The following is a 72,089-nucleotide window of genomic DNA, read 5'->3' on the forward strand; positions in this document are numbered from 1 at the left end:
CAGCACAATTAAAAAGAAAAAGAAACCACACGCCACCTCTCGATTCCCCTCGCCTCAGGCGGCGGGGGTGGGCGCGCGGGAGGAGCCAACGCGTTTGGAGGAGGACGCGGCGGGTCCCCTTCTTTGGGTCCGAGGGCTGGTGGGGAGCGGGTCGGAAGAGCCCCCTGCTCCGGCCCGCTGCCACCACCGCCCCCCGGTAAAAGCCCTGCCCCCTCCTCCGCCCCCTCCCTCCCCCGAGATAAAAGCTCGGTCCTGGCGCCGTGGCCGGTCTCTCAAGCCGGTCGCGTGGGGTGTTTGTCAGGGTATGGCAGCGCTGGGAGCCGTAGTGAAGAAAGTGTGGTGTATCCGCCGCTACTTGGTGCTTGTGTGCACTCCGCTGCTGCTGCTGCCCATCCTCTTCAGCCTGCCCCCCAAGGTAACGCCTTGCCCCGCCACCTTTTCTGGGCTATCACTCAGACTTCTGATACCCCTAAGAAAAGCTGCTCTTCCTTCGGGCCTTCCGTGACCCCGTCCCGGGCCCCTCCACTGCCGAGTAACCGCAGAGCTGCCCCATCTCCCAGCCGGGGGCCCCAGTCTTTCCGACTTTGGCTTTAACTAGGCCAGGCAACATCTGAGCAGGTGCCGTTTTCCTCTTAGTGGGTGTGGGAAGCTCCGTTCAATAACTTTCTGACTGTCAACATAGGCATGTAGTAGTTAAAGCAGCAGGCGGGAAAGTACTCTGGTATGACCTCCACTTTCCTAAATTAAAACCCTGCCTTACTTTCCTGTAAATTGTCACTTAAGCTTTTGCTCAGCGTGTATCAGTTTTAGTTAAGGGCTTCCCTTCCTTAAGGGGCTCTTCTCTGGAACAGCCCAGAGACACGGAGAAGCAAGTCTTTGGCCTTGGTCCCTCATCCCTCTTCCCCATCTCTAGATTTTGCTCCCTTTTTTCCTCTTTATCAACTGTCCCACTTAATGTCCTGACAAAGTAATCCATGCCATACCTCTCTGCTCTTTCAGGACTCCAAAATATTACTATCATGTTTTGTGGCAATAATTACTGGCTTTCTGATCCCTGCAAATCTGTTTTTATTTATTTCAAGTATTTTTATGCTGCTTCTTCCCTTAACAGCCCAGAGTGGCTTAAAGTTGTCCCTGCTTCATCTTGGTCTCCTCTAGTTGATTGAACTGCAACTGCAGCTCCCATCACCCCCAGCTGATACAATCTTTGATGACTGAAGACGATAATGATTGAAGACAATAGTTCTAGTCCAGTGTGTTTGAAGGGCAGCAACTTGGAGACGATTGTTGGGAATCTTGACAGTTCCAACTGAGAATCAACCTTTTAATATACAAGATGGCTTTCAGTGATAGTTTTTCTACATCAGATCACCAGACTATTTCCTTTCTTCTTTTCCAGGTTTCTTCCATTTTCCCTCAGCATTTTTATCAATAGAAAAAAATTGCTCCAAGGGAGTATTTTTTCTTCAAATCTAAATCGTTACTCTCTCTGTAGAAAAGTAATATTTCTGTCTCTTTAAAGTTCCAGTTTCTTCTCTGCTAGGTTAGAAGACTTTTCAACTGTAGGAGAATAACTCTTCTCTACCACCCAGTCAAGAATACTCTGAGAAATCTATGCTTTCTCCAAAATTAATTCTCTCCAGCTAAACATTGTACGCACTGTTCTCTTGCCTGTTCTGGTATGATGCCCTTGTTGTTCAAGATTGTCTCCTAATGCAGCAAGCTTCTAAGGCTGAATATTTTAGTTGAAAAATATTGGCTATCTCAAGTTACTGGAGAATCCCCCATTCCATTCTGTAAAAGAATGGAAAATCACAATTCTGGATCGCCTTTCATTGCAAAACTAATGTAGTTTTGGTTCAAGAACTGCCTGTCATTCATGTCACAAAGATACGAATATTTTTTCTGGAGAAATACCCAGAGCTTGTTCATTACTGCTCTTTCAGATGCCAAGTCCAGACAAACATTTTCGTTTCCTGTGCTCCAAGTGAACCTGATCAATAAAAATTCACTCAATTTTTTGTCTCTTCTTTCTTGGTCATTGCTTCCAAAATACTTTGTTGTCACATTTTATCTTTTGATCACAAAAGACGACCCAGTGGAACGCTCAGAACAGAAGTACTGAGTACAGTCCTGTACCTTTTAATATACAAGTAAGCTCCACTGCAGTAGTTTAAGACTACAGCCTAGTGCAACTTTTTTTTTTTTAAGGAAACCTGTATAAAATAACTTGTTCAGGAGTTTTCTAAGCAGTTATTTGGCCCATTTTCTAAACTTGGCACTCCATGCATAGTTTGCTGTTTTAATTGTAGATTATTTTTAGCCATTTCAGTACATCTATAAGCGATACATATTAACGTACCATAATATTAGAGCAGGAACCAGCATTTTTTAAAATAGAATCAAACACAAAAATGGTACAGAATTTTCTTGCAAATGCTAGGATTTTCATCCTTTTCTTTCTCCTCTTGCCAAGTTCTGATTGAGATATTCAGAGCTAAGTTTGTTGGCACAAAGGAGATCAGCAACTAGGACACACAGTTCCATTCTCTGAGAAAATGTCCGTCTTGTCTTCTCTGCAGCTTCAGCCTTTAAATGTCTTTCAGGTTAGAAGATCTACAATCATGTGCAATAAAATTCAGGGACTGTGTCTCTCACTGTATATTGTATTATGACCATTCCTGAATATGTTCAGGATAATTGTGTAGTACAGCTTATCCAATTTAGTATTCTTCAGATATATTGTCTTTGTTCTAAACTGCATTCCCATCAGTCAGACAGAAAGTTCTCTGGTATTTTTCCTTACATGGTGAGAATCAAATTGTTTCTATAGGTAGTCCTCATTTAGTGGCTGCAGTTGGGACTGGCAACTTGGTTGTTAAGTGAAGCGGTTGCTAAGTGAAAAATCTCATGTCTGCAACTGTGCTTACGATTTTACACAGACTGACTGTAATGGCGAACACATGACAGAGACATGCTGCAAAGGGAGTGGTCGCAAAGTTACTTTTTCAGCACCGTTGTAACTGAACAGTCACTGTCCGAGGCAGTCGCTAAGCAAGGACTGCCTGTATTAATTTAAATCTTAAGATCATGTGAGCCCCCCGCTAAATTTCCTCATCCATTGATCTGCTTGCTTGGCAGAGCTCTAAGAATCACTGGAAATGATATAATTTATATCAATAATAATACTGCTATTTTTAAGTATGTGAGATTGCATAATGGAAATTCTAAAAGCCTTATTTATTTTTATTTTTTGGTGCCTTCAAATCAGTCTTGATTCCTGGGAATTGCCTGGAGAAGTCCATGCAGTTTTCTTGGCAGCATTTTCAGAAGTGATTTGCCATTGCCTTCTTCCTAGGGCTAAAAGAGAGTGACTGGCCCAAAGTCACCCAGCCAGCTTTGCCTAAGGCAGGACTGGAACTCCTGGTCTCCTGGTTTCCAGCCTGGTGTCTTTCATAATTCTTTTTATTAACCCTTCATAAATGTGTTGCCCTAAAATGGACAGCAGGATTCTTCTTATAGCTTATTTTGCCTTGTCGTGTCTTTTGGGGGTATTCATTAGGAAATTGTAAGTGTGCAATGTTTTATTTGGTTCAAAGACAACAAAAGGGAAGGGCTTGTAGCTCAGTGGTAGAGCATCTGATCTGTGTGCCTGAGGCTCTATCCTGGGCATTTCCAGGGAGGTCTAAATAAATTGCCTGAAAACCTCGGGGACCCACTGGCACATAGTGTTGGTGATGGTGGATTAAAATCACTGGTGGACTGACTTGCATATGCAACTTTATATGTTCCTGAAAATATTTAAATTCCTTCAAAGGCTTATATAATCTCACACCGGGGACTCTTATTCATATACTGTGTGAAGCTCAATAGGATGCTTCACTGAGATTAAAGATGTGACTGAAACAGCCATGCCACCCTGCTCCAAACTGGCAGAGGAGCCCCAGTGCTTCTCTTTGCTTGTCAAAAGTGAAATGGCTGATCATGTCAGGTTGGGCTTCCCTTGATGCGTTAAGGCAGAGTTTTTAATTCTGTTTGAAGATAATGCTGTTTTCTCAAGTTCTGCAGAGTTCTTGGAACCTACCCCCAAATACTCTTTTAAATGTAGAATATTCTTCCCCAAAGAACTAAGCTTTCTGATAAATTATAGTGAATTTCCCTTATAGTACTTGATTTTTGGTACGTGTTATACTGAATCACTAAAACAGGACTGCATAATTTTTGACCTGCCAAGATGAGTGCAACACATAGGGCATATATGATATCCAGCAGCTTAGTAAATCCCTTGCTTTACTTCTTGCTTGGAAATGAAAAAATAGGCCAAGTGACTTCAAGAACACACCAGCCCAGATGGCTGGTTGGCTGCACACTGTGTAGGTTTGCACTGCAACAGTATCTTTTATGTAGGGTATTAATGAATCCACCTTTCACTCATGTCCAAACCAATCCATTTTAAGCAAACATTGATGTTTCAGTGTTTGAGAGAATGTGATGGGAAACAGAAAAACAGTGCATTTCAAATTTTAAATGTTTATCCTGCTTGCTTCTGTTTCATTATCTTGAAACAGAATTCCTGGTGAATGTAAAAGCATCATGAACCCCCATTTTACTATTCATGTGAGTCCATGAATAGTATTTCTGCTGTATAAAAGAGGGCAAGCTGGTTCTCCTCTAGGAACCACCATAATGTGATGGATGGGTTTTTTTACATCACACATGGAACATCTGTGGGAAAAGGGACTGTGTACAAATAAGAAATGAAAATGCATGTAAGGCAGAGACTATAAACTTTGTCCTTTCCCCCAATACCAGTTGCCAGCTGGGCCTCCTGTAGCTTTACAGCACTGAGCAATAAAGTCTGAGGGGGGTTGTGCCTTATTTCTCTTGAACAGGAATAGAAACTCCCTGCCAATCAAGAATCCTAAGAAAGCAGGTCTTTGACTCCCAGGAAATTTACTCTTTACTGGAGACACTTCATACTGAACTATCTCAAAGTGATGTGCAACCAAAAATTAAGAAAGATATCAAACAGTATATAACTACTGTTTATATATAATTACAAATAAACATGGCAACGAATTAAACATTTGAAATCAGGGAGACATTTATTCCATGCAGATAACTCCCTCTCCCAAACCACTCTCCCCTGAGCAAGAGAAAATCAAAAGAAGTAAATGGTACACTTGACGGCAGTGTTTTTCAACCTTGGCAACTGTAACTTACAGTTGCCAACTTACAGTTGCCAAGGCTGAAAAACACTGCTTTAAGGGAAAGTCTAGTTGAAATGTCAAATGTATATATCCAGGTTTCTCCAGCATACAATTCATAGAAGAATGCAAGACATTGGCACCATTCTCTTGAAATACAATTTCTGTTTAGCTCCAGGCTATCTTTCCTCTGCCCCTATTTTGTACCTGGCTCTGATTGACGGGCTAAAACTTCCTGCAGGCTGAAATCTGCCCATGTCTGCATACAGAGGTCCCATGCAGAGGATTATGCTATCTCAGGGCAATGTTTTATTATTCTTTAAATAAACAGATTTCTTTGGATTGGAAGATATGGGAAAGACCTAATTTTGTTTGGCAGCCAAAGATTCTTTGTTCTGCTCCTGTGAGACCAAGTTCTCATTTTGAAAATCTGAGTAGCTTTGCATGGGCATAACAAGCAGGCTGCTATTGAAAAAGGAGAAGGTCAGGCTACATTTTCTAAAATGATGTTTTGAAATGCCAAAGGTGTTAGGAGAGGTAAAGGCATGGCGGGCCTAGAAAGTTCATGGGGTTGTTGGATCTATGCAGAAGACCAACAGGAAGGAAAGCGTGTGTGTAAGGCATACATTTCTAAATTGAAATGAAGCCTGGTATGATATGGAACTCTAGAATTTTCACTTGCTAGAGAGATCAAATAGCTACTCTGCAGTGAGTTTTTGAAACCTCTCTCTCTCTCGCACAAACACACACTGCAGAGATTTCCAAGTGTTTTGGACCGATAGACACTGGGAATTTTGAGGACATCCAAAACGGATTTGGGTTTGCCCAGGTGGGTTTGCCCATGGGACGTAAGACGTTAGAAAACTGATTTATCTGAATGCTATCTGCTACTCCTCAACCACCTCCACCCCGGCTGGGTGCTGCTCATGACCTCTGTTTTTGTCCTTTTTTTCCCCTGGGCAGTGCGGTATACTTCCAAGCAAAGCACTGGTCTCCCCTTCTTTGTAATTTCAGAAAGGGGATTAAAACGTGGTTTTTTCAGCAGGCTTTGGGAAACATGTATTATGAACTGTTCTGTCTTGGAATATGGCATTTTTCTTTGAACTGAGTTTATATACCTGCCCCAGCATAGAAGTGTAAAGTTACTTTTTGATTTTTATGTATATATTTACCCTTTTCTTTGACTGTTCAGAGTTGGAGTGGCATATAAGCCCAATAAAATAAAAATATTAATACAGTAAATAATTTTTCTAAGAACATCTATAGGGGCCAAACCCATTCTTGGAAAACAAAATAATACTGGAAGCTTGTGGTTTGTTTTGTAGTATGGCAATTTCTTTTTTGTTTATATATTTATTTATTTAAGTTTGAAATGTCAGGTGGAGTGTTAAATTTGGCAGGTATGAAGGAAGTTGTCAGTAGGCACACAGATACTCATGAGTGTATTAGGTATGCTTATACCAGATGAATGTGTGTTGAAACTTTCCATTGTAATACTACTGGCAGTTGGATTGTGCTTTGACAGAAATATAAAACAGCTCTGCTGGATCAGATCAAAGACTTGCCTAGTCCAGCATCCAGTTACACCCAGTGTTGTTCACCTGCTTCTGGGTGATACAGAAGCAAATCATGAAGCAACAGCTAGCTCCTGTTGCTCTTTCCAGCAACAGATAATTCAGAGGCATTCCTGAAAGTGGAGGCAACATAGAACCAATAAGTAACAGCTATGGAAAGAATTCTCCATTAACTTGTTGATTCTCTGTTAACATCCTCTGCTTCTACATAAGCAGCCATCAGCGTATTTTCTGGTAGCAACTTCTCAGTATTAATTCTGCAGAGAAACACATTCTTCCCTTTGTCCTGACTCTCTTGCCAAACAGCTTTATTGGCAATCCCATTTCTAGCGTTTGCTTTGGGTATAACACAGAGATGAGCAACTTATACCCTAGAGTTGCATAGTTGCATATATCTTTTTATTTGTTTGTTTGTATCTTAGAGGCTTCACAGATCACCATCGCTGAAAATCAACTGCAAGTTTCCAGCTATTTTGAGATGGCAAACACACAAATGTTGTAATGGAATCCATAAAACAGGGTTAGCATGGAGACAGAGAAAGAGAAAGGAATTGGCACCAAAGAAACAAAACCCACGAAATCATAGCCTGTATGAGACAGGTCCCGCAGTTAACATCGTAATCTTCCCCACTGCCCTGTGAGGTTAAATAGAATGACAGCCTGCAGTGGTATAGCTCAAGGTTTATTTGAAGATGGAAGGGAATATCCCCCAGCTTCGTTAGCTTTCTCAGCCTATTAGTCTAAGGCAGTGTTTTTCAAACATGGCACCTTTAAGATGGGTGGACTTCAACTCCCAGAATTCCCTAGCCAGCATGCTTATCTATTTCTTTGCTCCTACACTAGTTTAACATCTTACAAATAAAAGATTTTAGCAATCACCTTTCTTGGTTTAAGAGCCCTGATAATCTTGGCTTGTGACTCATTTAAGTATCTGCCTTGAGATCTAAATGCAAGATTACTACAGTAAAAGTATTAATATTCAGGAACAGATTGCTTTAATTTCATTCAACTCTGAAGATCCTGAGCACAGTGATCAACTCCCAGCAATGGTGTCTAGAATCAACCAACCTGTTAAAAGGGATGCACTTGAGAGAATGCTGCAAGGGCAAAATCATCATGGATGCTAGCCTGTTGGTCTGGGAAGCTCAGTCTCTCAATCACTCATCTCATGGGACCCGATCCAAGGTGGAGTTATGCCTTTCCATCAATGAATTAGAAATGAGGGTAGCTAGCTTTAGAAGCCTTTGTGCCACTAATAGAAGGGCACCACATTCAAATTTGGACAATGTTTCCACAAAAGCACATCCGAGCAATCAATGGGGAATGAGGTCAAAGAGGTCACAAAAAGATCTTTTTAATGTAAGCTTCAATGCCATTGGACAAAGAGTCAAGACAAGGTAATTCAGAGTAAGCCATTTGCTATCTATTCTAAATGTTAATAGCAAGAACATTAGATCCACATATATATCAATTCAGGGACTTTGACATGCATCTAGGCTATACTAATTTCATACAGTACTATTGAAAAGGAGCAGCAACATCTTCAGAAGCAGCAGCTCCCAGTTTCATAAGATTCAACACATGCATTTTTGTGACAGACAGCAACATGTACAGAAATATTTGAATATTATTCCTGGACCTGACCCTTTAATGCTGGACCTCAACTCTTATCCCTTCCAAAGGAGAGTCAGAGACAGGTGAGCTCCAGAAATCTTCACACGCTTAGCATATGTGTTCATATATATTATGCATATAATTTATATATGTTAATATATACAGTATACTTTTTGAGGAGGAGAGAGATCAGAGACTGACCAGACTGATGCTAATTATCCCCTGAGAAGAAGGTAGGGAGTCCACCAAACAGGCCACTGTGATTAGTGGTGTTCAGGCCTGCGCCTGAGCTTGCAACCACACAAGACTCTCCAAGGAGGCCCACAATTTGTCCTGGTATTGAAAAGGTTCTTGTCGCAGCTTTTCTGCCACCTAAATGAATACTGTAATCCTGGAAAAAGGATACCATACATAAGAGGAAAAGGCAGGAAAACAGTGAATGGTTGGGTGGGGAAAGGAGAGGGGGAGCACAGAAGAGGAAGTGCACAGAAGAAGGAACAGAAAGATTATGGTCTCCTTTAGAGCATTCTGCAGACCATTGCCCTCTATAGTGAGATCCAACTCAGCTCTCCAGGTTGTTGGTAAAATTCTGTTTCCTTAGTTCTTGGTTCTCAGTAGCTTGGGTAGCAAATGGATGGAGACAATTTATTGCCTCTCAGCCCAGATGGAACTCAGTCATCTTTGTAACTGAGAACACTTTGCTGTTGTTTAAATACAGAGTATAGCAAAGGTAGACATTCAGAGATACTGTATGAAGAACAAAAATAAGTATATGAGGAAGAACAATAATTAAAAATATCCTTCTCTTTCCTCTGTTGTGACAGAGAAGATTATGTAAAACATGTCTTGCATAACTGAGGAAAAGACTTTTTGGCTGCAATTATTACATGGTTAGAAAATTAACTCAGTCACAAGACTCATAAGAAAGTTTGCATTTGTAACCCAAAAAATCATCTGAACTTTAGTCAAGTCAAATAATTATTTAAAAAAATCATTTGAGCTAACTCAGAGGCTTGGTTAAAACTGATTGGTGATTGCCATAGAGCAAAATAAGACAGACGTGAAAGTTGGTGGAATCAAGAAAGGATGCTATTTAGATCTTTTTTCTCTTTCCATGGGAACTGATGCCCTTTGACCAAACTCACCACATGGACACTCTGAGCATGGACTTTGGTTTCCAAGAGCTTTATGTTAATATTGAGAGATAGGAAATTAGATTGCTTTGATAGATCTGTGTTTGGAAACCTGTTTGGAAACCTGAAGGATTGGTGCAGCACTAATAGCCCATTTGTCAAGGTTGGAAATGTCCATTTTTCAAATTATCTATGATAGTTCTTTGCAGCTAGCTCTCAAAACTTTAGAATTACCTTGCCTAAAGTTGATGATCCTATGGCTGTCACTTCTGTATTTGAATAGAGATTAATCACTGCATATGGCTTTGCTGAAAAGTCGGTGATGTGACTTGGATTTGAATAATACTACTATACTAGTAGGTCTTGTTGCCAACTCTTGTTGCCAACTCAGTTTCTACATGCTGCATTTAAGTGGGTGATTAAGTAGACTTTCTAGCTCAGATTGTGCTGTTTCCATTCCAGTATATGCCCAGCATTTCTAAAATATTGAGCTATGAGCTAGTGATAATGTTCTTCTTTCCATAGGTCTTTTCATGCTTTGGTTCTTTCACCTGAATGTGTCATGAGTAAGGATGGCGAGCAGGGGGCTCCCATCCAGACTGTCAAGCGCATGCGTAGCACTGATGAATTGTTCAGCCATTCAAAGAGACACAGATCGGAACCGCCTTAACCCTTGGGGGTTATATGTCTGGGTTTTCCCACGCTTCTTCAGTTTGTTAGGATTCCTGTTAAGTACTAGCAATAAATATTAGAGACCAGTTCCATGTCTCAGTGTGTTTCTTGGTTGTTAGGACAGAATGACTGTTTTTTTATTCTCTTATCTGATCCCTCTCCATTAATGAAATGACCTTAATCCATCTGAGGTATATCTTTGGCCTAAAATTCTTCTTGCAGTCTTAGATCGAGAGAAAAAAGAAATCAGTTACTGAGTACTCATACAGACCATAAATAACTTACCACATCAGTTATAATAAACTACACTTATGAAGCACCTTTTGCATGATTCAATTACTTCATGTTTACAGTCATATTTAATATAATAGATCACTATCTTATCCCATATATTGTATTGTATTATAATATTATATATGAGGGTGTGCAGTGGCATAGAAATAGACAAGACGGGTGGAAGCCACCTTGGGCCTCATAGACAGAGTGGGCCTTGGCTGAGCCTTTAGTCTTTAAAAAAATCATCCCTGGTTCTGCTGAAGTGCAGAACTGGCATACACCCATAGAGGAATGTCAGCATTTGTCTGGGCTGGCACAATGGATAGGCATGTGGATAAAAGGACTGAAATTCACGTTACGTTATAATTTGAGAGACAATTTTTTATAAAACAAAGTACCACTGGTATATAGCAGGGAAATTATCTAAGTTGTATAAAGGTACTTCTAGTCAATGTTGGAAACGTGAAAAACATGAGAAGACATTTTACCATGCATGGTAGACTTATAAAAAAGCAAAAAGAAAAAAGAAAAAAGAAACAAATTTTATAGTAACTGCAGCAAGATTATTATAGGCACAAAGATGGAGAAATATTGAAAAACCCACAGTGGAGAAATGGATTGTGAAGATTGCAGAATTAGCAGAAATGGCTAAACTGACCTGTTTGGTCAGGGATAAAACAATATGTACTTTTATAAAAGACTGGAAACCTTTTATGGACTTTTTGCTGAAAATGGAAAAAAGTGAAATTGTGATTTCTGGATCTGATGATTGAAAAAGGATTGAATAAGGGGCTGAAGTGACTATTGTAATGTTAAAGAGGGAGGGGAGATAACGAGTTTGTTTGCAATTGCTGTAAAGAAGGGCAGAAGTTACTTTTTTAATTATATGTTTTTTTTTCTTTAACTGTATTGTCCTCTGCACTCTTTCTTTTATTTCTGTATTTTTTATCTATGTAAAAACTCTTAATAAACATTTTTTTTTAAAAGAGATGGGGAAAAACCCTCTTGGAAAGCAGTCCAATATAGTGTGCCTCTCAGTGCTGCAAAGGTAGTCTAAGTTTAAACTCACCCAATTCCAGGACAGGTCTTTATAGCAGAGAACGTACATCTAAACCACTTCCTTCTCATTTATGAAAAAGCTGCATGTGATTCTCAGTCCCATTCATATTTTCTTTGAAGTTTTCTCATCCAAAGTAAGTGTGTACTTAGGGATTGCTTCCTCTCCCTGCCATGTTGCAACTGCTCATATCAGCATGGAAAACCTTGATTGTACTATTTGTCAAGTGAATTTTGACTCTTGTAAGCATAAAGATAAGCGGTAGTAATGGTTTCCCAAACTTTGTTGTTTTCTTTTATGCTGAATACTTTTATGATATTTCCCCTACTTTTTGTTCCCTCTAAAATTGCCTAAACATAAATCCAAATAAACCAACCCAGTTTGGGGTAAATAGTGATGTGAACTTCAAATCCCCATCTTCTTTTTTTAAAGCAAAAATAAAAAATTGGAAACTGTAATGGCTGAGCCACAGTCATGCTGTCACCTTGGGAGACAGAAGGAAGAGCCACAGCCTGGACACAGTCTGATAAATGAAATTTGAGTCCAAAAGAGGAGGGGTGGTGAAAGCATCTTAGAAGAGACCCTCCCTAGTTTTAGGGAGAGTAAAAGTGAGGGACAGGAGGGGTACTTTCAGACTTGCAAGTTTCTGTGAATGTAACCTTACAATAAGGTTAGAACTAGTCCTCCTGGCTGTGCTTCTTGTCTGGACTACCTCACAAGGCTAACAGAAACCATTTTGTAGCATTGGTATTGTAATCAGTGAGAATAAAATAAGGAATACAAAAGTCTTTGCAACTTTCCAAGTGATTTAGAAATTACTTATAATGCTTCCTCCCCCCCCCTTTTTTTTTCCCCGTTTGATATCCTTGCAGGAAGGCAAATGTCTCTATGTCATTTTGGTGATGGCTGTATATTGGTGCACCGAAGCTCTGCCTTTATCAGTGACTGCTCTTCTCCCCATAATTCTGTTCCCTTTCCTTGGAGTTCTCCCAGCCAGCAAAGTTTGTCCCCAGTACTTCTTAGACACCAACTTCCTCTTTTTGAGTGGCTTGATCATGGCAGCTGCCATTGAAGAGTGGAATCTGCATCGCAGAATTGCATTAAGAATCCTTATGTTAGTGGGAGTCCAACCAGCCAGGTAAGTAACTACTGGAGCAATGAAAACTTGAGCTCAGTTTTGTGTCCAAAATAAGAGAAGGGATGGACTAAAATTGCACTTGTCACAGTGATCTACCACCTAGCAGAGATATGTGAATCCCAGTTACATATTATTTGTTACATTTATTTCCTATCTTCTCTCCAGGAACAAAAGGTGGCATATAGCATAGCACTCTGTCTTTCCATCTCCTTCCCACCCCCACCCCTCAACAACAGTGCTGTGATACAGGTTGCACAGAGAAAGAGAATGGCTGAGCCACAGTCATACAGTAACCTTGCCTGGCCAAGAAGGGACTTTAACCCAGGTCTTCCTAGTTCTAGTTTAGCACCATAACCACTATAACACTTTTTGTAAATACAGTATGTCAAGTTTGGATTTAGTCAGGTTCTTTTGTATTTGTCCAGTTTGGATCATCAAACTGGAAATTCATTTAAAAAGACTTCTACAGCTTTTGCAAATAACCTTTCAGAGCAGAGCAGAGCAGAGCAGAGCAGAGCAGAGCAGAGCAGAGCAGAGCAGAGCAGATATTTTTATTTGGTTTGTACGGCCACTTGTCTTGCCCCAACAATTCTAGAAGGTTATCCACATATGAAAACACAATAAAAATAAACATCAAAATGATAGCATATAAAATTTATAAGACAATGGAGCTAAAAACTGATCTACAGTAAAACGTCACCACCACCACCACATGGGGCTCCAACTAACCACTTGATCCCCAGATCCAGGAATGCATCCACAACTTCAAAGCTTTCAGAAAAGCTGGCAGCGTTGGGGCCAATCTAATGTTGGGGGCTATGGTGTTCCAAAGGCTATGACAGAAAAGCACTGCTTTCTGGGTCCCACTAGGTGACATTCTGTGATTTCTGGGACCTGCAGGATGTCTCTCCTAATGGCAGGTAGAAACAATCATATATTTCCTAAAATATATTTCAAAATTGGGTTGAATTGAATTTCAAAATTCATAGAATTAGACATGTTTTTAAAAATTATACTTAAGCTTCAGTTCATGTAATGTGCAAGCTTTTTAAAACATGTATCTTAGACTCCATGGGCTTATTTTTGTATTTTTATTTTCTAATGGACATGGTTTTAACTTGAATTATATTGTTAAGTGGGAAAATATATCAAGCTGATAAAAAAAACCAGCCTGGCTAAGTGGAAACCCCTATTTATCTTTGGATGATCTCAAAAGCTGAGCCGTACTGGACATAATCAGTACTTGGATGGGAGACCATCAAGGAAGTTCAGGTCTGCAAGTGAGGCTGGGAAGCTGAAAATGCCTTCTGGAGGAAGGTAGTGGCAAACCACTTCTGTGGCAAGAAAACTGCATGGATATGTCCACAGAGACACCAGGCCACAAGGTTGAATTTCAGGAGTCTTGTGGAACCCTTGATGTATTTTACTCAGCATTTGAAGGTGTAGGTAAAGGCTCTGGGTTAGGAAAAGTCAGGTCTTTAGAGAAGTGCAGTCATAGGGCTGTGTAATAATGGGACTCAGATTGTGGCTTAACTTCTTTGTGATTTCATTTAGAAGTAGCTATGATTGCCACTCACTTACCCTTGCCTTGGAGTTTCTTGGTGAAATGTACTTCTAAGTAAACATCCCCAAAATTGCACCATTCATCCTGGAAGAAGGCTAAACTAATTTTTCAATTGATTTGGGGATAAACTTCATTGAACTCCATGTGTAGACCTGAGTAAATATGTAAACCTCCCTTTGAAATGATGGAACCTAAGTGATTTAGAAGCGTGAAAGCTGAATTATAATGAAGATAAATCTTTTTATTTTTAATGTGGGGGAAGGGGAGCAATGAAAATCAGATATTGTTTAACACAAATGTCAAAGATTAAGTCACAGTGATAACTTTGTGGCCAGGGGCCACAATTGAGAGCAAATTACCTCTGTGATAATTTAACAAAAGGCATGAATGAGAAATGACTCCAGAGAAAGAACTTTCACAATTCAGACATGTCAGGAATACAGACATTTTCTCTGCAACATTTATGTCCACCCCTCTCTTTATATGGAATTAAAGTGCAGGGCACGCTTGACACTGGGCTAAATTAAAATGTATTGTTTTGGCTGCCATAAGGCTATTGCAGCGGTTGGCAATGTGTGATATTCAAAGATGCAGTTGGACTGCAGTTCCCATCCTCCCTCAGTACTGGCCACATTAACTACAGCTCATAAGGACTGGAATTCACCAGCACCTGGCAAGTCAGATTCCATATATTGTCCACCCCTGCTTTACCTTGTACAATCTGTTGCAGCAGGCATGCAGGAAAAGAAGCACTTGGAGGTGAACGACTAGGAGAGTGTTCTTTTACAAAACTTCGCCTACATTTACTGTGGGGGACTGGATGGGGAAGAACAGGCTTTGGCTTAGCCCTAGCAAGACTGAGTGGCTCTGGGTCTTAGGGCTCCCTAGAATGATTTTCCATCATCTGTTCTGGATGGGATAGCTTTCTCACAAACAGTGCTGGTGCACAATTTGGGAGTCCTCCTGGATTCTAAGTTCCATCTTGAGGAACAGGAGGCATAAATTCATTTTGTGCACCAATTGCAGCTGTTCCTGAATTGGGAAGCCCTACTCATGCTTTGGTCACCTCCCATTCAGACTACTGCAACACCCTCTACATGGAGTTGTGCCTGAGACTGCTCAGAAGCTGCAGCTGGTCCAGAATGTGGTGGTGGCACTAAGTTACTCTCATGTAACTTGTACAAGCTGTACTGGCTCCCAGTAGGCTTCCAGGTGCAAGTGAAGGTGCTGGTTATCACCTATGAAATCCTTCATAGTGTAGGTTTGGTTACAATCTCTCATTATTTTGATACAGAGTAACATAATGGACTCACAACTACTCACACTGCGGCAAAATCTGACAGGATGATGTGCTTAGAAAAATATTTCCAAACTGCTGCTCATTGAAAATAAGTACAAAATATAAAACCTATTTAAACATATAAATAAAACACAATAAATGCCACAGATATGGCTGTTACCCTGGCAGCAGGTTAAGATGTTTCTATTCTCCTAGGTTTCTTTTTGTCCTGTATTTTAATTCCTGTAAGTAAAGTCAGAGGACCAATCTGGTGTAGTGGTTAAGGCATCAGGCTAGAAACTGTGAAACTGTGAGTTCTACTCTTGCCTTAGGCACAAAGCCAGCTGGGTGATCTTGGGCCAGTCACTCTCTCTCAGCCCTACGAAGCAGGCAATGGCAAACCACTTCTGAAAAAACTTGCCAAGAAAATGGCAGGGACTAGTCCAGGCAGTTGCCAGGAGTCAGAAACTGACTCAAAGGCACAATGAAATGAAATGAAATGAAATGAAATGAAGTCAAGGCATTCTTGAGTCAGCCTCAGGTCCTGGTGACTACGTGAACACATTTGCACTGCTGCCACTACAGAAGTGGTTTGTCACTTCCTTCTTCTATGATATTGTTTCAATTTCTCTATCTGTTCAACAATCCTGGGATTTTCTGGTGTCTTCTATCCAAATACAAATTGGGTCTGACCCAGCTCTGTTTTTTTGAGATCAGCCAGGATTGGCTAATGCTGCTATTTGCTGGGTCTTTAATCCCTGTGGCTAGTTTTAAATCATGTTCCTGTTAGGCCCTTATAGTTTATGTTGTGCTCTAGCTCAGTTTTGCTTATCCACAGCCACAACAGGGATGGTAACAGTTATAGTCCAACATACCTGGAAGTGTAGAAAGGATACCTTGATGGAGAGAAGGAAATCTATTACCAAGGCAACAAGCAGATAAACGTTGTGGAAGCCCAGATGTGATGGGAAGGGTCTGAAAGTGCCTCAGACAGACACCCCCCAAATTCACATGAAGATAAAAAAGAGAGGAGGAGAAGCACATTCAGACTTGCAAGGTTCTGTCACTATAGCCAATCTTAATGAAAGTAGTTCTGGCTTACCTGGCATCTGTTTCTTGGTCTGATCTACCTGGTACGACTGACAGTAAGGCACCAAGTTGGCGTATGCTAAAAGGTGATATTGTACTGATTAATCTTGCGTGGTGTCACTATGGGATTTTCTCAACTGAAATGAAAAAAAAAATGATTCTGTAAGACCCTGAGTTTTAGACCTCCTCTCCTCTCCTCAGGCTCATTTTAGGCATGATGCTAACAACTTCCTTCCTGTCTATGTGGCTGAGTAACACAGCCTCTACTGCTATGATGCTACCAATTGCAATGGCTGTTCTAAAAAGCCTTTTCGGAGATAAGGAAACATCTAAGGATCTCGACAGGGTAAAAGAAGAAAATCAAGGTAAGTCTGATTGACCCATTCCAGTATTCCTAAAAATATGAGTTCATTTCTCTCTCTCTCGCACACACACACACACACGCATATATAGGTTGCCATGGTGCTACAGCAAAGAATCAGAAGGACATTTGATCTGCAAATGTACACAGTATTCAAAGCTGCATTTTCCTGTATTCTAACAACGGTAATTGAGTATGGGAAAATGTTTCTTGTGAGAGCAAGAGCATGAACTGAAGAAAAGGTCTGGTTTAAACTTCACCTGAGCACTTAAGAAGCAGGTCAGTGCTGCTCAGATTGTTTGGATGGAACAGTGTCATCTTTTATATTTTTTGAAATAATGTGATAACATTTACAGGTGTCCTAACAACCAGGAAACACACTGAGGCGAGGACTTGGTCTCTAATATTTATTAGTAGTACTTAACAAGAATCCTAACAAACTGAGGAAGCGTGGGAAAACCCAGCCATATAAACCCCAAAGGTTAAGGCGGTCCCGATCTGTGTCTCTTTGAATGGCTGAACAGTTCCTCAGTGCTACGCATGCGCTTGACAGTCTGGATGGGAGCCCCCTGCTGGCCATCCTTACTCATGACAACAGGTATGAGAAGTAGAGTGGATAGAGCCTGCCAGATTCCAGAAACATGGGTATAAACATTTTCATGACTTACAGTTTGAGTTATTTTAAAAGAATTATTGGCAGAATAATAATAATGGTGAGAATGATGATAAGGGAAGATAATAAAAATGATGATTAAATAATAATGTCCCACTTCCTATCCAAAAAAGAGTACTCAAGATGGCTACAGCCATGAGCAATATAAAAACCAATTACTCAGAATAATTAAAATAATACATAAAGTACCAATTATGGCTATTATGGAACTATTTTAAAAATGTAAGTTAAAGTGTTTAATCTTCATATACTGCTATAAAAGCAGAGAGAGTGGTGATCAGTCAAGGTTTTAGAGGCTGGGTGCTGCATAGTTTGGGAGTGACAACAGAGAATGTTAAGAAGGGGTGGAGGTTTGATTGCCTGGTCATGACCAATGCCCATCATTTTGACACTGTTGACATCCCCTTCCCCCCCTTCCTGTGGATGCCCCTGGTTCAAGTAGTTATGTCCTACTGTATTTATGGCTTTCAGTCTTAAACACCTTAAATTGAGCCTGGATAATAGTTGGCAGTCAGCACAGATGTTTCAGTATAGGCATGATAGGATTATGGTACTTTGTACATGGTTAGCAATCTAGCTAGCTCACTGCACACTAACTAAAGCTTTTCATTCTTCTTCAAGGATAGTCTCACATAGAGCATGTTGCAGTAATTCAGTTCTGTGCTACCAAGACATGGATAACTGTGGCCAGATCCAACCAGCTCAAGTTCACTCGCATCTGAGAGAAATCTTCCTGGCACCACTACCATCAGTAGATCTAACATAGCCAAGGAACAAGAAGCACTCCTTGATTACAGACCTGCTGTTTCAGAGAGCACAATCCTTTTCATAACAGTTTGAACAAACTCCAAAACTGGATTGTATCAACATGTGCCCAATCTGAGCCATACATTGTTGTACTATGGAATGAAAAAGGGCATCCATAGTACATTATTGTTTTAATTCATTCCCTGTTGTTCTGGTCATGAGCTGAGACACCATTTTATTGCTTAAATAAGAAAGAATGCCAGGATTGGTGAAACAGTGAAGTATAAAACATGACAGTGCAAAAGTCACAGGTTCACTGAGCAGTAAGAGACATACTTTCAACAGCAGAGTGAGCAGGTTCATAGACTTTGTCCACCTTGTGCTTTTCTGTAATGTTCTGTTGGTCTTTAATATCAGGAAATGGGTAAAAGCAGATGACAGTTCCAGATGGAAAAATTTATACAAGATCTAGGGTCAAAAGAGCATGTTCTATTAAAAATAAAGGCTCAATAGGACATTTTAATGCTTAGTGACCCTTAATCCTGGCCCTCTGTAGAAAATGTGGTAATATAATAAGGTTCTAATAAAGATGAAAACAAGCATTTCACTAAGGTATAATATCAATAAGTACATTTTTCTTAAAAAATGGCAAAATACAGATGATTTTTTTGTTAATTATGAAACTTGAAAAATCCAAGTAAGATTAATACGATAGATAAGGTGCATCAGAGGTAAAATCTCATGTACCAACATCATGATGATCTAGAGAGCTTATCTGCTGTAGTTAACATGCAACTGCAAGTAGATTTATTGTTCCTTTAAGAAAAAAAATCCAAAACTAACAGTAATATAATATTTCGTTAGAAAAATAATTAATAACCGAGTTTGCATATTATGTCAGTTGTTTTTACCATAACCACAGTTTACTGAATAAACTATATTGCCTAAATTTTCGCAGCGCACTAAGATATAAACCATGTTTACAAATCACAATCACTGACTTCGTACAACACCTTAAGCAAAAAGCAGCCAAATCAAATTCTGAGCCAGTGCGATGTGTGAACCTAGTCCTGATCCATGTGGTACTTAGCAAACTTTTAAATTTGCCTCTGAGCCCCAGAATAGTCAAAAAATAATATTTCATGCAGCATAGTTAAACTGGGGAATCTGCTACTACAAATGCCAGAGCTCGGCTAAAACTTACATGGCTTTAAGAAGTGATTAAATAAATTCATGGAGCATTAAGGTATGAAACTACTAATTCAGGATGGCTGTATTTTGTTTCCAGTATAAGCAATATAGTTTTGTAGTCAAAACGTTTTTGGCAGGGAGACTGCTGTGACATTTCTACTGTAGTAAGATCAGAACAGCACATTCTCTTGAGGTTAGATTGATATATTTCAGGGTCCCTATGTTTTGGGAAAATACAATAATTGTAGTGAATATTGACATTTATTTCAGTGTAGACTGAGATGAATTTTATGAATGTCCAAAAGCAAATATGCATTTTCTCTTTTTTTTTTAAGACAGACATCAAAGACCAACAACTGACATCAACTGACAATTATATTTAGATGTCAATATTCATTGACTCACCTTGGATGCTGTTAGACATTCACAACATTTTCTCAGTTTGTCAACATTCATATGTAAATATTGACATTTACAAAATTGTAGGTGAGAGGCAACTACTGCCCCTTCAATGGTTGTTCCAACCAGCAGATCTAGCTAGCATGGCCAGTTATAAGAGATAATGTAGTCTATCAGCATTTGGAAGGATGTATGTTTTGCCCAATCCTGATGTATACACTAATTTAAAACATATATTATTTATTCTGCACAATTGCTGCAGGCCTGCTGAGCTGATGCTTTTGCAATTTGACAAGAGAACAGTGACCTTCAGTATGGGACAAACTAGCAGTTCCTCTTATTTGCTAATTCTTTCACTCTGTGCTATATCTACAGTTCAGTAATATTTGTTCTGATTTATCATCCAACCTTTGAATCTTGTCTGCTGCCTCACATCAATTTATGAACAATTTTTCCTGTTTGGTTATTCTGCTTTTAGCTGGTAGACCTTTTGATGCCTATGGAGAGAGTGCATATATAAAGGAATTTTTACAATAACTTTTATTAGGTAAAGGTAAAGGTTTCCCTTGACGTTAAGTCCAGTCGAGTCCGACTCTAGGGGGCGGTGCTCATCTCCGTTTCTAAGCCTTGGAGCCGGCGTTGTCCATAAGACCCGTCTGTGGTCATGTGGCCGGCATGACGACACGGAACGCCGTTACCTTCCCGCCGAAGCGGTACCTATTAATCTACTCACATTTGCATGTTTTCGAACTGCTAGGTTGGCAGGAGCTGGGACTAGCAACGGAAGCTCACCCTGCCACGCGGATTCGAACCGCCGACCTTTCGACGGCTTTTATTAGACTTTTATTAGACTACTATTTAAATTGTATGTGAAAATATTTGAATTCTGCCCACTAAACAGACATGCAAGACTGGTTCAGCTGTAACATCAAATAGAGACTTGATGTCTGAATGAGCCAATCCTCATGCAGATGTTGATAACGTGTCTTCAAGTTTCAGTGAGGTCCATAGATATTATTTTACCAATTCCAACAATCAGAGGCAAGCCCCATATCTATACATTTATGATGAAGGCATTTATGCCTTTTTCAAACCTGTAGGTTTTTTCTCTGCCACAGTAGCTTCATAGGATTGAGATATTTAACTTCACTGCTTTTAAATAACAGCACCATTTTTTATAATGGTGGGAGTCACTGGGAGTCAAATATATACACATTTAATAAATAATAATGATAATAATATAAATATACTTCAAGAACCATTTTTCTGTCTGTTTAAACACTCTTTTGAAATGTTTATTTTTTAGCTTCAGTACATCAGAATAAACTTCACTTGGTGCCAACTGAGATGCAGCTTCTAACAAATATTAATGAGTAAGTTGCTATTGAAAAGGAAGACAGTTATCTGAAGTATGAAACTGCTTACTTGGCAGTAAGCTCCATGGCATATCTTCCTGTTTTTTAATAGGAAAAAATCTTCTATATCTTGCTATATTTTGTAAGAGTTGTAGCTGGTGAGATGGGAATCTCTGACTTTCTTACCAGGGATGGACATTTTGTAAACAAGGGACAGATGGCAGGAACCTTCACACTTGAGAAACAATGCAGCTATTGATGCAAAGAGATGGTAGGAAGATGTCTAGGATTTAGACCTGGGGACTAATATATAGGGAGGCAGGATTCCAAGGTGCTAGATGGAGAATTTCTTTGTATGTATGTTTTTCTAATTCTGTGCACTAAATCTACTGATCTAAACTTTTTGTATCTGCTTTGGAAGCCAGTTTGGTGTAGTGGTTAAGGCATCGGGCTAGAAACCAGGAGACTGAGAGTTCTAGTCTGGTCTTAGGCACGAAGCCAGCTGGATGACCTTGGGCCAGACACTCATTCTCAGCCCTAGGAAGAATTCTGGATGTTGTACCATATAAATGGATAGCCCCAGTTTTGAGAAATCTAGAAAAGTGAATTTGGGGTTTGTGTATTCTTTCTTCCATTTTCCTCTAATAGGGTTGCAAGGAGAAAATTGCCTGCTTCTTTTTTCAGGAAACTGCTATTTACTATGATGTCCTCCTAACCAGGACTTATTGTGGTTAGTTTTAGCACTGGTTTAGCCTTACAAGTCAAGATTAAAATATGGTTGTCATCCTGGCTTGTTTAAGCAGTGTCTGGGGAATCTTAGTTTTCTAAAAGATGGATGCAATTTAGTGTCTCCCTCCCTGTCTCCCTCACAGCTGGTTGTGCTGTGGAAGAGACCTCTCCTTTCTCCGGTGCAACAAGGCTTCCCTATGAATTCAATCAGTAGAAAGGAAGGCTGCTGCAATCCTTCTAACAATATAGTGCTATAGTTTTTCCTGTCAATCAACTGACAGAAGGGGACTGCCTATATTATGATACCAAGTATCATAATGCATCACAGTCCTTCAATAATTTATTTGCTTGATTGGAATACAATGATTCTGTAATGTCCCCATGCCCCAAGAAAGCAGTGTGATGGGAATGAAGACACTCTGTGTGTATGCAATGTTTGTAACTCTGAACTCACTAATGGCTACTGTAGTGGCCCCCAGAGCTGAAAAGTTTGTTACCTTGGTTAAATTGTAGTTCAAATCAACTACAATTGATGGTTGGATGGAATGACAAGACTGTAATTAACTGAAAATGGAAGCAAAGCCTACTTTTTTGCTATGCCAGTATAAGAGAATGGAAAGAAATGCAGGTTCGCACATGTATTGTTAAATCTGTTAAATAGTGGTTTTACAAAATATCCAACAAGGTCATTGTTCAATAAGGCTGTAAGAAGGATCTTGGGCATCTCCAGGTTGAGCTGGGAAAGATCCCTGCCTGAAAATCTGAGGAGCCTCTGTGAATCAGTGTTGATTCTGTTGGACAGATGGACCTAGTCTATGGTTCACCTATGGTTCACCTGTTGACCTATGGTTCACCATGACTACATCTGGCACACATTCCTAGCTCTCAGACAGTGGTCTTTTGGGGCCCTGTTTCTTTTAACAGTACATATTGGAGATTGAACCTTGAACCCTCTGCAAGTTAAGTATATGTTCTGACACCAGGTTTATGGCCCCTCAAGTTAACTTCTCTCCTTTAAAGGGAACAAACACCCAGAATTTAAATATTTTTCATACTTGCATAAAAGAGCAAAAGACAAGGAAATTGTCATGCAGGAGAAAGAAAAGTTGTGCCTGCTGAATTTCCATCTTTTATATACCTTTAAAGCAAATTGCATTTACAGGAAAAGGAAAAAAAAACCCTAGGAAAAAAGTCTAACTCTTCCTGCTCATATAAAATAGTTTCAACCACTTTACATCATAATGCGTCATCCTTCCAAAAATATTGAGTGTGTCCCATGGTCAGCAATGGCTTTCTCATCTCTGTATTAAATGTAGAGTGGTACTACTTTTACTTTTCATCTATTTAAACATAGTCACAATCCTAAACAAAAAAGATTAAAATGTTGAGTGTCACTGGTGCTATCTGTTACTGCTTTAAGCTTAATCCATCCTGAACCCATAGAGGTCCTACCCGCCAGCAGAAGAATTAATTCTATTATTGATAAATTGGCCCAAATATCCCTCTCTGAATGCATCAGCAGACAGACAGACAAAAAGGGATTTCAAATGCTGTATTTTTATTTGGAATGTTTTGAAGGAAAGACATGACTGAAGAGAAGGAAGTCACAGTTGACATTTCCTTGGATGTAAAGAAGGAAGAAGAATATAAGGCAAATGTATGGAAAGGATTTCTGATTTCCATCCCTTACGCTGCTAGTATTGGTGGAACAGCAACACTGACTGGAACAGCACCAAATCTCATTCTTTCAGGACAGTTAAAGAGGTACAGTATTTGGTGGAGCAGGCAGCTGGAATGCGTAGAAAACTAAGAACATTGGCATTGATAATAGCAGATACTGGCCAGGTTCACACAATGCACTTGGCCATAATGTGACTGTTTGATATTAACTTATCATACTATGTGAATCCAGCCATGGTGTTTTGCGAGCACAATGGGTAAACCAACTAATTGTGGCCTATTTAAAAATGTTTATTAAGCAAAACATAGATTAGTGCAATATGTGAAGTCAGCCATTGTGTGTGCCAGAAATTACAGAGTTAGGACTCTTGAATAGGATTTTCCTAGAGAATGTGAAAAAAATTCGGATAATCTTGGAGTGTCTTTTATTAATTGCATTTTATAAATTCGTTTTGGAAGGTTGTAAGACATATTGTTTTGGTTATATGTTTCATATTTTCAATTTATTCAAAGACATTTTCTCCACTTTATATTAATTGGTCTTTTTTTTTCTCTTAAGTTTTTTTCCAGGGTGTGATGTTGTGAATTTTGGCTCTTGGTTTGTGTTTGCCTTTCCCTTAATGCTACTTTTCCTTTTTCTTGGATGGCTCTGGATATCCTTCCTTTATGGATGCATTAGCTTAAGGTATTATTACACCCGATTTATATGTATAATTTGATTTTGTTTTCAACTGCAGTCAAAGTAATTAATTTAACTGGGCCTTCATCCAAAAGCTGGAATGCAGGACATCTTTGAGGTGAATGTATATTTAATCCATTTTAATTGATAAAATTTTTGTGATGTCCATTTTTAAAAAATTCAGGCTTGTTTAAACAACTTGGCTTGTTCCCTTTGTTCCTGAAAATGCTGATTTCTAAAACTGGACATTTCTATTATACACAAAAGATACATAGCAAGATATTTCAAGTGCAAAAATGGGAGATTTGTAGAGAAGTTTCTCCTTCAGCCTGGTGTTCTCCAATTGCTAATCCCAGAAGACTTTGTCTTAGTTCTTCCTAAATGTATTGTCCTGTCCCATCATGATAAAAATTCTGTAACTGATGTTGACACAGTTTTGTTGAGAGCTGCAGGGAGTTTCATTAATTTACTGTAATGATGATAGGGTTCAAAGAATAAGATTTTAAAAAACTGTTGAATATTCAGTAACTAGAAGTAATGTTCTGTTCTTGTAGTGAATGGATTTCCCTAAATGTACTGCATTTCTGTAACTTCATCTATTACAGTACACATTCACATTTTGTGAAAGTAAAAAGCTTGTGGGCTTTTTCTACCCTTCAGGCTCCATTGGGTTTGCAGAAATAGAGTTAAAGTATGTCTTTGGAAATTTGGACCAGGACCTGTTACATTTGACAAGGATTAAACTTCAGTGATTTCATTACACAATTTGTTAATTGGTAACTGTTTTATTGTAAACCTTTTGTAATCTGGGTACTTAAAACATCTTCCTCCCAACTCACTGATGCCTTCATTTGCTTTCCAATTGAAGGCATTTCTGAGGAAATCTGAGGTGTTTCAAAAGAGCACTTTGTAAACTTTAAACATAAACATTATAGTAGTAATCTTCCAATGGCACAGTTTAAGACATCTGAGCTAGTTCACAGTGATTTTAACTATTTTTAAGTTTTTAATCTGATTCACTTCATGTTTTATTCTTTTAAACTGCTTTGACTGCCAAAATGAGGTGATGTTGGTAATAATGATAATACAATATCTGTATTTTATATAACACTGTATTTAAAATAAACTGTATTATAAAATAGTATAATTTGACTTTCACATGTTCTTTTCCCAAAGAAAGCACATTTCCTTAATTTCTGAATAAGAAATTATATACAATATGTACAAATTTATAAAGCATTTATCTAAGATAAATAGAAATATATCTCACCATAGTGAAGGACTGTGACTAGCTGAATTGTGTACCTGCTCCATAAACCTATTGAGGTACTATTAATGAGCTCCTTTAAGGCCTCACTTTCCTTATTATATTTTATTTTTAGTTTTAAAGATAAGTTAGCTTTTCATATTGAAAACTGTTCTCTGACAGACCTTCTTGCTTCTGAACAGAATTTAAATCAGTTTACATTTAAATCTCAGCAGGCGATAGCATCTGGCTGACCTTGTCTTGGCTCTAAAGCTAAGGCCTCATTAGTACTTCAGGGGGACATCACTACCAGGGCTGTAGGCCAAGCTGGGAAGTGAAAAAAACACCATCACCACACACTTTGGTACTATTATCAAGAAAACTGTATGGATATGTCTCAATGTGCAGGACTTGAGCTTGACTCAGAGGCATCCTTATCTTTTAAATCTAAGTACTTGTCCATTCATATTTTTATGCAAATATTTTTCTCCTACTCCATTGTAAGAAAAGAAATCGCTGCCAGTTTTGCTTAAGGAATGGAACCATAGAGAACAATCCTTTTCTTCAGAATGCCCATAGTTATACATTTGACAGCTTCCCAGTATAAACTGTTTATTTGATAGAATTAATCAAGGCTTTTTAGAGTTAATAGAAATCCAGCAAGGTATTTAACACTGTGACATGGATATGACTAGAAATGGAATGTACTTTTATGCATACCACTGATAGCATTTTGCAGAGGTGGGTGGAAAAACAAGATGGGTCAAATCACATATGAGCCAAGCCCTGCTCATTTAAGGGGACTTAGCCTGGCTAATAAGCAAAAACACGTTCACATTTCAGCCTTTGTTCCTCAAATTTCCTCATATTTTGTTTTCTCCTAAGTGAGCACTTTACATAATTAGACTAGCTGGAAACTGCGAGAAGTGCTTTTGAAATGGAGCAACTTCATGTTGAAGTGAGAAATCTACCTTCAATGCACAGAGAGGATGCGTAGTTGCGGAAGACTGGAGAAATTGTTTTTGTGAATGCAGCTTTTATAGTTTCAAAGGAATTCTTTTTACAACTGGGGAGGGTGATTTTTTTTTCTTTTGCATATACACCAGAAGAAGACATTCATTTTTGTGTGCACCCAATAGTAGAAAAGAAACAAATTCAGTTATTTTACTAACTAAAAATAAAAAATCTTGAGCTTCTTACAGTGCACCCTGAATAATTCTGAACAAGATTGCTACTTGAATTTCATTGTCACATTTATATCTGTTTTAAAGAACATTTCATTTGCCCTCACTTCTTGGAAATTCTCAACAGTCTACACCCACATCATAAACATCATTTTAACTCTTCACAGTTTTATAATTGGTATTTGCTAAAAATGCCAAGATGAACATCCTCAACAAATGGTCACATTTATTGATGTCCAGACAGAGGGGGCTTGATTTTGCATCTTCTTTATGGTGGCAATTTCTTTAGTATTCTTTCTCAAAAACAGGACTTCTTAGATATTAAATTGAACTGCAAAAACCTTTTAAAATGTCATTTTGGCAGCCGAAATAGCAGTGATTTATTTTTTAAGACACCCAATTGTTTGCTTTTTTATTGGCTTTTGTAGTACAGTACTGTTTATTATTTTCTAATTTTTAAAATGTGCAAGCCATTTTTAGTGCATAACATATCAGTTCAAAAGCATTTGGTCATAAATCTTAAATGAAAGAATACTGGGAATTCTTCTGCTAACATCCTCTGAAGAGAGATATCGATATCAATATCGATACGCACACACACATACAGTTATCCAGGGGGTAAAATTATTATTATTTATTAAATTTATATGGCTGCCCATCTCACTTGCATGTGACTCCGGGGAGGGGGGGGGTGTACATCAGTGTCGTGCTTTTGTTTAATGCTGTTTACAGGGGCAAGAAACTACTTTTTCCACTTTTATAGGTGTGCTATTTTTATGCTTTGCCTCTCTTAGCTAGTAAGGAATCGCATGCAGTAGAGATGAAGTAATTCAGAGAAGTATTCCAAACTCAAGCATGCTCCTTCAATGATGTGGAGATTTACTAACCATACAGGACATTTTTCTCCCAATTCCTTCCCTGCAGATGCAGGGGCCTCTAGATTGTCTATAGCTTATACTTTTCATATAGGAGAGTGAGGCAGCAAAAATTCCCATCTCTCGTGGTAATCTTTCCCTCTTGCAACAACTGCTTTATTTTTGCATTTTAAAGCACATTTTAATTAGAGATGATGAGTGATGCTTCCTCTCTGTATTGATTCTTATTATAGTGTAACTCTCTCAAGGTATCTTCTTTAATGCTGAATATTCTCTTATGGCAAATGGTAATTTTTTAAAACATTAACACATACGTCTTGAAAAGAAAAAGACCATGTAAAGATTTTTGCAACATATACACTTGCTTTAAAATGCATGTTTGCCCATTTGGAAACCCTCACTTTTCAGTCATACCTTTATAGATATGCTTTACATATCCATCTGATTGATGTTTTAATGATATTTCTATCCTGGTTTTTATTATATTAAACACATTCCATAATTTCTGGTACCCAATTCTAGAATGCTGGGAATGTTCTTCAGTTCTGGAAGCACCAAACTGAGGAAGGCTGCATTGCTGAATACACCAGCTTTTCCATCTTAGAGCATTTTCAGTCAATCAGTTTATGCTACTATCCAAGCTTTTCTAAAGTAATATAAAAAACAGTGGGATTAATATTGACATCTGGGTACCTTCACTATTTTTTTTTTAACATTCATAATGCTCTGCTTCATCCCCTTCAAGAGGTGGGAAATCTTGGAGTACTCGCTGAGCGATCATTATTTTTGCTGCCCTTCAAATGTACCAAGCCGTGGTTTTCCTTACTGCCTGTCTGTATCTCCTAGATTGATCATCTACTCCATCCTCTCCTTGACAAGAAAATAACTTGTTCATGCTTTACTTCCTTACGCTCCCTCCCCATCTTTGAAAGCTAGCCAGGTAACTAAATGAGGATTGAAGAAATAAGGAGAGAGAAGATAGGCTGAATGAGTATCTAAGGCTGAATTGAAGTCCACACATCCTAAATTTGCCAAGACTGAAAAACACTGATCTAAGATGAACTCTTGAAAGTTACAAAAGGACCACCTGTCAAGAAGGAAGTGATGTCTGGACATTTCAGTGGTGCTAGGAATGGGTTAAATTTCTGAAGAAAAATCAGGCTTTTTGTGGCATGGGCAACATATACATATTGTGTGTATAGCAGGTGATGCTGACATAATATAGACAGTATATTATATGTAATTAGCATATTCTTATGTCATCATAAAATTGTTATCCAAAAATATCTCTTAGACATATATCCTATTTTCTACCTAATGGCTCTAAAGTTAAAACAAATAAAAAATAAAAAATATTAATCAACTAAAACTCTAAAATCATAAAATCATAAAATAAAAATCATATTCATCAAGAGCAGTGTGAATTCTTTTCTGCAAGCCAGGATCTTAGATAAATATTGTGGATGAACTGGGGAGATGTGGGCTACTTAACTTGAACTAAGCAACTTTTCCTCCTTCCCGTTATCAGAGGCTGCAAAAAGAAGAAGTCAGAGATAAGAGCTGATGCAGAAAGCAGAGCTCAGGCAGTTATAAAGGAAGACTATCAGAAACTGGGACCAATAAAGTAAGTCACAATGAGAATAACAAAAACCACAAACAAGAAAATGAAACTATTAGGAGAGAACATGAGATATCAAATGACAGGTGAAAGGTCCCCTGTGCAAGCACCGAGTCATGTCTGACCCTTTGGGGGGACGCCGCTTTTGTGACGTTTTCTTGGCAGACTATAGCGGGGTGGTTTGCCATTGCCTTCCCCAGTCGTCACCTTCCCCAGCAAGCTGGGCACTCATTTTACTGACCTCAGAAGGATGGAAGGCTGAGTCGACCTGAGTCGGCTACCTAAGAATCCAGCTTCCGCTGGGATTGAACTTGGGTCGTGGGGAGAGTTTTCGGTTGGGATACTGCCGCCTACCACTCTGCACCACACGAGGCTTCATGAGATATCAAATAGATGCATTATAATGGTAACATTTAGTTACATTTAAGAACAGAGGTGTCTGCAGGTTATGGTCAAAAATGTCATGATACGCTGAGAAGCTTTGCCTATTTTTTTATGTGCATCATGTGTTTAAGATCATACATCTAGGTCAGAACTAAAGCCTAGTTCTGCATTTTGTAACAGTGGCCAGAGGCCGATGGAAATTTAATGTCAGTTCTACCATGTAATAATGGTGATTTTTCATAAATTTCAGATTTCAATATATACCATCAGCTGTACTTAACTCTTTTACAGAGGATCAAGAAAAATCACTGTAGTTATAAGAATGTTCGTGAAACACATATTCACCTATGCCTTTTTTGTTTCTCTTTTAATGTCTTCTTTTCATTGGTCAAGAATGTTTAGTTGGAGCCATGCTTCTGCTGCAGATTTCAAATGGCAGAATCAGTTTGAAATGCTGTAGTTGATGATGTGTTTAATTATCTCTACTAAATTATTTAAGTAAAGAGTGAGCTAATTCTTTAATTAGCTAGTCCACTGAGTTTTGAAAATTTGTAGCTCAGGGCACTCAGGAATGATCCTACAGGCCAATAAACGATGTGCTTCATAATAATCATTTATATAATGATCACAAAAGCTGGCAAACTTCAGCCAATGTAATTAGAGGGTTTTTGTTTTATATATTATTCATGGAGACCATTGCTTTCATTTTCCTATTTAATAAGGTAAAGTTAGCTCATGCATCTTCATTGGTTGTATACCTGCATGTGCGTATCCTCAGATATAACAACAGAAGGGGCTGTTTTGTGGACATTTTCAGAAAAAGACAGGAAACGTTTTTTAATTGTTCATTTTTCCTCAGATTTTTTTGTTCTTTTGTTATGCTTTTATCTGTATCAACTTGGCTTTTAGAAGCTGCATATAGATATTACATAGATACTGCAGAATAAGGTAAGGCATATTGTCTGAAAAGCTGCTTATAAGATTTCATCATTAGGGGATGGTTATGCAAGAAATTATTCTCCCACTCAACCATTCAAGTCATTATGTTCCAGGAACCTGCAAAGTGTCATCATAAGAATCAAAGGCCTTTTACCATTTTAAGAATATAAAAACTCCATTAAACCAGCCAAAGCCAATTTGATTAGCAACTCCAGATTTCTTTCAAATGGCTTCTGTCTCTTGTTCTTTCCTTAAATCTATTGATGGTTTTCTGCTTTTATTTACTTATTTGGTTTTAATGCTTTGGTTGCCTTTACAGTGCTTTTTGATGCTTTTGTTACTAATGAATCTCCTCTTCAGCGCTCAGTTACGAAATAGCTTTCCATCCTGATCCCTTCTCAACATCCAAATGCTGAGATTTTAACTGATTATTACATTAGATTTTTAGTATATAGTGTTATATAATTTAACCAAATTAAATATAAATTGTTTTCACATTCCTGGAAAACTGCATATATGGAACAAAATAATGCCCACTATTCCTGACTCTCTGACCATTATATGCTACCCTCCTGTATGAATCTAGAAACATGCTCTCCATGTACACAAAATCTATTTATTTGGAAAAATAAAAAGTTCACCTTTCAGGGTACTACCATCAACATGTGATGTACAAATCACAAAGCATTTGAAAATACAGTTTAAACACGCACACGCAAAAATGCACCAAGATGACCCAATGCACCAAATTTATCCATACCTGCCAATTTATCAGTTCCCACTGTTTGGCCAGAGAATAAACCATCCAATTTTATTCTTAAGATATGGGCAGGCTCACACACTGAAATTTTTAAAGCTTCACTTTGAATTGTTCCTGGAAACAAATAAGCAACCAATGTAATCAATACAAGATGATCTTAGTTCCCACAAGCATATTAGTACTTCATTCTGTATCTGTTGTAGTCTCTGAACTGTCTTCAAGGGTGGTCTCACGCATAACACCTGACAGTCATTTAATCTGAATGTATCCAAGGTGTGGAACACCATGGCAAACATATTCCAGATATAAATATAGGCAAGTCTCCTTTGAGTTGAGCTTCCCAGATACATATTCCCAGATTCATGTTTCTTGGCAGGAGTATGGAAGTGGGTTGCTGCCGCCTTCTTCTGGAATTGTTTTGACTTCCCAATCTAGTCTAGAGCCAATTCCCTCCCCACTGTGGTCACTCCTTTAAATACTACTCAGGCCTGGCTCTGCTTAGGTTTTCATGATCAGCCATGGTCAGCAGCTGCCGCTGCCTAATCAAGCCTTCCAGATATACAGTAGCCATTTCAGACATTAATTCCTTAAATAGGATGAAAGTGTGTGTGTGGCAAATTCGTGTTTGTATTGATATTCATCCATTTGAATGCCTGAAGATAGCCTGTATCCATGCTTATGTACAACCAGTGACCTATCCATGTGATTGGGAACCTTCTATGTGACAGCTTTGCAGGGAGGGTCTTGAATTCAAATAAGGAGGTGTAGCGACTCTTGGCAACTAAATGGAGAAGTTGGTGCAGTTTTCTTGGCAGCATTTTCAGAAGTGGTTTACCACTGCCTTCTTCCTATGGCTAAGAGAAAGTAACTGGCCAAAATCACCCAGCTGGCTTCATGCTTAAGGGAGGGTTAGAGCTCAATTTCTCCCATGCCTAGTCTACAAGACCAAACCGGCTCTCGTTTTATGACATAATTATAACTTATATAACATATGAGTAACTTTTGGAGTTATATTCATTTTACAGGTTTCTCCTGCATTTTGTTGCTTTTCACACACAAAACACCTTAAATCATTTGCTCATCTTCATGTTTCCTATCATCTGCTAGTTCTAGCTGAACTTAAACATCAACTTAAACATTTAAAGCAGTGGTTAACTTAATTTTCTTCCATAACAGGTTTGCAGAACAGGCAGTATTTGTTCTGTTCTCTTTATTTGCCATCCTGCTATTCTCTAGGGATCCAAAATTCATCACAGGCTGGGCAAGCTTATTCAGACCAGGGTAAGCATTTTCTTTTAGTTTATTTGAACCCATTCAGGTAGGTAGGAGATTTAGGAATGCTGTCCTATACCGAAAGGAATATTAAACCAAATGTTCATATATTTCTTGAACAAATCATTTTAATTTGACTTTACTAACAAAAACAAAAACAAACACTTTATACCAATTCTATTGTAAAATATCTACCAGGTTAATGTAGTAATGTGATTATTTGAAAAGTGAGAACAGTCTTCCAATACACAAGAATACATAGAAATCTTATGCTCTTTTCCTCTGATAACTCTGTTTATAAACTTTATTGGGGTTGAATAGTATAATCCACTGATTTCTCAGAACTGGAAAACCACATGTATTGCATTTTAAGCCTTTTTTCTGCTGCTAAGAGAGATAGTAGTATGTGATTCCAAATTTTTATCATGCCTTTGTTGAAGTTCCCAAATCTGTCTTCTTCTAGCTGTGTCCACTGGAAAAAGATGAAAGTTATATCTCATTATAGCTAGAGGGCACCATGTTAGTGAAGGCTGTCACATTTCATGTATCAGAGAAAAAGGTCTTAGGATTTTCTTTTTTTGCCTCTCTCTCTCTCCCTTTTGTCTTAAAACAAGAGAAGCCTTGTTCTTCCACCATTAGAAATATGAAAAAAGGTAAATAGTTCTAGTGTAGAACACATACTTTAGTTGCAGATTAAACACCTGATATACAGTAGCCAGTTAAAAGCATACTTGCTGTCTAGAGGTTTGAAGGACTTTTGCTTAAGGCCCTAGAGCAAAGGTTGACAGACTTCTAAGGATCACACTTAATATTTGCAGGGAGGATGTTTGAGTTTTCATCATGTACTTGGACAGGGCCAGGATTTGGATGTTCACCTGGCTTTTGGGGAAGCACTGGTTTTTTTCTCTCTTGCTCTTTTGAAAGATGTGCTAAGCCTATCTCAGAGGTCCCACTTCATCCCCATGTTGAAACAACTGCATTGTTGCACTTGCTTTCTGAATCCAGTTCAGAAACCTCACTGGTATACAGAACTTTAAATGTCCTACAACCACATTACTTTTAGGATCACCTACCACTGTACATCTTACTCTTCCAGGTCTTCAACAAGGCATCTTCATCAGGATATATTCTTTGGCCTGTAGCTGGTGAAATAGTCTGGTCTCTTCATTTTGGAATATGATTATTTCACTGGGCTTTTGTTTCCAATAACTGGTCAGTTATCAATAATCACTCAGTGATGAAAGACTAGCCTGGATTAAAAAAAAATAAAGGCTTTCTTCTCATGCTTTCTCCAATTTGTAATTTTAGGTTCCAGTTAATTTTCTAAAGAAGCAACTGAATATTTTAGGGCAGTAATTTGTAGTTTTTAAAAATATTGATTATAAATAGTAAGTGTTCATTAAACCTGATGTAAAAACCTAGTCTTTGACAAATTCTGATTTGCTTCCATTGCTTACATAGAATCCTCTCTCCATTTCTGTTAGGTTTGTCACAGATGCAGTTACTGGAGTCACAATAGTGACAATACTGTTCTTCTTCCCAGCAAAAAAGCCATCTCTTAAATGGTGGCTTGATCTAAAAGGTAAATTGCTGGTCTACCAAAGTTTGTTCTCAGTACTCATATTCTTGAGTTCTCTCTAGAGTGGATTGGAGCACTGGTTTCCACCCTATATAGAAGGTTGATTGGTAGGTTTCCATTTTCTAACTCATTCACCCTATGGAGGATTAAAAATATTCAGCCAGGGAAAGGCAAAACACTTGGTATGCTGTTTACTGATATTAGGGCTGTGCCTCACTTTGGATTGAAAAAGGAAAGGGTGCTTTGGAGTGCACAGAGGCTTTCACACAGCACCTTTTAGCAACTTCTGAAAGGAGCTGTGTCTTTCCCCAGGATCACGGTTGCCTTCTGCAACAGTAGTGTGATCCCAGGAAAAAAATCATTTGGCTTAAAGAGCTGTAGGCAGATGTTATGCATGCCCAAGCATGCTCTAAAGCTCATTTTCCCTTTGAATCTGAAGCACTGCACAGTTCTATTTACTACTACAGCAAACTGCTCAGTAGAAACCTACAGGTGGTCCTCGCTTAATGACTGTTCATTCAATGATGGTCTGAAGTTACGACGGCCTTGGAAAAAGTGCTTTATGACCTGTATTCACACTTACAACTGTCACAAAATGTCGCACCACCCCCACAGTCACGTGATTTCAGTTTGGGCAGTTGGCAGCCAGCTTGCATTTACGGCCAGTTGCAGCATCCTGTGGTCACATGATTGCAATTTGCGACCTTTTTTTCAGGTTTCCGGCAAAAAATGTCTACTGGGGAAGCTGGATTTGCTTAATGACCACAGTGATTCACTTAACAACCCATGATTTGCTTAATGACCATTGTAAAAATGGTCATAAAATTGGGTCTGGCCACATGGTGACTCACTTAATGACTGCACTGTTTAACAACCAGTTTTCCTGTCCCTACTGTGGTCATCGAGAACTACCTGTATTTATCTCCAGCTTATAGCGATCTTATTTTTATACCGTCTTTTTATAAACACAAACATTCAAAACAATTATTATACAAAAGTAACTCTAACACTTTTAAAGTGCTTTAACAGTATTACTAGCATTGTTGTGGTTGTTACAGTGATATCCATTAAAAGCAATCTGGCTAACGTGTTTTAGAAAACTAAGAGAAAAGGGGAGCCTTTATGTCCTTTCTAAAAGTGGACAACAGTTCCAAAGAGTCTGTGCCATGAGGAGGGAAGAGCAATGGAGCCCAGAAGCGGTGGCCACCAGTGACAGTGAGTTCATTGGTAGTGTGTTCTGTAGGGTGCCAACTTCCCTGTGTACCACAAAGCACCAGGATCTCTGCTCTCTTCAGCACAGACTCTGGAGGGCACTGGAAGCTGTGGGTATTGAAGATCCTCTCTCCAGTTCCCCAAATATAATTCTTTGCCTTCCCATGCCTTTCTTTCCAAAGGCACCTATTCTAGTGAAGTGTAGACACTGACTAACTTACAGACATTTGGATCATTAATATAGGGACGGTGCTGCGGAAAACTATGTGAAAACTTTGTCCTCAGTGTAAGGGGTATCATGTGAGAACTGTTGGTAATGACACAAAACAGCGATGTGCTTACTCTAGTAATAAAATCCCTCTTAGGTAACAGGATGCCTTGCTTTGCAAAAATCCATTTATAAACCTTTACTGATAAGGTTTGGATTATTTGTTGCCATAAATGTTACATGTTTGAGCTGTGAGTAGAAAATTAACCCTCTAGATCCAAAGTGCGAACTATAATGTACTGTGTGTATATTAGATTTTTTAAATATTTGTTTTTTTATTGAAGCAAACAAAACATCAAGTCCAAAACCACAAATAGCAAATAAGTAATAAACAAATGATAAAAGCAAAAGCCCCAAAAGTTATTTCGAAGACAAATATAAAAATGTTGGACACACATATTCAATATTTCTACTCTGATATTTGTATAGACAAAGGTCACCAGATAAATATTGAAGTTAATAATATCTGCACACTGCATCCTAAAATATATTTGACAAAAGGGACAAGGTTACAGATCAAACTAGTTGGATTTCCCCATCTTTTCTTTGCAGCAAGTGATGAGTCACATTTACTGGAAGAAATTTATTTATTTATGCTTTATTTGACCATAAGTTGCAATATGGTAAATTTTCTGATCCATCTCTTACGCAAGCTGAAGTTGTTTCAGTAAAAATACTCTTATATAACGTAGAGATTTAAGGCAGGTTTTCTTACCAGGGATCCTCCAGACAGGTTGCATTATCACTCCTATAGTTCCTACTTCCTAGCCAGAATGGCCAATGATTAAACAGGCTGATTGAATGGGTGCTGAGTATGGAAGTCATAGCCCATCACAGTTGGAGTGCAACAGGATGTCTGATTTAAGGAATGAGTTAAACTACATGCTTTTCTATTTTCTTTTACCTTTGCGGCTTTCTAGGCCCCATTCACGTATTTCTTTTCAGTGCTTCTGTGAATCTGTAATGCCGGTGTTAACATGATAATTTATACCACACTGAGAGGTTTTACAGTGCCCTGTCCTCCCAAGCATTTGTATAAATCAACCCCTGGTTCATTGGCATGTTGACTTTTGATTCACATACCTACTGTATATCTCATACATAAAATATCATAAATGGATTTTTTTAGGGGAAGATGGTTCATGACATAAGAAATGCCCATTGTAACAGCATTCAAACATAATAATAATTCATAGTTTAGCATCATGTAAATGAACCCAGCTCCTATGCCCCTACCCCTCCCTCCTGGTGTAGCTATGAGGATTTCAGAAGCTTTTGCTCTTGTATTTCCTTAGTCGCTGCTTATCACGTTGTCTGAACCAGGAAATCAGTGTTAATATTAACTAATTTATTTGAAAGGAGCCAGCTTGAGACTTGGCAAGAGAAGCAAAAACGTCTGCATGTACTATGGCTGCAGTGGATTTGGAGGAGGGAAGAAGACTCTCAGCCTCAGCTTCATCTAGGCCCCTTCACATCATGTTAAACTATTACTTAGGGCAACCTTTCCTAATCTGGTGCCCTCTAGTACATTGAGACTACGATTTCCAGAATTCTTACACAAATGGATGATTCTGTTTGATTTATTTCTTATATTTGATCCTCTAGACATATACAAAAGAAAATCAATTTATAATAACCATATTATGCAAAAAGGCAGAAAGCTTACCAGTTTTAAAGCTACATAGATGAACATTGTGATTCTAAAAGGAATATAATAAACAGTATAGCTTTCACTCCAGAGGCTTGTCTAGACATTCTGTAAATATGGGGATTTACAACTCAGCTCAGCAAATTTAAAATGTAACAACAACAACAACAACAACAACAACTCATTACATTCATGCTTCCAAAGGCTTCTGGGCCTTGGCTATTTGGCAATGTCCTCCAAGCCCATCATAGAAGGGAAAAGGTTTAGCCAGCATCTCATCAAATCTGTCCTCAACTTGTATATGTATATGTATATGGTATGTATATGTATATATTTGTGTTCAAGGAAACAGCAATCTGGTATCCTTCTGATATGTTGGGACTGTAACTTCCATCATCCCTGACCACCGGCTAAGGATTATAGAACTTGTACTCCCAACACATCTGGATATTCCAACTTATCTGGAGGCTCTAGGGAAGGCTGCTGTAGACCATATTGCTAATTTCTCTCCTTCTTTGTCACAAACCATTTTGTCTAGCATCAAATGTTGAGAATGAACCTTTGCTATCTTGGCGAAAAGCCCAAGAAAGCGTGCCTTGGAATATAATCCTGTTGCTTGGAGGAGGGTTTGCAATGGCAAAAGGATGTGAGGTATGTCTGCTAGAGTACAGCCTGTGAAACATCTTGAGTGTCTGATTTTCTAAAGGTACTGTTGTTAGGTATGATTTTATATTACATTATGCTACATGCACACACAGTGGCCTGGCTCACACATAACGCTAAATTTAATACAATTTGGTCGATGTTGGCTTAGTGTGATCTGTGTACCCCCACCTTTTATGGATTTAGCAATATGTATGAAACAGACCACTACAGCTTGTTTAACTAACCATGATTCAAAAACTCCTGATACAGTGTTGTGTTATAAATGAACTAAAAATGAGTTTGGTCTAGTGGTTAAGATGCTGGACTAAGGGTGGGGAAACCTGAGTTCTAGTCTTTCCTTAGGTCCAGAAACCAGCTGGGTGACTTTGGCTACTCACTCTCATTCTCAGCCCTAGGAAGAAGTCAGTGGCAAACAACTTCTGAAAATGTTGCCTAGAAAACTACAGGGACTTGTCCATATAGTTGCTAGAAGTCAAGATGCAAGATAGATAGATAGAAAGATAGATAGATAGAACTTTTAATATAAAAATATAAAAGATAAATCAGATTAATGTACTGTATATACGTGTGTATATATATCCATTTATACTTATACATGTTTTAAATACTAGACACGGGTCCAGAATCTAAAGATCAGGGTCTTTACATCCTTCACACCCCCTCTCCCTATGCCCTAGTCCTGTTAAAATTGCACCCTCCAGCTGTTAATGGGTGTTTGGTATAATTTCTTTCCTGAGATAACTAGTCAGCCCTGAAATGCAGTCTGAACTGTGCTCATTCACAATTACTTCTTTTTTTAAAACATAAATCCAAACACTTATTTTTAGGTCCTTGGAAACATTACAGTGCTACAGTTTCTAATTATGTGATTATCCTCACATGATTAAATTCATCATTTGAACCTGAAGGGGAAAAAGTCTCATAGTGACTGCTCAATTGAAAATAATCACAGAAGTTGGTCATAATTCAAAACAGGTTTATGTTTTAAAAACACAAATGTGCCACACCTTCTACAATGAATTATCTGGTCTTGAGGAAGCTTTATTATCCTAATAATATAAAGAGAGATTTTGCCACACCAGCCAATATGTGAGGCAGTTTAAAGGGTAAAATGGCTGCCTTCATCCATCCCCCCCCCCTGCCCCCGGTCCTCCCTGGATGGACTGGGGTCCTCCATGGATGCATGTCAGTTGTCAGTTAAATGATCTGTTTCTACTGTGGTCATTGCATGATAAGGAAGTTTGGTGAGGTTTAAACATTACTGAATCTCTTACACAACTTTTGGGGAATCTCTGTTTTGCTACAGGAATCAGGCCTGTCCGTCTGGATTGGAGGTCGTCTTGACCCTCTAGAGAATCTCCCTCCTGCCGTGGCTGTAATTCTCATCACAGCAGTCATAGCATTGTTCACAGAATTTGCCAGTAACACAGCTACAATCATAATCTTCCTGCCTGTCTTAGCAGAACTGGTAAAAGACTCCTATGTCTCTTTTGAATAGCTTGCAGAAGCTTGATTGCCCAAGATAAGCTCTCTTTTCTCTTGTAAATGAGGAGACTTGGCTCAAGCAGTAGCCAGCAATAGCTGTCTTGTATATTCAGTTTCTCTTCTGTGTTGTGCTCTGTATCCCTACATATGACAACTCATTTCTGATGAGCACATTTGTAGAAGCCTTTGCATAGGACTCTGAGCAAAGCCTCAAATTTTTGTAAATCTCACATTGGGACTCCATTGAGTTGGAATGGACCTCAGACCTGAGTTGGAAGGGACCTCATTGAGTTGGAAAGGGACTTCCCTTCCTTGATGCAATGCTGAGAACAGGTTCTTAATGAGGCTTCTGGCAAAAAAGATCCCAAGAACAAAATGCTTTCCTTGAATGATTCTGTCAAGAATGTTCATGTGGGATCATCTGGTGAAAGCATGCACAAAACAATAGATATATCTCCAGTCCCTCAGGAACATCATCAGAGATATGTAAATCATGTATTCAAGTTATAATTCACAAACTTCTTCTTTATCTCTTTGTTTTTTAAGGCCATTCGTTTGAAGGTGAATCCCCTCTACCTAATGATACCAGGAACTATAGGATGCTCTTTTGCTTTCATGCTTCCAGTCTCCACGCCCCCAAATTCCATTGCGTTTGCTTCTGGGCATTTGATGGTGAAAGACATGGTAAGTTGTTTTATAAAGTAATTGCTACTGTAGCATAATTATCTAGAACAGAGGAAGGCATGTGTTTTGGCCCCACAGACCCAGTTAATTTGCAGTAGCATGCATCACTATAGTTACTATTTCATTTATAGATCGTTTATCATATGAAACTCAAAATTAGCCTACAGTGAGAAATAAAAAAATCAGTACAAAATGGGTACAGTTAGGTGTGCTAAATAGACAACTCATGCTAGTCTGAAGGTGATATCAGATATGTTTAAATTAGAGCTGCGTATAAATAGTGTTTTGAAATTTTTCACCAAATTTGTGGGCAGAGAATTAGGTGGATGATTTTTTTTTTCTGGAGAAGAAAAAAATTCCACCACAGTTTCTCAAGGGGTGGATTTCCAGTAATACCATATGGAGGGGAACAAAAAAACAGTGTGAAAAGTTCCTTTCCAAACTCTTCAGTATAATATTGTGAGAATATAAGTGTAGACACCAACTGGAACTCTCAAGGAAGGACATGGGTCATCTCCATACACCTTTTCTAGCTGCTAATCACCTTGCCTTACATGTTCAGTATTAGGAACATATCCAGCAGCAAAGTATCCCAGACAGAGGAGAGATATTAGCAAGTGAGGTCTAAACAAATGATGGCTGGTGCTGGGAAAGTTATTCCTAGTGTCAGTAAACTTTTATATCTAGTTTGATCTTTGAACAAGTAACTGCAGTTTCATTTCTCACACCTGCCACATTTCATTAATGATCCAGTTTGCAGGACCTGAGGATATTAATTTATCACTGTATTGTTTTAAAATAGATAATAGGAATACCTGTATAGTAATTATTTGAACCTTAATTCCTTTAGCAGCCCATTATCAAATGTTCAGTAAAAGACACATTATCTCTCCCATCATTGCCTAAAGTGCACATTTTCCATGTTTACTCATTGAATAAATTTCTGTATTGTAACTGGACTTTGACTCACCATGAAATTCCTGCACTAAAATATTCTTGGCTTCTCTGATCAGGAAACAGTATCTGAAATACCATGCTTACAGCAGTTTTATCTCTCTCTCTCTCTCTCTCTCTCTCTCTCTCTCTCTCTCTCTATCTATCTATCTATCTATCTATCTATCTATCTATCTATCTATCTATCTAATTTTTAACACCACCCATCTCCCCCAAGGAGGGACTCTGGGCAGTTCTATCTGTTGCACAGATGGTTTTCTGAAAGAGGATTGAAGAGGGAAGATGTAGGAAATATGGGAAGCTATTCATGAAAACAAATAGCATAGAATATTTTGAATTAGATCTAATGAGTCTAAATTAAGAGGTATGTATTTCAACTGAATATTAGAAGAAATATCCTAATGGCAAAAGAACTGAACACATATCTGGTGTGCTGTTGAGGTCTTCTCCAGACCAAGGCTGAACAGGAGGTCTAAATTTCTTGGACTGAGCAGTAGGTTGGGCTTGATGACCTCTAAAGCCTGTATTATATGTCTGTAATGACCCAGAGCCTGCATTCTAAATCAAAAGCATTTTGTCCCCTTGCTTTCTTTCTCTACAGGCAAGAACTGGCCTATTGATGAATCTGATGGGAGTCTGTCTTCTGAGCTTGGCCATCAATACTTGGGCTATGAGCATCTTTCAGCTAGGCAGCTTTCCTGCCTGGGCCAACATCCATATGGAAAATACAACCACCCTACTGGGAGATGCCCAAAACATTACTTTGAACTTAATGAGTTAATTATAAGTAAAGCAACCTTATTCATGAGGTTGGGTGAGAAAACATCTCTCCTCAGATCTGAGCACTAAATTAAATTGATACTGAGTACAGGTACACACAGAGGGGTATACTGTAGGACCATCAAGTACTTTTGTTTGTTTTACAAATCTTTTTGAATATTTATTGATTTTTTTTTGTCTGACAAAAAAGACTTTCTCATTTTCACTGAGAAAGCTATCAAGTAGCTCTAGGTAGGTTTAATCTTTCACTGTTTGAGGCCTGGGAGATCTTTTCCCATCTTTTCTTGTACAAATAAAGGGAACTATTTTCCTTTACTAAAGAGGATCATTGCCTAAATATAGAAGGATCTGGCTATTTAAATATAGGAGTATATTGCCATCTGAATATAGAAGCACATGAGCAAGTAAAGCAATGTATCTTCCCTTGAATTGGAAAGCCTTTTAAAGATTGCAGATTATACATTCTTTGCCAGATACAGGTATAGCAGGTTATCAAAGCAAATTTTTTTTAAAAAATCGTATGATCTTGTTTGACTAGGGTGGTCACAACTTGGTTGAATCTGTTGCTGTTTAGAAGAAGCCAGGAGGACAGACAATATTGACAAAACCACAAATCTGAGTTGTTCTGAAAGATAAGAGAGATAAAATGGACAAGGAATGGGTCTGCATGTATGTGCAAAATATGGCTGGGAGAATAGTGAAAGTAGTAAGAAAATCAAAGCAGTTATCATTCCTCATTTTCTGCATGAGATTCATAGACCATCTGTAAACAGAAAGTCATAATAAAGCCAAATGAGGAACCTCAGGATGAGGAACAGGGCAGGGCAGCCAATTCTGTTGAACATTGATAGGAATTCGTAGTGACTGAAATGCTGTTACCACCTCTTAGGCCAGAGTTGCATTTCTCAAAATTGTTGAAAACATTGATATGTGTTAAAGAGCATGTCAGTGGATCACTACTCTTGACTCATTGCCTTCTGCATTTGTTTCTTGAGGCCAAAGAGCTAATTTTGTGTGTTTTCTATTTTACCTGAACACACACACTCTCTCCTCCCAGAATTACATGCCTAGGGATTTTAATTATACAGTATTCTTGATAAACTCTATATGTGCACGGTGATCTTGAAACAACTCCAGAGGTACACAACCTGAAGTTGTTAGGCTGTATGCAGCTCTTGGAAGTATTGGGTATGACACCCCAGATATACCCAAAAGTTGTTCTCAAATTGTAGTTTTTTTATGTGATAAAAAGGGACAATTACTAAATATATGACTAGAGAGTAGTCATACTATGCTAATCACATGTAAATATAAGTAAAATGAAATAGTATTCGGTTTTTGCCATAGACATGTCCATGAACTTTTGGAGTGTAGTTTTCAACATATTACTCAAAGTTCAAATGAGTCATGCAGCACAGAAAAAGTTGGGTGCCCACAACTGCTGTACAACATGCTTACCAGTCCAGTAAATTTGAAGCAGTTTACTGGGGAAAAAAGGGAGGAATGGAGACTTTCTGAACTGAAATTATCCTTTCACAAAAAGCAATTACTATGAAAAATTGTCACTCAGGCATATCTTTAATACACCCATTATAGCCAGACAGATTATATCCATTATCCAGTTCTTGTTGTCTCTTGTAATGTAATGCTATGTTGCTCACAACAATAGCTTCTCACCTGGCTAGGTGGATACAATGTTCCATGCCTCAAGGAGCGTTGGAAGTGTTTTAGATTCATGAGACCATTCATCCAGCTAGCTCAGTACTCAAAATGATACTGATTGTGATTCTGCAAACTTGAGGATAGATTTTTTCCCAAGTTCCATCTGGAGATACCATGAATTCAATCTTTTGTGTGTGAAGAACAGATCTTCCCTACAAGTAGAAAGTAGTAGTGTAGTAGTAGATATTAAGTGCTTGATGCTCAATAACATCAGCCTTATCAGAATTAGGTTTAATAGGAAACTATTGTTCCTCAACTGATCATGACATGTAGCATGAAGGTCATGACCTCATATACTTATGAAAAACTTCCCAAAAGTTCATGTAAGTTCACTGGGGAATTTGTCTGTTCATTCATCACAGTAGACACAACTTGGATCATTTGATAATGGTCACAACCATTTTTTTTAATCTATACATTTGTCCTTCAACTCAACAAAATGTTGCAAGAGCTTTGTCAAACTACAGAATTTGGGTGGAACAAGTGAATTTAATGCTAGCCAATAGAGATCTCTGGATCCAGCTTTTCCTAGATTGAAACAGAACCACATGGAAAATACAAACATGTTTGTTCAGAACTCAGTCTGGGATAGAAAAACTATGTCTATATTTAACAGTTTCAAAACTTTCAAATCAGCTCCACTGCTCTTAATTGTTAAAAGGGAAATCATCAACCACAATTCACATGGCAATAGTTACCTATCTTACGAAGTTGTGAAAGGTTATAAGAATTGCACATTTTGAAAAGGCCCCAGAATAATACTTCAGTAAGTTCCTGTGTCAACTAAAGTTTTATAATGCAAAGTCATACGTGCAGGCCTGGCATCAAAGCCCACCTCTTTGGGCAGTTGCCAAGGGTCATAGTCTCAGAAGATCCCATCCCTGGTCTAGCTGATCCCAAGGACAACAGCAGCATTTTGAGATGGGAGCCTAGCCAGTGCTATACTCTCCCATGTTTTATTGCAGGCTATGCTAGATTCCTTCAGTGCATTCTTGATCCCAATAATGTCAGGAATTCAAAGTAATCCAAAATGCAGTGGAAAGTGAAGCTAAATGCTGGTTTTATTCCCATTCAAAAGTACCATTAGGCTTAAGCGATCAGTTACTCTCATCATCACTCCAGATTTTTGCAGCAGATAGCAGTGTGTATGAATGAGAGCTGAACTGTTATTAAGATTTGTTTTGCATTGTTGTCCACTATGTTATATTGCCCCACATGCACTATCTGACTTCACATATAAGATAAGGTAATATGCTCAGCATAGAATAAAGTGTGGATTCTCTTAGATATGCCATTGCTCATTGGAGAATTTGTCTGGTACAAAGTAAAGTGGCAAAGGTCCATGTGGTGGTGGCAATAGTCACTGGCAGCCTCATACCTGAGAATGCTTTATCACTGGTCATAATGACCATATAGATTGCTCCTCCTATTGATCCAAATCATGAAAATGGTAAAAGTCTTGATTGTTGATCTTGTCATGTCAATTAGTCATTTGTGGTGAATTATTGTTGCTTGGATTTGGGAGAGGGAAGTTAAAGTCTGATCAGTTTTTATATTGATTGATGATCTCTATACTTTCAGTGAAAGTGTTTGTATATGAACATTGATTCTAATCACCACTGTAAACCTGATTCTGTGTTATACTATTAAGTATGTCTGTGTAAGAAATGGACTTTCAGCAATTGTAAGATCAATGTTGAAAGCATGCTTTGGGAGATACAATATGAAGAATTGTGCTGGGGGTGGAAGGAAGCTCAGCAATGAATTCTTGCTATAATGAATGTTATTATCTCTTGTTGCCTAGACTTATTCAGCATCTGTTTCTGGAGCATATGTGGCAAACAGAGCTGCTGGGTGCCTCTTTTGTTAGGGTTCATGTTACTATAGAAATTACATTAAATAGACATCACTGATGTGGAAATAGGAAAAGGTCAAACTAAAAGCATTGACATATAACTAGCCAAGCATCAGATCACATAACTCCAGATGCCTAAGGTGCATAATTGTGATGACTGAGAATAAAATGCACTCATTGCTCTATTGTACTGTTACATTCTATATTTGTGAGTCACAAGGAAAGGGTGATGTTTAGCCTTTTTTTCATGAATATGACATCTGTTGCCCAAATAAAGTTATTTATTAATTTTGACACTATAAAACAAGATAATTAGATTGACTTGGCAATCAAGGGACCAATTATACAATTGTAGGGCTACCAGATCTGGACTGAAAAAGAATTCAGGAAACCACTAGATGGCAGCAAAAGGTTGACGTTGATGCCATCTAGTGGTTGTCTGGATTTTTGCAGTGCAGATCTGGTAGCCTTAAAGGAATGAAATGTATTGCTATAACTAGGCTGCCACATTGTATAGATTTCTTGACACAAATATTAAGCTTCTAAAAAAATTACATAGAGGGAATATAACTGATAAATCACTATGCTTATTAATCACTAATAAAAACAGTAAAGTCATTAGTAATACATTTTTTCCATCTATAAAGGTATGTATGGAAAATAAAACACCTATTGAATGTTTATGTACCAGGCATGGTTACAAACACAGCCATTAAAAAAAATCCTTTAATTCTATCTTATTTGGTCTCTATAAACTTCGTATCTATTTTTTTCAGGAATCTTGTATCTATTGCCATACTGTATAGCTATTACTCTGAAGAGGGCCCCCACTATTTTTAGCTATGGGTGCAGCCACTACTGGCATGTGGTCTTTGATGTGCATGCTTGCCCAGACCCTAAAAAATAAAGTCTCCCTTGATCAACCTTGATTCTTGGCAATGTAGTTTATTTGGCAATAATACAGAAATCATTTGACATTGCCTTCTTCTAAAATGCGTTTTGATTTCCCTGTCTTAAAGAAGCTATGCAGGTACGCCTTCCTTTTTTTCAATATGCTTTCATACTCGAGAGTTTTGAGATTTTTATTGGTTTGGGCATCATGCTAGAGGCATCAAGACTGCCTCCCCTTAAGGGGAGCTTATATAGTTTTAGAAGTTATATTAGCTACTGACCAGAAGGAGGCACTATGCAACCACTAACACCTAACCAATCCTTACTGGGACTCTTAGGCATAGGAATCCGTCATATTAGATGTTCTGTGTTAAACCCTTTAATGGGATTTGAACCCACAAGCTTAACTACATGGTGCATTTAGCTTTAGCGCTATCTTGACCTGGCTGTCAGTAGCTTACAAAAAAGGTCAGCAGAGGTGAAACTGGTCATGTAGTGCCTACTACTGTTCAGTAGCTAACAACATTTCCCTGTCTAGCCAACAATTCTGTGCTTTCTTGGTGGTCTCCTATCCATGTATTAACCAAGTCCAACTCTGCTTAAGTTTTCAATATCAGCCCAGGTTGGTTAAGTGCTGCCCCTGCAGGGGCCAAAAACTTTTCTCTACCACATGATTTAAGATGATTATTGAAGGCTCTACAATGCAGCATACCAGGTGTAATAGCTTTTGGAGACACATTCAGGAATGGCATTATACAAAACAAATATTATGGAACCCAACACACAGAAACTGCACATCCAAGAAACATAATATTTCTTCTACTACCATAAGATTAAGCTCAGTTGCTTTGCATTTATATTGATAATGTAGTGATCTCTGGTTGCAATGCAGAACATTGTTTTCATGTAAAACAAGAAGTGGAACTGCTTCGTCCTTCCTACAGAACACTTAACCTCTTCCAGAATGAAAGTTCCGTTATTTGAACAGATCTCACTCCAGATGTAATTAATATATTGTGGGAATATCTAGTTAACAGGTTTACCAGTTAACTGTGGTTTACTCAAACTAACAAGTTAGGTTTGCATGATACATACTGGACGATAAGCTAACCACAAAAATAGGTTTCACACAAATGAGGTAGTTTGTGGATGTCAGCCACAAGGATGTCAGCCCAGTTTGGAAAGCTGCAGGATTCTTTGCTGTACTTTTCAGTCCTTTGCAAAGCCTCGCAGCTGGATACATCTTCACTGTTTGATTCCACCAAAGAAAATGTTGCTTTACCCAAAACAAGAAGACAAGGAACAGCAGCAATTTAACCTAGCCTCATTTAGCCTAACTTGGCAGTAGAGAAACAAACCATCCTCTTAAAGGCTTATAACAACCTTTTTCAATCCAGGGCTCTCCTGGAATTATATCTGGTATAAGGGCATCTACAAAGTGCCAGATTGGAAGCTTAGCTTAAGGGATGATGCTCCCAAAACTGGAGTGGAAATATGAGCTATTTTGAATGTCCATGAAGTGGCACCACAATAAGAAGACTTAAAATACCCAACTGGATAGACCGCTTGTAATTTTGAGGTGTAATTTTGAGTCTGGGGAAAGCTGAACCCCTTGTCCCCTTTGTTCTTTCATCTGCACACAGAATAAAAGTCTAGTACCACTGGAATACCTTTGTGTAGCTCTCTGCTGTTTGGATTGTGCTTTTTCAGTCAATGGGATTTTAGGGGAAGATGACAGTTTTGCATGTATCACTGCAACTGAACATACACAGTATTCTTTTGAAGCTCAGTCATATTCAACAGGCAGCACTGTGGTGAAATAACAGTGGTTGGCCAGAAGGAGTCAGCATTGTGTTACTCAGAGGGAAAATAGACTGTTGATAATACTGTACAGTGTATATTTTTTCACATGCTTTAGACAGCATTCCAGACAGCCAAGATAACTGACAAATTACTCAAAGAAAAGAAGAGCTGCTGTTTAAAGAGCTTGTGCTCTCTCTATCGCTTTCTTCCTAAACAAGAGCCACCACAAGATGCTTTGATTAACATCTTTACATTTTCTAAAAAGTCTTCTGTACAAACATTTGCACTAATCATCAACCAGCAAGTGAATAAATCAGTTCATCAGATGTGGAGACACATGCATTGAATATATCTACTGCAGAGATTATTAAGATGTGTCACTAATACGGGGATCAGAAAGCATTAATACTGGATCAGGGGCTACGGGAAACGAAATATTCTGTAATTATTAGTAGAATCCAACTTTGGAGTTACAAGGTTGCAAATGATGGGTTGGATCTGGGTTGCATTTACCAGAGGATGGAGATGCAGAGGGAGGGACTCTGCACAAGCCCTCTTCTCTGCAGCTTTCTGGATTCTCCAAAAACTGCTCTGGAGACCTGGAGGATCCTCTAGAGCAGCCTTTCTCAACTGGGATTCTGTGGAACTGCAAAAGTTTGGTAGGTGTTCCGTGAGAGATCATGAGTGAAAAATACTTAAAAAAAAACTTTTTGCACCATGCAATGCTAGTGCTCACAGTGGTGGGAATTTTTACATGCCTCGTCTCAGCCGCTGGCCTGCCATTGGTTTACCTGAGGTAAATTACTTTTCCTGACACACGTTTTGCTGTGGACACAATTTAGGATGCTTTGTTAACAGTGGGGTGGTTGATGTGGTCTGCGCAATTCCTATTGGCCACTTCAGGTTGCTGTAGGTATGTCCCCCCTCTCCAGTCTCTGGGCACTGCCCCCCAGGGCCATTTTGGCTTGGGCTGCCGGAAAGACCAAACCTTTTGCTTCTGCAAGGGAATCTGTCTGTATGATGCCTGACCAGTGCTTTCCAAAATGCTCCTTATACACAGGGGTTTAGGGCTCCTTTTTAAACTGGGAAAGCGAGTTCATGGTTCTGTCAGCTCTGTGTTGCTGATTCTGTGGCTAATGAGTGCAGTACAGGTTTTCCACTGTGTTGGCTGACCAGGGGTGTCACGTGACTCTCTCTCTCTCTCTTTACTGTTTTTAATTATTTGGGGAGCTGCCATTTAGCCTCCTCCATGGGTTATTTTGCAGTGTTGCCAGCACTGCCATTCCCTTGCAGCCCTGGTCAAGAACGGACCTCCCTAGTTATAAGTGCAGGGGAGGGGCTTGGGTGAAATGGGAGGGAGCACCCCAGTGCTCCCTCTGTGCTTGTGACCTTTCCTCAGGCTATTTCTGAGCACAGGTCTAGTATTCTTAGACCCTAATTCCGTGCTGAAGAATAGCCAAGCTGAATGGTCAACTCTGCCCTGCCACAAGGTAAGGAGAGCAGTAGGTGGTAGTTTCTCACACCGGCAGGTGATGCTTGGAGGGAGAGAAAAAGCAATTCCCGAAGTGCTTTCCTTAAGTTGCCCCACATTAAAATGGAAAGGTCTGTAACAGTTGCTGGTTTCATTACTGAAGCAATAGAGAGCTTGGTCACTGGGGCAGCACAATTGATGGCTGCATACTTTTTCTGAGAACTCAAGGCTTGGAGGATAACAAGATACACACACACACACACACTTTATTAAAATTTTACACATAAACATAAACATACAATACATAAATATGTACAGAAACATAAATCTGCAAATACAAAACTAAACATCTAACTTCATATATATATATATATATATATATATATATATATATATATATATATATATGGAGAGAGAGAGAGAGAGAGAGAGCACTTCTGCCCTTCACTTTCCTCACAGATCCATTAACCATTTTTTATTCTTTTATACCATTGTAGTCACTATTTAAATTTTCCATTCTCTCCCCTTATTTAATCTATAAAACCCTTTATCATCAAGCTGTTTTTCTCTACTTTTGTAATATAATCCATAAATAGACTCCAGACTTTAATAAAAGTCTGGAGATTTCTGTCTCACTAGTCATGCCAGTTTTGCCATCTCCACCAAGTCCATAACTTTAAATAATCCGATCTTCAACATTTGGAGCTTCTTTATTTTTCTATTTCTGCGCATATAATAATCTTGCTGCAGTGATCATATACAACATTAAGACACTGTGCTTTTTACTCAGTTCTTCTTCCATAAACCCTAATAAGTACAGTTCTGGTTTCATCTGAAAAGGGATTCCTATTATTTTCACTAATGTCCTGTGGATGAGGATAACATGTTAACATGGGGAAGAGCCCTAGAAGAGGAGAAGACGACAGTGAGATTAAAAGTACTCAGGAAATAGACAGGAAAGGACATGATTTCCTGTTGGGAGAGGACCATAGATAGCTTGGAATGCCTTCTCCAGTGGTGGAGAGGAGAACTAGGGGCAGACATGAGGATGGGGCTTGAATGGGATGCTTTGGGAACACGTAAAAGGAGAGAAATGCTTCCAGGTGCTAAGTCCTCTTTTCCCTCTGGCCCTGGGATTCCTCAAAGAAGTCCTTAAACTACCACAGCCCTGCATTAAGCGAGAAGGATTTTTTTGAACTATTAGCAAAATAAACCAAAATATACTTCTCTCCTTCTGCAAGAAAGCAAATCTCTTTATTGCTGTTTTCAGGCTTTTAGAACCTATCATTCGTATATACACACACATAGACCCACAAACAGAAATGGCTTTTTGATGAGATCAGCTATGATTTTTTAGGCAGTACGAAGAGACACAAAGCTGAATAGATGTGAAAAGTGGAAGCTTTTTAGAAGAATGGCCTGTCAGATGAGAAATATTCCCATCAACTCTCTTTTACCCAAGCCTACATGAATAAATATAACCATTGAAGGGAGGGGTGCAGAAAATGTGGCCTAAAAGTCTCAGAGTGGATGAGGCCAAACATTTTAGCTTTTTTGTTTTTTTGCATTTTTAGCAATTTTGAGAGCAAAATGAATGCCTTAGCTTAAAGCACCCATTTTATCCCTTAATATCCCTCAGTGGGTGTCTGCAAAACCTGCTTTGGCCCTAAAGCTGACAGAATGTGCACATTCCTGCTGTAAAGTTTTTAAAACACCCACACCCACAAATACACACACCCAGGAAAATTCCATTAATAACCAATAAAGAAAACTTTTCTTCTCTCTGAAAGAGGAAGAGGAAGTGAGTGATATTACTCTTGTTCATCATTTGGTTTCTGAGGTAAATGTTTTCAGCAGTTTCATAAGGAAAAAGTTTTCACAGGGTGTTATTATGCATTAAGCCACACAATTATAATATTAATAACAAATCCTGCTCACTCAGGCAGTATGTATGTATGTATGTATTTCTTCCATGTGTCCCTGAATCATTCATCTGAAATGAATGCTCTTAGCTCAATTGTGGAATAAACATTTCAGCTAAATGTGGAGAAAATAATTAGGGGGAAAACACTAGTTCGAGCAGAGCTGGAAGGGGCACAGAATAACCAAGCCTCATCAACTTGCAAAATATTCGTTTTTTCTTCCTTACTCACTAATGTAGGATTAATGCCATGAACAGCAGTTGAGAAGGGCCCTAAGAAATTCATAAAGGTGGAGAATTACCCTTTGCTCCACATCACAGTCGAGTCAAAAGACATCTCTCCAAGCTGGCATTTATATTGTTTGCTTTTGGAGAGGGAAATTTTGTTATAAAAAAAGCAGAAAGAGAAAGAGTTGAATACTCATCCTCCAGTTTTAATTCAGCTGCCATTCACTTAACAAAAAATGTTCATTTTAATGGGAATACTATCAAGTCTAGTTTGGCTCAAAGTTAATAAATGGCTGGTTATTTGGATCATACTGGGGGCAAATATTTGGGGACTGCAAGCAGATTTGGAATTTGAGAATATGTCACAGCATTCTAACAAAATGGTTGCCTTGGTAGGCGTGGCTAGTCACAAGAAACCAATCTCCCTTATTGTTTTTTCTATCTTCTGCTGTAAATCCTCTATGATACTGCTTTTGAGATGTGGGCAACTGGAATACAGTCAGGGAATTGCATAATGAGTGCAATATGGCACTTGCCGTATTCATTCTCAATCTCTTGCTAATGTTCCAAAACTGACTTTGCATTTTTGCATTGCTGTTATGAATGAACTGATGTCTTAAGTTGGGAATGTGATTCCTAAGTGAGCACAGTGCCATCAAAATATGTTCACAAATATTAAAGTAGGTAAGGATCAGCTGATTAAGTTAACCACCATGATTCAGTGGTAATTCAGAGTGACCAATCTCAACACAGTATAAAAATAGATGCTCCCTAGCTTCTGCTTTTTCTGAATCTACTTTTGCAATACTAACCGTAAGTTTAACATTATACCACCAGCACACACAAACAGAATGGAAGAGATCCTTTGGAACTACAATCATTCGTCTTTTGTTTAATATTCTTGGAGTGATGTTCATTCAGCAACAGGCACAGATGGAGGAAATGGTGTTATATGTTCTCCTTTAGGATATACTGCAGAATGGATTAACAAATGAATAGTTAATTTGGTTTTTTTTAAAAAAATAACATATATCTCTTGTTATCTAAATCTAGATCTTTGGTGGGGTTCTATCCCATTTTGTTGTGAGTTTCAATTAATTTTATTTTTTTTTAATCTTAAAGTAACATGAATATTTTCAGGATTGCTGACTGTTTCCAAAGGGTCTGGGGACTTCTGCATAAAACTGGGTATGTGTAGTTTTTTTTAAAAAAAATTAATTTATACAGTACAATAACCCCTAAGAAAACAAAACGATAAAAATAACTATGTTGCTAGTAAGAACTGTTCCACAGAAGAAAACACAGGTCTGTTGAACCTTATTTTGAGCACGCTGCCCATTAAAAAGATTTGGGTAATATAGCTGAGAGTTAAATGGTTGTATTAACACAACCTGTATTATTCTGAAGTCAGTGCAAATGAGTTTCAGTTTATTGTTTCAAAACAGTACTTTGTAAATGTATATTTTGTATGGAGGAGTGCAGAGTGACTGCTTGAAAACTTCTTTTTAAACCAGTCCAAAAATGAGCATAGATTTAAGAGTATCTGATAGTACTGACTGGTTGCCTTGCAATAGTATTTCTTACTTGACCAATTTTAGCAGCTGATTACAATTTTGTTTTGGTATTTCCTAAAAGTTTATGGTTGCCAATGCATGCAATAGTGTTTTTTTAATTGGATAAAATGTTGGGCTAGGAGCAAAGAGATGCAGATTCTAGTCCATCTTCAGCCATGGAAGCTCCCTGGGTGACTTTGGGCCCATCACTCTCTTTTGGCCTGACCTACCTCAAAGAGTTGTTGTAAGGACAAGTAGGAAAGGGAACACTGTGTACATTGCCTGGAGCTCCAGAATGAAAGGTGGGAAATAAATCTATATAAATGTATAAATAACTAAATTATGGCCTCATGAAGCCATAAAAAAATGCCAATTCTTAGAGACAGAGGTAGAATTTCATGTTCAAACTATGTTTTGAATTTAAAAATTCTCAGAATTGTCAGTCAAACTTGAGTGTGTGCATGTGTCTACCTACAGAGAGATATATGTGTGTATCTGTATATATATGAAATGTGTGTGTCATATATTTCTAGCAATCTGAACTATTTTATTCATTACTGGTACAGTTTGGGAGTCTGGACCTACATTTGGGACATTAAGTTCCCAAAGATACAAGAATTCATGGTGGATGCCTGGCTTGCTTACTCTACGCCATTACCATCCAGCTACAACCAGCTGATATCCTTATTTGTGATCTGCTCCTGCATTGCAACATCAGTTGGAGGCCTCTTCCACTGCTGGATGTTTTCCTCTCTGCAATATTCCTTCCAGTTTTCTGCATTGGCATCTTCTGCCCTTAGTTTCCTGGTGTTCTTAATCCTCTTTTTGGTGCATCCTGTCCGGTGCATGTTTACTATAATTGTGCCTACATTAGGGACTAAACAAGGGCGAAGGCTCCTCCTCTCTGCTTGCTTTATGATTGTAGCTGTCAACATTATCCCAAACATTATGAGCAATATCCAAGCAATCCTGAAAATCATTAAATGCACCTGCAAGAATTCTATGGATAGCCTTGTGACTTCAATGCTCCTGTTGGGTGATGCTTCCTGGGACTTCAGCCACTCTCTCAAGAGCATAATTGACAACATGCCAGATAAATTATTGAGTTCAAGGGATAGCCATGTTCAGTTTAAAAATCATAGCAATATCTTCCAACTAAATGAGAAAATGGTTAACACTAGCCAAAGTATCAAGGAAGATTTTTTGCATGCTGATATGCTGGTCCAGAAGGTCATACTCTTGACCAACCGGGTGATGGCTGGTTTATTTCTCTTCTATCTCCTTTTTCAAGCTACATGGTACCTGAAGAGCTACCTCACAGATCTTTGTTTTGATAACATTTACATTACCCCAAAGCTGGAAGATTTGGCTCGGGAAAACAAAAAAAATGACTTGCTGATTTGCACATCCAAGAAATTAATTAAACCAACCAGCTTCAAGTTATCTCAAAAAGAACTCAAGGCTTCTCTCAGACATTTTTTTCTTCTCACATTAGTTCTAGTGGTGATACTGCTCATCATAGCAACTGACTACATTGCCTTTCATTTGGCACAAAGAGCTATAACTGAAGTCACTCAGATCCCTGTTGTCCCAGTTATCTTCTGGATAAAATATGATGTGAGTACTGAAGTCTCTAATTTGGGCTTAAGTCAGTCTCTTTCAGCTGGGCACTTTTCAGATGTGATGGGGCTGTAACTTCCAGAATTCTCAGCTAGAGCTATGAAATGGCATTTGCCAATGCATGTCAAATGAATGTTTCTGGTTTCACTATAGAATTTTAATAATAAATGTGTAGCAAAATGGCATAGCTGAGCCCACAGGGTAGAAGGCTTGAGACCTCAAATATCAAACACTACCTATTTTCAGAGAACACTTCACTTGGCTGACATCCCCTAATTCCAGTGTCTGACACAGGCAGGGCTTTCACAACCTGTTCTGCATTTCTGGCCATTATAATGTAAAAACAAAAACAAAAAACAAACAAATCAAGCAAATCAAGCAAACAAATCAATAAACCAACAAATGGCAATAGTTTCAATAGTGTAACTTCCTGGCCATGTAACATAACAAGTGTGGCTAGAGATTTTAGCACCCACCCCTCCAAAAATAAACCAATCTCATAGGAGATAAACAGAATCAAATTTGATTAGAAAAAGATAAACTGTAAAAAGGTTAAATATCTACAGTGCAAACATTCAGTGCTGGAAGTGGTAAATACCACTTGGTTAAAAAAGAAAATGCAAAAGACAATGTAATGTTCTGGACAGATCACAAGATGTATGTGCCTAAGGGCCATGCTTCTTTAATAGACATAAATTCTATGTCTGTGCCTCTCTGGCACATGGGCTGTCTGCCTGTGAAACTCAGTAGTGTGCTCTTTACAACAATACTGCATTGTGTTGATGATCAGTGATGGATTAACAACTAAGAAATAACAACACTGCAATATGGTACTTCCTTATGAAGACTGGAAATAACTGCCTGCCACATTCCGTCACAGAACTAGACCTCCTGAAACAAAATGAACTTCAGAATCTTGAGGCAGTACATCTTTTCAGATGGTAGAAAAAACATTTGGAGTTAGTACTCCTTTTGTGCCCCAAAGAGTCTCAATAGTCTCTCCCACTTTTGTCCCTCACCTAATTGATAAGCCATCAGTTAGATATGTGGAACAGTTTGGGAAAATAGGAGACAGGAGTATTAAATATATTTGCCACCTTGAGTTGACCAAAATATATAAAAGGCAGGAATAACAATAATAACAATAATAATAATGATAAGGCAGCTTTACTTGGAACAGCTTACATCTTGCAACGATACCTTTAATATTATTAAACAACAACCTCTGCCTATCCCAGGTCCTTGGGAAGGACTCAAGAGGTGGACAAAAATGCCAAATCCAGTCTAAACATCTGGCTGATCATGTGACCAACTACAATAATAATAATAAAGCTTTGCTGTTGGCACTCTAAGGAAAACAGCAGTCTTGATAAAGGTCATTGGAAGGAGGTTAAGTAAATATGCTTCTTCGGTCACAGGAAGCCTTATCAAGAGTGCTGTTTCTCCAGTACATATAGCAGTGGGGAGAGAGGGGTCATTTTCCCTTCATTGCTGAAGGAGATGAGGTTAAAACCTATCCCTCCATTGCTCCCTGAGAATAGGTAGATGGATGGGTGAAAGAGTATGTATGTGTCCTGTTATGACCACATCCACCAACCTCATCCATATGTGCTACCTTCAAGCATTCAGCAAGGGCCAATTCAGCTAGCCTCCCAACATTCAAATGTTATTCTTTCCCTCTGGTATTATAGGAAAATTTATAGTATTATAGTATATTATAGCAGCCTTCCCAAACCCAATGCTATCCAGAAGCATTGGGACTATAACTTCAGAATTTTAAAGTCTTGGTTATGCTAATTGCTAAATAGTACTGCTGATGTCTCAAGATACCCAAATTATATGTGATCAGAAAAGGATGGACTACATAGTAGTTATGACTGTTCAACTGCACTTTTATGTTAATGTCCAAGGAATTTTTGACTGATTACTTGGAAAGTCAAGTGAGATAGATGATAGATAGACAGACAGACAGACAGACTGACAGACAGATGCCACTTCAGTCCAAAGACCTAAGGTGTCACGAACAGCAAAGCCTAGTCAACAATCAAATAAATACAATCATATACAACAAAACCTTGTATATCACAAAATAATTAACCACCGTATGATAACAGTCATTCCTGGTGCTTGGGGCTCTATACTGTAACATTCAAGTCCAAGAGACTTTCCTGAATAGCCAAGTTTTTACAGGCTGGTGGAAGGTTTCTCTTCATGGTGGGAGCTTCTCTCACTTGGGACCCATGCTGTTCCAGGGGAAGGGAGCCCCCCCAGAAAAGAATGCTTTACATTTTATAATTAGAGCTGCAATCTTGTATACCTTCTCACTGAATTCATTGAGAAGTTATCTTGTAGGACAGATTTTTTTTCTAAGAGGGTTTTTTTGCTTTATAATAGCCTCTACATTTCTAATTAATAATTATTTTTATTGTTTCAGATCAAGCTAAGTTTTGTTGGGTTGGAACCTTCCCTAATGCTTCCATTTGAGAGGCGCTACCATCATAACCTGACCTTTGTTTCTTCTAACTGCTTCATGCAAAAGCCAAATCCTCCCAACACAGCCTTGGCCCTGGCTGTTGTGCTTCTCTTCTGCATCATTTATGCTACAATATTTTTGGAAGCATATTCACACCGTCTATGCCGAAAAATTTCAGCCTCCTTTTTTGAGAGCCAAGAAAATCAGAGAATTCAGTGCCTCTACAAGAAGCTTGTTAGAAAACACAAGAAAAAACAGCAACAGGAGGCGTCAGTACTTTGTTGAATGCTTTTTTTCAAGAGCAGTTTGCACCAGTCAAGGAACTGACAATAATTAAATCCAATATTATACAATCACAATTCAAAAGGAAAAAAGCAATAGAGGGCAAAATAGAAACTGGATGAAAGTAGCACCAGTAAATATATAGGTTTATCGTAAAATAAAAGATAAATTCTCATTCAAATCAAGCTCAAGTCCAGATGATACATAGACATATGTATTTATTTATTTGTTTATCAAGTTTATAAGGCTGCCCAGCTTGCAACAACTCTGGGCAGGATACAAATTAAAAAGAAAGCCTAATGCAAAAGATGAATGATGCCAGTAAACAGGGAACCAACATAGCCAGCATAGCCACCAACATAAATAGCACAATTGCTTTTCAGGGACATAAACTCCAGGAAATTCAGACCCTGGGGAAAAAGCCAGGTCTTCAAGGCCCATTTAAAGGACAGGAAGGACAGGCAATTTGAAAGTCTGGGGGAAGACTATTCCAGATGCACATTAAAAAGGGGCGGGGCTTTATGTGGTTGTGGCTGCCATCTTGATTTTTTTTATACTCCCCACCCCCCATGGATATCCCTGATTTACAGGATAGTTTCTGCATTGTTTCTTGCCTCAAAACATCAGAAAACAGTAGTACCTAAAACTTTTGGCAACTGTGGTAGCAAGAGTTCCAAGCGGTGCAAAAAAAGGGATTGGTGGCTACTTGCAGCCCTTGCGCTTTATTTATTAGTTAGTTAGTATTAGATTTGGAGACTGCCAGACTCCCAAAAGACTCTGATGTCTTATACACAGAGAGAAACCAAACAATAAAAAGACATGTGCATCCAGAAAACAACTAAACATATCAGAAACCAACCCCAAACCAACAAAGGCTCTGCATCCACCCTAATCCCCAGCCTGGAAGCTGAGCCACATTTCTAACAACTTCTACAAGAGCTGTAGGGTGGAAGCCATGGGAATCTCTGGGGGAGATGCTGTTCTTGAGGGCTGCTCACTGCTCACCTCCATCTATATGCCTGGTCATGCAAATGGCACTCTTTTCCTTGCAATTCTTCCAATACTGTTGCAAACCCAGCAGTGATCAATTTCCTGCACAGCCAGTCTCAAGGATGGGTTTGGGGCAGTGGAGGGTGGCACGCAGGCTTTAGTCCTCAGGAAGCAATGAAATGTCATTCTTACTGAAATGCTTCCCTTGACATTTCTGTGGGCATTTCGCTGCCTGCCATTCTTTTCTTAAGCTCATTTGCAGGAGGGGAGAGCTGTAAGTCTGGTGTTTTTTTCCCTGTCTCTTGAAGTTGACTAATACTACCCACTTAAAAGAAAAAACTCTGTGTAGCATCCACTGCAAAGTTCACAGCAACTACAGTACTGGAAGAGTTTCCCTCCCCAGCCCAGAAACACAAAATAAACCTCACACTAAATTAAGAAGGGATTCACCTCAAATGCAGCCCACAGTTTTTGTTTGTTTGAAAATATGTGATTAGACTTCATTCCCCCCTGAGCTTTATTTATTTTCCTTTATGTTAAATTCCACCTCCAAAATGGCACCAGTATTAATTATATTTTTGGCTTGCTTAAAAATTCCACACTAATCTGGTAGAGCTAAAAAGGATGATAGTAATTATATATCTGCATGAAACTTACAGATGCAAACCCAGGGGTACTCTATAATCTACGATCTATATCTCTATACAGATTCATATTCCTGAAGTCAAAGGGGAGTTACATTGGCCACTAAACAGCTGCTGAGTTGAATCTGATTCAACAGGCTCTTCTTTCCAGTAATAGGGATCAGCTCCAGAAAATACTTATTTGAAGTATTTATAAGCAAACATTAAAAGTATACTCTCCCTGTGATTTGTTATAACAGTAAAACAGGAAAAACCAAACTGAGAGGGAAAAGATTGAGACACCCTCCTTCTCCTATCCATAATAATCTTGAAATGACTCTTACTCTGTAAATATTATGCAACATCAGGACTACTAAAAAGAGAAACAAGGCCTCTCCACCTACCCAGTGTTGCAGATATTTTGTTGTTGCTGATCTTTGCAGCCTTGCAATCAGCTAGGTATCACTTGCATAGATGATGGGCTTGATTAGGTCTGTGGAGTGCTTGGTGGTCTCTGAACTTGGTTGTTTGCTTGCAGACATTTCATTACCCAATTAGGTAACATCATCACTGGCACTGGTGATGCTATCTAGTTGGGTAATGAAATGTCTGCAAGCAACAACCAAGTTCAGAGACCACCAAGCACTCTTCAGTTCAACCCTAAGCTACAGATATTCTCTTGTGTTGCTTAGGGCTGCCTGGGCATTGTAGAATACTTGGTCAACTTCCTTCTTTTTTGCTTGCTGCTTTGAAGAAGACAGAGGGGTAAAGCGCACTCTACAAGGACCAGATAACCAGCACATTTGTATATGGCCACTGTCAGTAGATGGAAAATTTGGTGCTAGCCTAAGACCTAGTACTTTCTCATGACCATCCTTTTTCAAGACCAATACTTGAGGAAAAAAATCCTCATACTTTACAAAAAGGAGGAAATGCATCACTCCTAAAGAGTTTGAAAGAGGTTACTGGTTGCGTAGAAACTTGCATTTGCTAATTTATGTATGTATATGAAAATGGTGACTGGGTATCTCCTTAATTTGCAATCCCAATGCTAATTTTTGTTGTTACTGTTACATATACTGTATAACTCTATATCTCTCTTCTTGGAGCTTCAAGGTGCCTACATGGTAGACTCCCCTCATGTTAGCAACTACAACAATTCTGTGGGGTTCAGCAATCGTGCTTGGCTCAAAGTCACCTAGTGAGCTCCATGGCTGTCTGAGAAAGTGAACCTGGCTGTCTGTAATCCTAATCTGATATTTTAACCATATACCACAATAGGTCTCCTAATCAGTGATGGGCACTTTCAAAACTGCTGCTTTTCCTTCTTATGGTTCTTTATCCACTCGAAAGAAGATTATTTTAGCTTACTGAATGGCAGGAGTAACCTCGGGCACTTTTCTGAAACTTTGAAAACCACAGCAACATGTGTGGCCACCTTTTAAAATTACCTATATCAGTGTTCCTCAACCTCAGCAACTTTAAGATGTGTGGACCAATTCCATCATGGGAGTTGAAGTCCACAAAACTTAAAGTTGCTGAGATTGAGAAATACTGATCTACATATAGAACACATATAACCTGTGGCATTTTAACACACATACCCTTCCTTATTTATTTGACTCTGCAAGAATGGCCTTTCCCCCCATATCTCATTTTCTTCATGGTGATCTTTCCAGGTGTTTGAATGTTTTTGAATTTTTCCTATAACATTGTAAGTGTTATGGGAAAGAGGTGTTTATTTTTACTGCATAGCCAGGATACCCAACAGTGGTATTCTTATTAAGCAATGAGAAGGAGAATGCTTTGCAACCTGACAGCATATTCAGAGAATATCCTGCCTGACCATGTCCTACCTATTTCAATCCCTAGAGAATTTCAAGATGTGTGACTCACAGAGTTTGGCATTTTGAAAAACAAGGTTATACCAGGTCTCTGGTGTATCTCTGCTCCTCTGTGAGAGTGACAGCATTTAAGGCTTTTGTTGGATTTGAAAAGATGGCTTGGAAATGTGCACGTTGACATTCCCCATCTTAAAACCACCCCCAGTAAAGTGTGATAAGCATTCCATAAGCATCTAAAACACAGCAGCAACATGATGCATGTTCATTGTGATTTTCACATTATGTTTTATTCACTACGCATCAACCCATGCCTGTCATAATAGAGCATTTTTGGTGGCAGTTAGAAAAGTCTATTTTGGAACAAACAAGAGTTTAATTAAAACACAGAGAAGCAGGGTATGATCATATTATTATTATTACTATTATTATTATGATCAACTTGAATGTCCTTATGAAAGCCAAATGCTTATTTAAATGTAAATTGTGACTGGAGACAATTATGTATTTTAAGTGTCTGATTCATAGAGGCTTTATTATTGAATCATTTCTTCCATGCCATTATTTTTGCATAGGGAATTAAGCTAGGATGCAAATTAGAGAATGCAAAAGATGGAACTGACAGAGAACTGAAGGGCTTAAACCAATTATTATACTCTTTTCATTAATCTTTTCTCTTGCATGGGTTATGTGGTTTCTAGTGTCAAATGGTATGCTGTAAGTTATAGTGCCCCAAGAGGCACTCTGGTGTCTTCATTGACCAGATGCCTCCAGAGCTGTGCCTAACTGCATTGGCAATCAAAAACACACCAGTGTCAGAACAAAGCTACCAACGTCTAATGAATTAATGTGGTATTTGTATAGCAACTAATACTGTTTTGGAATGGAGAAAGCAGAAAACAGTAATGTGCAATTTGAGTCATCTGAGAGTGATAAAATACTCTGCAGAAGCAGAAAGTATTAAAGAGAAATTTGTTTGGTTTGCACTTGAATATGAACTTACCTAATTTCATACTTTCAAACAAATTACATGATATGAAACAGAATTGACTTATAAAATTATACTACTCTGAATTTTGCGGTGTAAATGATATTTTCAATGACTTCTTTGGTGGCAAGGCAATTTGAATAACCATCAGCTGAACTCCCCCTCTTGGCAGAATTGCTCAGTTCAATATGCAGATCCGATACTCCTAAACCAGAAACCCACTGTTTTAATTTTTAAAAAAAAATTGTCTTGTTTTAACAAATTATAAGATTTTATGCAGCAGAACTCAACCAGCTTTCAGGAAGCTGCTAGGAAATCTCCCCTTCCAGCTTTTTCATTTGCACCTTTCCTTAAGCTTCTTACTCAAATTCTGCTTGTCACAATTGCCCACTTTTTTTCTCTTCTTGGAAGAGGGAAAATATTTCTTTTTCTAGTGCATTGGTAAGCCTATGCTAAGATATGCTCACAATTAGGAGACTCCGAAGCTGCAGCCAGGATCTCTTGTAATTTAAAAGCAAAAGTAGTGGAATCCACATCCAGTTCGGCACAGCTCTGGAGCCATCTGGTCAATGAAGACACCAGAGTGCCTCTTGGGGCACTATTACTTACAGCATACCATTTGACACTAGATACCACCGATTACCAACCCTTGATCAAATGATCTCAGAAAGATAGAGTGGTCACTTATACTTTGCTGGAAAAGGGGGTAGAGGAGAACATAGAAATTAAACCTAACTGAAGCATTCAGATTCTGCTGTAGAAGAGGATTCCTGCAGGGAGTTGGGTTAGATGGTCTCCAAGCTCCCTTCCTCCTATCATGAAGTTACGTGCCATCAAATTTTAAAAGGAAATGAAACCTGTCTGCTCCTCAGATGATCACTTCTGCAGTATGTATAAAACTGAGACGTAATCTATAGCTGGAAGAGAGTATCCAGAGAGACAAGAGGACATAGAAAGAGAAAGAGAAAAAGAAAGAGAAGGTGTGGGATTTGAATATCTTTATTCAATTAGCGCACAAAAGCAAGCTGCAAAAATATGCAATCAGAGATCCTCAAATGAATAATATTTATTACAAGTAAACTAAGCTCCAGAATAATGTATTATAATTAAAACCATGACATAGAGCACTATAGATCTGTAGTTTTTAAAGAGAATTGTTATATATAGATTATGTATTGCTTAATGTTTATAGTTTTGTCAGTGATTGGTACTGTGCTAACCAAGGACATTCAATTCAAAGCCCAATAGGAATAATTATCTGTATCTTACTTCCTAATTTTTACATATTGTATATTTCCCCCCTACTTATGTTTCTTTTACTTATATTCTTTCAAAATATTAAATAAAATTAATTAAAAAAAGAAAATCAACTGTCATGAAAGTAAACTTCATGAGAAAACTACCACACTGCATATTGGGCAGGGGTGTCCGTGTGTGTGTCCGTGTGTGTGTGTGTGTGTGTAAAAAGAATCAGTAGGGTAGCCATAACCATATAATCAAAGCCTCATCCTTTTTAAACGTGTGTTGCGATGCATGTAAAACTGGACAGGTTGACTGCACAACTGTGGCCACTGTCCTGACTTTTTTGACCCCACTCCCTGCAGACACCACTGGTGGTAGGGATGTTTGGGGGCAACTTAAAATAATTGAGGGCAATTTAATTCTAGAAGCTTTTTCAGAACTAATGTGGAGTTGACATCTCCATGTTGCCAGGGCAACTGCCAGACCTTTTGTTCATGTATTTGAACAAAGTCATAATAAACCTTTAAAGTTTTTCTTCGTGACTGGCTAGGATAGAGAAAAGACCCCAGATGAGAAAAGACAAGTACTGTAATTAACAGAGCTGGATATTTTAGCTGCCTTGGAAGGTGCTTTGTCTTGAATGGCAGCCTAGGAATATTTTAAGGAAATTAATTAAATAAAATAAATGTATTGAGGAGACTCTTGCTAGCAGTTTAAATTAAAATACTTTTTATATGTTCATTTCTAGTTTGTTTGTTTGTTTGTTTATTTATTTATCATATTTTTATCACCGCCCATCTCCCCCATATGGGAATTGCTAAGTAAAGCTTGCATTTCAGCTGAATAAAGATCTTTCGTTAAAATTCATTGTGCTTAGGTAGTCATCAATTAGTATTAATGAGTTCAATTGCATTTGTTCCTAAGTGCAATAAATATATATCTATAGGTATATGTCATGATATACACACTTCATTGTAAGTTGTTTGATTAAAATGTCTGCTTTTAACTAAGCACTGAAGGGAGCATCAAAAACAGATCATTCTTCTTTAATTATCTTGTTAATCATTTTGAGTGCTAAGTAGAAAAATGAGGAAAAGGTTCTAAACAAGTAAAAAGAATTAGAAGTTTTGTCATCTCCAATATTTGTTGACACTATTAAGACTTTGTAATGATAAAGCTTTCTTAATTTGGGGGTCAGGGCTTGGTGGTGTGGAAATGTTAAACTGAATGGTACCATGCTCTTAAGCAGAGGGAGAGGACTAAGTTGACCGCAGACACAAATAGGAACACAGGAAGCTTCCAGTAAAGTAGTGGAAGTGGAGACCAATCATGACTGGTGTCTTTGCAGATGCCTTCAACATCCAAGGCTGAGAAATGGGTGGTAGAAAAACTGTTTCCACAACACAGCAGGATAAAGAGACATAGGGTTTATATCTAGGAGCTTTCATATAAATATAATGGCTAGATTCCTAGCTTCTGCAGGAGTCATGATACAAGCTTATCATTAAAAGTAACAGATTTGTACATTCTCCTTAATCTTCTTCTCTTAAGCCCAGGGTGTGTTTGGGTGATCGTTATGTACCTAGAAAGAGATTTTTTTTTTTTTGGCCTTCTTGCCATGCCCAGGTGAAGCTCCGATTGACACCAGTATATAGTTGATATACAGTAGTTTAGTTTTGTTGTCTCCCGGATCTAAATTTGAGACATTTATACATAGCTAAGCTGTAAACAAGGTGGTGATTGCATGATTGTAGTTATGTCCCCTTTCTCTGTGCTCTGTGCATGCATATAAAGAAGAAGTGGAGCTTCAAACATGTGGTTACAGCCACCATCTTGACTCACCACCCCAGAAGGTCCTGGGTCCCATAACAGAGCTATGTATGGCTATACCTAAATCAGCTTTCCTGCTTGCATTTACATTGGACTTCAATTCCCATAAAACTAGTAAAGTCTAAACCAAAATTAAGATGGACCTTCATACTATATTAGAGCCAGTCTGGTGTAGTGGTTAAGGCATCAGGCTAGAAACTGGGAGACTGGGAGTTCTTGTCCCACCTTAGGCACGAAGCCAGCTGGGTGACCTTGGGCCAGTCACTTTCTCCCAGCCCTAGGAAGGAGGCAATGGCAAAACCACTTCTGAAAAACCTTGCCAAGAAAACTGCAGGGACTTGTCCTGGGAGTCTCTGAGAATAGGACACGATTGAACGGATTAAAAAAAAAAGCATACTATATTAGAAAAGAAACTGGCTAGATAGAAATAATCATGGGGTAAAAGGTTTATGAAAGTGAGAATTACTGAAAAGGCTGCTTAACCCTCTTATTTTTGTTGTTTATTTGTTTAGTCGCTTCCGACTCTTCGTGACTTCATGGACCAGCCCACGCCAGAGCTTCCTGTCGGTCGTCAACACCCCCAGCTCCCCCAGGGATGAATCCATCACCTCTAGAATATCATCCATCCACCTTGCCCTTGGTCGGCCCCTCTTCCTTTTGCCTCCACTCTCCCTAGCATCAGCATCTTCTCCAGGGTGTCCTGTCTTCTCATTAGGTGGCCAAAGCATTTCAGTTTTGCCTTTAGTATCATTCCCTCAAGTGAGCAATCTGGCTTGATTTCCTGGAGGATGGACTGGTTTGATCTTCTTGCAGTCCAAGGCACTCTCAGAATTTTCCTCCAACACCACAGTTCAAAAGCATCGATCTTCCTTCGCTCAGCCTTCCTTATGGTCCAGCTCTCGCAGCCATATGTTACTACAGGGAACACCATTGCTTTAACTGTGCGGACCTTTGTTGTCAGTGTGATGTCTCTGCTCTTAACTAATTTATCGAGATTTGTCATTGCTGTCCTCCCAAGGATTAAGCGTCTTCTGGTTTCCTGACTGCAGTCAGCATCTGCAGTAATCTTCGCACCTAGGAATACAAAGTCTTTCACTGCTTCTACATTTTCTCCCTCTATTTGCCAGTTATCAATCAAGCTGGTTGCCATAATCTTGGTTTTTTTTGAGGTTTAGCTGCAAGCCAGCCTTTGCACTTTCTTCTTTCACCTTCATCATAAGGCTCCTCAGTTCCTCTTCACTTTCAGCCATCAAAGTGGTATCATCTGCATATCTGAGATTGTTAATGTTCTTCCAGCGATTTTAACCCCAGCCTTGGATTCCTCAAGCCCAGCATGTTGCATGATGTGTTCTGCGTACAAGTTGAATAGGTAGGGTGAGAGTATACAGCCCTGCCGTACTCCTTTCCCAATCTTAAACCAGTCCATTGTTCCGTGCTCTGTTCTTACTGTTGCTACTTGGTCGTTATACAGATTTCTCAGGAGGCATACAAGATGACTTGGTATCCCCATACCGCTAAGAACTTGCCACAATTTGTTATGGTCCACACAGTCAAAGGCTTTAGAATAGTCAATAAAACAGAAATAGATGTTTTTCTGAAACTCCCTGGCTTTTTCCATTATCCAGTGGATATTGGCAATTTGGTCCCTAGTTCCTCTGCCTTTTCTAAAGCCAGCTTGTACATCTGGCAATTCTCACTCCATGAACTGCTGAAGTCTACCTTGCAGGATCTTGAGCATTACCTTACTGGCATGTGAAATGAGTGCCACTGTTCCATAGTTTGAACATTCTTTAGTGTTTCCCTTTTTTGGTATGGGGAGATAAGCTGATTTTTTCCAATCTGATGGCCATTCTTGTGTTTTCCAAATTTGCTGGCATATAGCATGCATTACCTTGACAGCATCATCTTGCAAGATTTTGAACAGTTCAGCTGGGATGCCATCGTCTCCTACTGCCTTGTTATTAGCAAGTTGAAATGATAGCAAGCATTTAAATGACATAGAACCTTTAATTAAGCAAAGCAGATAGGGAATTGTATTTTCTGGATCTAAACAGAGAAGACTATTTCAGAATGCTTGCTGTGTTAGGCCTCATCTACAAATGTTACAGAATGAGGAAGAAATTGTAGGTGTTATAGAGGACTGTACAGAGAAATTGGGAGAAACCAAGAAGGGACACTCACATCTCAAAGGGTTTTTGCTTCCTAGTATATCTGCTCAATTCCTTTTCTGGATGAGCACACATGATCTTCCATCCCTATAATTATGCCATCATATCTGCAGCAATGTAATAAATATAAATACTTCATTGCAAGCAAAAAATTCTATGCAGCTGATATTTTTAACTTGTAGAAAACCCTTATCTTCCTTGTAGACCATTGGATATATTTACCAAAAAAGACTGAGCTGCAGACATTGAGCATATTTATTTTTCAAGCAGAGCAAAGGGACTTAGGTAGATTCCAACAGCATTCTCAGAAGTAAAGATTATTCTAGGAGACTGGGTGCTTTGCTCTGGAGTACGGCAGGGTTGTATACTCTCACCCTACCTATTCAACTTGTACGCAGAACACATCATGCGATGTGCTGGGCTTGAGGAATCCAAGGCTAGGGTTAAAATCGCTGGAAGAAACATTAACAATCTCAGATATGCAGATGATACCACTCTGATGGCTGAAAGCGAAGAGGAACTGAGGAGCCTTATGGTGAAGGTGAAAGAAGAAAGTGCAAAAGCTGGCTTGAAGCTAAACCTCAAAAAAACCAAGATTATGGCAACCAGCTTGATTGATAACTGGCAAATAGAGGAAGAAAATGTAGAAGCAGTGAAAGACTTTGTACTTCTGGGTGAGAAGATTACCGCAGATGCTGACTGCAGTCAGGAAATCAGAAGACGCTTAATCCTTGGGAGAAGAGCAATGACCAATCTCAATAAAATAGTCAAGAGCAGAGACCTCACACTGACAACAAAGGTCCGCATAGTTAAAGCAATGGTGTTCCCTATAGTAACATATGGCTGCGAGAGCTGGACCATAAGGAAGGCTGAGAGAAGGAAGATAGATGCTTTTGAACTGTGGTGTTGGAGGAAAATTCTGAGAGTGCCTTGGACTGCAAGAAGGTCAAACCAGTCCATCCTCCAGGAAATAAAGCCAGACCGCTCACTTGAGGGAATGATATTAAAGGCAAAACTGAAATACTTTGGCCACCTAATGAGAAGACAGAACACCCTGGAGAAGATGCTGATGCTAGGGAGAGTGGAGGGCAAAAGGAAGAGGGGCCGACCAAGGGCAAGATGGATGGATGATATTCTAGAGGTGACGGACTCGTCCCTGGGGGAGCTGGGGGTGTTGACGACCAACAAGAAGCTCTGGCGTGGGCTGGTCCATGAAGTCACGAAGAGTCGGAAGCGACTAAACGAATAAGCAACAACAACATCATTTCAACCAATTGCCAGTTTGATAAGATACTATTATGCCTATGTTTTCATTTGTATTCTCAGTGTGCCAAACCGGGCTCTTGGCAGAGTTCCTGGACCATCCTCTGCCAGTAGCACTATCTGCTTATGTTTATAAATGACTTTTAATTACTTGGGGGGTTTAAAATGTAAATACACAGAAGGCAAAATGTGGGCCAACAGGCCTGTCTGCATAATGAAGTTGTCCAGGAGAGTAAAGAAAGTATCCAAGCAAGACAGAAAGGAAATGCTCATGTTACCAAGAGAGCAATTTGAATTGCGATAGATTCCTACCATTAAAACTGAGTCCTGTTCCAAAACAGAAGCAAAGGCAATTTTTCATCTATTAAGATATCTTTTTGCCCAGGTTTTTAATGTTTTCTTTTTCTTTTTCTTTTTTGCCAGGTTTTTACATCCTCGATATAAAAACCAGCTTAAATGTACCTTTTGAACACACGAATCATTTGCCTGAAGCAAATTTCAGCATACTTTTAAGCAGGGAGCATCAATGATGTTAAAATGGTGGGTGAAACTGGGAGATCAAACCCCCACCCCTTTTTAACTTACATTGTATGTATTGTACACTCATAAAAAGGAGAGGGAATTTGATTGCCCAGTTGTACCCACCATTTGATTCTCCCTGCGGATACCCCTGGTTGTAGCACCAAATTCAGGCAGGCTGGTTTCAATCATACTATTTTGGGGTCTTGATCTACACATTCAGTGCCATGTTGTACTATTACGATAGGTCATTTATGGAAAAAAAATATGTGGGAAGGAGTGTTGAATTATTCCCTAACCTGCTGATTCTTCCTCTCCCCCAACACCTGCTCATTCTTTGCTAGCTTTTAAAGTGATTCCTGCTGTCAGAAGCTCATGTATCTGTTATGCAGAAAAGAATTTTCTCCAGCAGTGCTTCCAAGCTACAGAATTCACATCTGCAGTTGTCTTCTGAGGCTCTTCTTTCCCTTTTAGGAAAAGAGTTAAGATTTTACTCCTCACTCAGGCCTTTTGAGATGGACTAATAAAAATGTGGTTGTAGGTGTAGGAGCTGGTTAGTACTTGACTGGGAAGTTAAACAAACAAACAAACAAACAAACAATGCCAGGGCAAGCTACTTCCTCACTCTTGGCAAAAAAAACTGCATGGAGATGGGCATATAATAACCAGGAGTCAAGCTTGACTCAGATAAGACTTTACCTAACAATAATTTCAACTGTTTTCTTGGTTTTAATTGTTTATAATTTATTTTAGATTATTAGACATGTCTGGTGCCTTACAAGCAGAAAAGTGGGGTGTACATATTTAAATAATTAGTAAAGCTGGCTCCAGAACCAAAATAAATCTGGAATAGAAAGAGAGCCCCAGTAACAGAATGTATGACAAAGAATGAACTTGAAGGTAGAGAGTAGGGATGGGAGAAAAAATTATTTAGTTTGCATTTGAATGAAAATTTATCTAATTTCACATTTTCAAAGCCACACGCACATGCTAAAACATTGTGTCATGGATTTCGACTTACAAAACAGGAATAGAATTTCCCAACACTGTAACACCATCTTTGGGAATTGACTCTTCTCCATTTCTAAATATTTATATAACATCCTTTCTGTCATCCCCACTGGATAGATTAGAACAGAAAATCAACTCCACAGAAAGATTAGAACTATAATTTATCGAGATAGGCTATAATAACAGAATCTTGCAAATCTGACTGTGTTTTATCTGCCATCCTTTTTATACCCCAGTGTATCAGTGAGGTGTTTACCTGAGCTGCTTCTGAATATTATCTTACTCTCAGGAGTTTAAGAATGTATTTTTTTAGATTTTTTTTATCCCACATTTATTATTTTTATAAATAACTCAAGGCAGGGGACATACCAATACACCTTCTTCCTCCTATTTTCCCCACAACAACTGTGTGAGGTGAGTTGGACTGAGAGAGAGTGACTGGCCCAAAGTCACCCAGTCGGCTTCAGCCCTCTTTGCTTGGGTAACAGCAGATTTGTATATTTCTGACAAAGTCATCTCCCTAAGAGACATAGTTTGGTGTAGCGGTTAAGGCACAAGGCTAGAAATCAGAAAACCTTGAGCTGTAATCCCGCCTTAGGCATGAAGCCAGCTGGGTGATCTCAGGCCAGTCACTCCTCTTAGCCCTAGGAAGGATGCAATGGCAAATCACTTCCAAAAAACCTTGCCAAGAAAACTGCAGGGATTGTCCAGGCAGTTGCCAGGAGTAAAACATTGACTCGAAGGCACCATAAATACATACATACATACATTTTAACAAATTCCTGCCCTCTATTCTGGGGCTTCATCTGCTTTCCTTTGATGTTACATAAGAGGCCACTTCACAACCTCAACATACCCAAAAGGGGGACGGGGGAGGCCTAAAAGAAGACATCTGTCCCTCCCTCAGAAAACAGCCTTATTTTGGAATGTTCTTCTGTGAGGATTAGACTGCCTCTCACGCACCCCAACAAAAAATAAATGTATCAGTTATATGAATAGTACATTATTGAACAAAATGTGAATCTATATTTAATAACTGCTCATACATTTGTTCCCCAGATACCCTAAATTATTTTCCTTAATAAGTTTTCCTAGTAAAACTCTTTCTATATAAGATATTTTCATCCATTTCACATTTCCTTGCTAATAAAAATACAGTGAGTTGGTTTTGTTATTGTTTTACAGATTACCTGTCCTGTGGAATCCAAGCAAAGTCTTTCTGAAGGAAAGAACAACCTTCCTAAACAAGCCAACCATACTTTAATAAAGAAAATTGCATTGCCATAATTAAGAGAACAGATAACTGCTGCACTGCACATTTGGACCTCCATTTATTTTTCTAATCATCCTGCTGCTTCTTTTTTCTTTTTTAAAGAAAGAACTTATTGATCATCTGTGAATTATAAACCTGGATGCCAACTTTTGGATAAGAATGCAATCAAAGACTAGGTATGGAGTTCAGTTTGAGGGCTCTCTTGGAATAAAATTTCAAAGAGGACTTCAGTGATACACTGTGAGGGAACATGGCAGGGATGTGGTGATGTCACTAGAAGCACCAGGACCAACATTTTCAGCCAGCAATCCCATGAGAAATGTTGTCTTTGCATGCACATGAACGTATAGCTTTGGAAAGCCTTTGTTGCTGCTGATCTGAGCCTTCCTGAGGAAGTGACTGTCTCAACATTTCAAGGAGAAGTGCTTTATTCATGCCAACATGCTTTTGGAAGCACAGTTTTGAATGCTTTGCACAGTCAAAAGCCAGTGTTTGCTAGTTACTCACCTTCTGTGTGCTACTATGAGCTCATCAGAGTGATGCCTTCAGAG

General features: G+C 38.7%; 2 protein-coding genes across 2 annotated transcripts; both read left to right on the forward strand.

Moving 5' to 3' along the window:
- Nucleotides 1-288: 288 nt before the first annotated feature.
- SLC13A3 (solute carrier family 13 member 3) lies at nt 289-46,471 on the forward strand. The gene is made up of 13 exons (XM_063297107.1): nt 289-415; nt 12,406-12,671; nt 16,805-16,968; nt 21,281-21,347; nt 23,637-23,822; nt 24,298-24,423; nt 29,251-29,346; nt 32,600-32,704; nt 34,180-34,277; nt 37,941-38,053; nt 39,375-39,536; nt 40,100-40,237; nt 41,793-46,471. Exons 1-13 carry the CDS (start codon nt 305-307, stop codon nt 41,970-41,972), a joined length of 1,812 nt encoding a protein of 603 aa, XP_063153177.1. The 5' UTR covers nt 289-304; the 3' UTR covers nt 41,973-46,471.
- Nucleotides 46,472-53,925: 7,454 nt separating this feature from the next.
- OCSTAMP (osteoclast stimulatory transmembrane protein) lies at nt 53,926-57,793 on the forward strand. Its single transcript, XM_063299813.1, has 2 exons — nt 53,926-55,032; nt 57,470-57,793. Exons 1-2 carry the CDS (start codon nt 53,926-53,928, stop codon nt 57,791-57,793), a joined length of 1,431 nt encoding a protein of 476 aa, XP_063155883.1.
- The last annotated feature ends 14,296 nt before the right edge of the window (nt 57,794-72,089 follow it).

The sequence above is a fragment of the Candoia aspera genome, chromosome 3, assembly GCF_035149785.1.
Source record: "Candoia aspera isolate rCanAsp1 chromosome 3, rCanAsp1.hap2, whole genome shotgun sequence".
In the NCBI taxonomy this organism is placed as follows: domain Eukaryota; kingdom Metazoa; phylum Chordata; class Lepidosauria; order Squamata; family Boidae; genus Candoia; species Candoia aspera.

Bases quoted from the DNA above. Each gene is read 5' to 3' on its own strand.
- SLC13A3 (XM_063297107.1), top strand. From the start codon at position 305: ATGGCAGCGCTGGGAGCCGTAGTGAAGAAAGTGTGGTGTATCCGCCGC. The intron at 416-12,405 runs GTAACGCCTTGC...ATATCCTTGCAG, and splicing joins TCTTCAGCCTGCCCCCCAAG to GAAGGCAAATGTCTCTATGT. The intron at 24,424-29,250 runs GTATTATTACAC...TCCCGTTATCAG, and splicing joins TATGGATGCATTAGCTTAAG to AGGCTGCAAAAAGAAGAAGT.
- OCSTAMP (XM_063299813.1), top strand. From the start codon at position 53,926: ATGTGTGTGTCATATATTTCTAGCAATCTGAACTATTTTATTCATTAC. The intron at 55,033-57,469 runs GTGAGTACTGAA...TTATTGTTTCAG, and splicing joins TCTTCTGGATAAAATATGAT to ATCAAGCTAAGTTTTGTTGG.